The sequence below is a fragment of the Narcine bancroftii genome, chromosome 3 (assembly GCF_036971445.1).
Source record: "Narcine bancroftii isolate sNarBan1 chromosome 3, sNarBan1.hap1, whole genome shotgun sequence".
In the NCBI taxonomy this organism is placed as follows: Eukaryota; Metazoa; Chordata; class Chondrichthyes; order Torpediniformes; family Narcinidae; genus Narcine; species Narcine bancroftii.
The window spans coordinates 318135563-318207651 of NC_091471.1; the positions used below are offsets into that span (position 1 = coordinate 318135563).

The 72089-nt window shown below is 42.0% G+C and overlaps 3 protein-coding genes across 7 annotated transcripts in view; 1 reads left to right on the forward strand and 2 right to left on the reverse strand.

The window, feature by feature from the left end:
- LOC138759073 (uncharacterized) overlaps positions 1 to 4634 on the reverse strand; it is a 6152-nt gene extending 1518 nt beyond the window's left edge. For both annotated transcript variants that reach the window (XR_011354628.1, XM_069928939.1), the window contains exon 1: positions 1 to 4634. This exon is cut by the window's left edge and continues 814 nt beyond it. The gene's annotated coding sequence lies outside the window, so the exon portion shown is untranslated.
- A 7497-nt stretch (positions 4635 to 12131) lies between these two features.
- Positions 12132 to 39937, reverse strand: LOC138759074 (microtubule-actin cross-linking factor 1-like). Of its 3 annotated transcripts, none has more exons than XM_069928940.1 (8): positions 39567 to 39937; positions 28559 to 28768; positions 24144 to 24372; positions 23613 to 23929; positions 22585 to 22752; positions 19836 to 19959; positions 18235 to 18330; positions 12132 to 13373 (listed from the first exon to the last, which is right to left on the reverse strand). In XM_069928940.1, exons 1-8 carry the CDS (start codon positions 39762 to 39764, stop codon positions 13366 to 13368), a joined length of 1350 nt encoding a protein of 449 aa, XP_069785041.1. In that variant the 5' UTR covers positions 39765 to 39937; the 3' UTR covers positions 12132 to 13365. The 3 variants fall into 3 exon arrangements, with proteins under 3 accessions (XP_069785041.1, XP_069785042.1, XP_069785043.1); XM_069928941.1 differs by lacking the exon at positions 39567 to 39937 and adding an exon at positions 36040 to 36252; XM_069928942.1 differs by lacking the exon at positions 18235 to 18330.
- A 9112-nt stretch (positions 39938 to 49049) lies between these two features.
- The window catches only part of LOC138759075 (microtubule-actin cross-linking factor 1-like), a 26292-nt gene continuing 3252 nt past the window's right edge, over positions 49050 to 72089 (forward strand). Inside the window, exons 1-7 of one of the 2 annotated variants that reach the window (XM_069928943.1) lie at positions 49050 to 49420; positions 58709 to 58918; positions 63105 to 63333; positions 63548 to 63864; positions 64725 to 64892; positions 67518 to 67641; positions 69147 to 69242. In XM_069928943.1, the coding sequence (XP_069785044.1) occupies positions 49223 to 49420; positions 58709 to 58918; positions 63105 to 63333; positions 63548 to 63864; positions 64725 to 64892; positions 67518 to 67641; positions 69147 to 69242 (1342 nt within the window). In that variant the 5' untranslated portion in view covers positions 49050 to 49222. The remainder of the gene's footprint in view (positions 49421 to 58708; positions 58919 to 63104; positions 63334 to 63547; positions 63865 to 64724; positions 64893 to 67517; positions 67642 to 69146; positions 69243 to 72089) is intronic. The other variant, XM_069928945.1, reaches the window with a different exon arrangement.

Sequence of the window (72089 nt, forward strand, 5' to 3'; positions counted from 1 at the left end):
GAGCGGGGATCTCCCAGTGGCCACCTGCTTCAATTCCCCATCCCATTCTCTTGCTGACAGCCTGTTCATGGTCTTGTCGTGGCTGCTAAAGGTGGTGCTACTGAAATGAAGCACCTCCACACAGTATGAAGTGAACCAGTAACTGCCTTTATGTGAATCTCTCGTGCTGCTTTTAGGGGACGACCTCATTCCTCTCTGGGGTGCACTGGTCTAGGGGAGTGATGTCAGTGCGTTGCGTAGTCATTGCCTGCCCAGTGACGTGCAACCAGGATGTGGCAACATCTCTCAGGCAATATGTGTCGCCAAACGCATGTTTCTCGTGAGAAGGGAAGGGGGGCCTATGCCATCTTGTACCAACTGACTGGGACAGCGATTCAGCCCGCCTGACCACATGGTCGCTCGGCCTGCTATGAAAAACCTCATCCCTATCACATCCAATTAACACCTTTTGTTGGGCTGGATTTGTCCCCTAACCAGAATTCTGAGCCTTTCTGAGATTTCCTGCTTCTGGGTTATTCTGTTTATTCCTTGAAGAAGGGCTCAGGCCTGAATGCTGGAAAGAATAGCTGAGTTCCCTCAGCATGTCGGTGTGTTTGTAATTATAATCACAGCGTCTGCAGACTTCTGTGTTTCACTCATCTTTATTTGTAATACAAAGAACTGATGTTGGCAGTGGTGGTGGGGAGAGAGTGGGGGGTGGGGAACCATCTGATGGCATCCTCATTAGTACCTGGACCTACCACTTTGTGTCAGCCTATCCCAACAACTGGGAGCTACAACCCTGCGACAGTTCCCATAGAATTAGAGGACTAACAGTAGATCTGTGTGGAAAGAACAACCTTAGCTGCTTCTTGCCCTTTCGTGTAAGACTTTATTCGTAATAAATGATCGACCACAAAAAACCCTGTTCCAAGTCTCTTTCAGCCCTTAGTATCATGTCCATACATTCCCATCATTGAACATTTTACATGCGCTCTCTGTTTGCACTCGGATGGTGAGTGGGAGCAGTTCCTTTGGTGCTTCAACCTTCTCCCGACCCCTGCACAGAAGCTGTTCTTCATCCTGCTGATGCTGGTTCTGATCCTCCTTTCTCTTCCTTGATGGGAGCAGCTGAGAGATGCTGTGGGCAGGGTCAAAGGGCTTCTCCAGGATTTGGCATGGCCTCTTCAGACAAGGATCCTGCTAGATCACACTGATGGGGAAGAGGGAGACTCCAGTGATCCTCTCTGTTGCTCTGAGGGTCCTGTGGATTGACTCCAATCCATTTCTCTGCAAGGACCCTCTCATCCAGTTTAGTTTGTACTTGTGTGGTGTTTCAAGGTCCCTCGGCCTGACGGAGATTGCCGATTCTATCGCATCTGCTGATTCCAAACGACCTTAGTTCCTCCGTCCTGTCGGGTCAGTCCGATTTAATGTTTCTCATCTTTTGTTTGATTTTTTAAGATTGTGTAGTGGATGTGTGTGGGGTATAAGTGCATGGGTGCTTGTGGGTGGGTATATGTGTGAGCGTGTGTAAGAAGGGGTGTGAGGGACAGTGTGTGTGTGTGTGTGTGTGTGTGAGGGAGTGGGAGTGTCTGTTGGCATTTGGGTGTGTGTGGTAGTGTGTGTGTGCGTGCATGTATGTGGGGGTTTTATTTACAGTGAAAAAGTATATACAGAATATTTACAATATATACAGAATATATACAGAAGAGTGAACAAATATATACAAATATATCAATGATCAAATATATACAGAACATATGTACAAAGCACAACATCGACGTCAAATGAAAAGAACTCGACAAAATTATCTCACTTATCGAACACGTCCCTGATATAAAAGCACATCTACCAATTTGCCCCGAAATAGTTGGGGTTGTGTGTGGGATTTGGGATGTGTGTGTGGAGTTGTGTGGAATTGGGTGTGTGTTTGTGGACTGCATGTTCGGGTATTGGGGTGTTGGATGGAACGTGTGAGTGGATGTGTGTGGTGTGTGTGGGTGAGATTGTGCGGTGGATGTGTGTGGGTTATATGTGCATGGTTGCTTGTGGGTGGGAATGTGTGTGGGAATGTGTGTGGGCGTGTGTAAGAAGGGGTGTGGGGGAGGGTGTGTGTGTGAGGGTGTGTGTGCAGATATGTGGGGCTTTTGTTTACAGTGAAAAAGTATATACAGAATATATACAATATATACAGAATATATACAGAACAGTGAACAAATATATACAAATATATCAACGCTCAAATATATACAGAACATTTGCACAAAGCACAACATCGACGTCAAATGGAAGGAACTCGACAAAATTAACTCACTTATGGAACACGTCCCTGATAGAAAAGCACATCTTCCAATTTGCCCCAAAATCATTGGGATGTGTGTCTGGAGTTTTGTGGGATTGGGGTGTGTGTTTGGGGTCTGCATGTGGGGTTATGGAGGGAATGGGTGAGGGGTTGTGTGTGGGGTGTGTGGGTAGGATTGTGTGGTGGATATGTGTGGAGTGTATGTGCTTGGGTCCTTTTGGGTAGGTATGTGTGTGGGCGTGTGTAAGAAGGGGTGTGAGGGAGGTTGTGTGTATGTATGTGTGCGTGTGGGAGGGTGTGGGAGTGGGTATGTGTGCGTGTGTGCATTTCCTTCTTTCCATTTTCCATAAGTGAACAAATATATGCAGACATTTGTACAAAGCACAACATCGACGTCAAATGGAAGGAACTCGACAAAATTATCTCACTGATAGAACATGTCGCTGATATAAAAGAACATCTTCCAATTTGCCCCGAAATAATTGGGGGGACCTATCCTGAACGATTTTCAGAACCTTTCATTCTAAATCCCGACTTCCAGACCCATATTATATTCGTCTAGGAACAAAGTCTACTTTAAATACAAGAATCTGGTTCGGAGACGGGATTAAGGGGAGAGGGAGAAAAGAGATTCTATTGGAGTGTGGATGTGTGTGTGTGTGGGGTCACTGTGGGAGTTGTCTGAGTGTGTGGATTGAGTGTGTGGCAAGTGGATGTGAGAGGTTTGTGTGGGGTGAGTGTTTGGTAAGTGTGGGGATGTGGGGTGTGTGTGTAAGTGGGAGTGTGTGTGGGAAGTGTGTGTAAGTATGTGGGTGTGTGGGGTGTGTGTGGGAATTGTGTGTGGTCTGTTTGTAGTGTGGAGTCAGTGTGGAAGGTGTCTGAGTGTGTGGGAAGTGTGTTTGTGGGTGTGTGTGAGAGGTGTGTGTGGGGTGTGTGTAAGTGGGAGTGTGTGGGTTGTATGTGAGGATTAGTGTAGGGGGCTGTGTGGGGGTGTCTGAGTGTGTGGATGGGGGGTGAGAGTGTGTGGGATTGGTGGATGGGGGTGTGGAGGGGAGTGTGTTGTGGGGTATGTGTGTGGGAGTGTGTATGAGGGGTATGTGTGTGTGGGTTATGTGTGGTGTGTGTTTGTGAGGGATGTGTGTTTGTGGGGGGTGGATGTGTAGGGAGTGCGGTGTGTGGGGGTGGGTGTGTGTAAGGTGTGTTAATGTGGTGTGTGTGTGTGAGGGATGGGTGTGTGTGGGAAGTGTGTGTAGATGTGTGTTTGTGAGAATATGTGTAGGGGGCAGTGTGGGGGTGTCTGAGTGTGTGGATGTGTGGGTGGGGGGTGAGAGTGTGTGGGATGGGTGGAGAGATGGTGTGGAGGGGTGTGTGTTGTGGGGCATGTGTGAGGGTGTGTGTATGAGGGGTGTGGGTGTGGGTTATGTGTGGTGTGTGTTTGTGAGGGATGTGTGTTTGTGGAGGGTGGATGTGTAGGGAGTGGGGTATGTGGGGGGTGGGTGTGTGTATAGTGTGTTAGTGTGGGGTGTGTGTGTGTGAGTGATGGGTGCGAGAGGGGTGTGTGTGGGAAATGTGTGTAGATGAGTGTTTGTGAAGATAAGTGTAGGGGCTGTGTGGGGGTGTCTGAGTGTGTGGGTGGGGGGTGAGAGTGTGTGTGAGATGGGTGGGTGGGTGTTGTGGAGGGGTGTGTGTTGTGGGGTATGTGTGTGGCAGTGTGTGTGGGTTATGTGTGGTGTGTGTTTGTGAGGGATGTGTGTTTGTGGGGAGTGGGTGTGTGGGGAGTGGGGTGTGTGGGGGTGGGTGTGTGTATGGTGTGTTAATGTGGTGTGTGTGTGAGGGATGGGTGTGTGTGGGAAGTGTGTGTAGATGTGTGTTTGTGAGAATATGTGTAGGGGGCAGTGTGGGGGTGTCTGAGTGTGTGGATGTGTGGGTGGGGGGTGAGAGCGTGTGGGATGGGTGGAGAGATGGTGTGGAGGGGTGTGTGTTGTGGGGCATGTGTGAGGGTGTGTGTATGAGGGGTGTGGGTGTGGGTTATGTGTGGTGTGTGTGAGGGGTGTGTGTGTGGTTGTGAGGGGTGTGAGTTTGTGGGGGATGGGTGTATGGGGAGTGTGTGAGGGGTGTGGGTTTGGGGTGTGTGTGGGGGTGTGTATGTGTGAGTGGGTGTGTGTGGCAGGGTGAGTGTGTGTGTCAGTGTCTGTGTGGGGCACCAACGTATATAGGACATGGCAAGCATTGCATGCGCCCCCACCCTGCTTGTCAGCGCTACTTCCATCCCCATACTTGTCAATGATGACGTCATCTTGCACCCCTTGACACATCAGCGATGGCACCAACCTCCCTCCCTCCATCAGCGATGGCTCCAACCTCCCTCCCTCCATCAGCGATGGCACCACCCCCCTCCTTCCATCAGCGATGGCACCAACCTCCCTCCCTCCATCAGCGATGGCACCAACCTCCCTCCCTCCATCAGCGATGGCACCACCCCCCCTCCTTCCATCAGCGATGGCACCAACCTCCCTCCCTCCATCAGCGATGGCACCACCCCCCTCCCTCCATCAGCGATGGCACCAACCTCCCTCCCTCCATCAGCGATGGCACCAACCCCCCTCCCTCCATCAGCGATGGCACCAATCCACCTCCCTCCATCAGCGACGGCACCAACCCCCCTCCCTCCATCAGCGAAGGCACCACCCCCCTCCCTCCATCAGCGACAGCACCAACCCCCCTCCCTCCATCAGCGAAGGCACCACACCCCCTCCCTCCATCAGCGACGGCACCAACCCCCCTCCCTCCATCAGCGACGGCACCACCCCCTCCCTCCATCAGCGATGGCACCAATGCCCTCACCCACACCTCCCCATGGGTCAGCGACTGCACCAATGCCCTCACTTCCACCATGGGCGCTATTTTGGGGTTTGTGTGTGTGGGGAATTTGGGTAAGTCTCTGATGTTTGGGGATGTGAGTATGGTGTGTATGTGTGGTGGGTTAGTGTGTGTTGTGGGTTAGAGTGTGGGGTGGATTTGAGTGTGGGGGTTGTTTGTGTTTGTGTGGTGTTTTTGTGTGTGAGTTTGTGTGTGTTAGGGGTTTTGTGCTTGTGTGGTGTTTATGAGTGGGGTTTGTGTGTGTGTGGGATTTGAATATAGAGAGTGTGTGTGGGTATGGGATGTGTGGCTTGTGTGGGGTTTGCATATGGAGGGTTGGTGTGTGTGTGTGTGTGTGTGTGTGTGTGTGATATACGTGGAGGGAATGTGTGTGTGTGTCTGTGTGTGAGCGCATGAGTGTGGGGGAAATATGTGTGGGGTGGTGTGGGTGGGTGGATTTGCGGGTTTGTGTGTGAGGGGGTTGTATGAGGGAGTGTGTGTGTGGGCGTATTTATGGCTTGTGTGTGTGTGTAGGGGTATGTGGTTCGGGATGTGTGTGTAGGGCCATGTGAGTGGGAGTGCATGTGTGAGGGACTTGTGTGGGAAGGTGTTTGTGCAGGGTCGCATTAGTGCGTGTGCATGGTGGGATTTGTCTGGCAATGTTTGTGTCAAGGGTGTGAAGGGTGTGTGTGCGGAGAAATAAGTGTGGCAGTGCATGCGAGGGAGAGAGTGTGTAGGGGGAATGATTGGGAATGGGTTTGTGCGTGGGTTGTGTGTGCAGGGGTGTGAATGCGGTGGTGAATATGGAGGGGCGTCCATGTGCTGGGTGTGTATGTGGGGTATGTGTTTGGGGGATGGGTGGAGGTCTATGAATCGGTGTGTGTGTGGTTTGTGTTGGGTGTGTGTGGGACGGGTATGTTATTGTTTTTGTGGGGAAGTCTGTAGGGTTATGATTGTGTGGGGTGTGTATGTGGGGAGTGAGTGGGGGATGTCCATTGGGGCCATGTTTTTTGGGGCAGATGTGTAGGGTTGTATTGTGTGAGTGTGCGTGTATGTGTGTGTGTAGGTGGGTGTTGATTTTGTGTTGGTTGTGTGTGGGAGGTGGTCAAGTGTGAAGGTGTGTGTGTGTTTGGGGGTGTGTGTGAGAGGTATATGGGGTGTGGGTGGGTGTGTGTGGGGGGGACTGAGTGTGAGAGGATGTGTGTACGGGTATGTGTGTGGGAGGTTTATCTGTGTAGGGGTTGTATTGTGTGAGTGTGCGTGTATGTGTGGGATGTGTGGCTGGGAGTTGATTTTGTGAGTTGTGTGTGGGAGGTGGTCATGTGTGAAAGTGTGTGTGAGGGGTGTATGTGGGCGGTGTTTCTGGGTTGTGCGTCGGGGTATATGTGTAGGTGTGGTGTGTGGGAAGGGGATTGTGGGTGCATTGGGTGTTTGTGGAGTGAGGGTGTGGAAGGTGTGTATGAGTGTCGAAGGGTGTTTGTGTATATCTGTCAGAGGTTGTGTGTGGGGGAGTATGTGTATGGGGGATATGTGTGTGTGTGTGCGCAGAGTGTATGTGTGGGAGTTTGTGAGCGTGAGGGTGTGTTCCTGGGATGTGTATGTGTGTGTGGGGTGTGCATGTGGGAGGTGTGTGATTGTGGGGGGTGTGAGTCGGGGTTTGTATGTGTGGAATGTGTGTCTGGGGATGTGTGTTGGGGGTTGTGTGTAGGGTGTGTGTGTGGGAGGTGTGTGATTGTTGGGGTATGTGTCTGGGGTATGTGTCTCGAGTGTGTTGCAGTTTTTTCAGGGGGGGGTCTAGTGTTTTTTATTGTTGGTTGAGGGTTTTTGTTTAAGTTAATTGTGAAAGATTGGGTGCCATTGTGTAAGTTGTAATAAGTAATTTAAGTTTTACAATTGTTAATGTTAAGGGTTTAAATCACCCAATAAAAAGGCAATGTGTGATAGATTATATTAAGAAGCTAAAAGTAGGGATCGTGGCAAGATAGCGTAGAGTCTAGACATGTAATCTCGACCTCTCTGGCCAGATTTTTAAATACCTGTTTTTTAACCCTTTGTTTTCAAGTTTAAACTTTTTAAATTTTAGTTTAAAGTATCAAGCAATTATTATGGCCACTAATGGTAAAAAGATTAAACCTCAAGTTCATAAGAATATACATTTTCGAAGTGCTGAGGATCTGGGGACTAGACGACCTGAAACAGCCCCTGGCTCAATTTCTTCATTGCCTAGACCCCAAAGATTTCCTGTGCGGGCTGAAAAAAAATCTATTGCTACCAAATGAAGGATGGCGCTGGAATTACCCATTCCCCGGAAGAAGGTGCGTGTTCCCAAGAAGTAGAAAGCCTTTTGATTTCAATGGAGGGAGCACACAGGAAAATGTCTCCATTGTTGGAAATGCATCAGGTCGACGTCGATTCAATCCAGTTAAAGAAGTTTTGTGACATAAAGGTTATAAGTCTACTTTTCGTTACCCTGCAGTGTTGAAGGTGTTTTACGGAGTCTATCAATTTTGGTTTTTTGAAACTGATTGTGAAGCAATGATTTTTGCTGACTCATGGCCAGATATAAGAGGACAAAGACATAGTCCAGCATTATCTCCTAAAGAAAACTTTGGTAGCTCTGGAAAAGGAAGAAATGGCAAAAATGGGAAAAAAACAGGAATGGAAAGAGTCCAACTTCTGAAATGGGATTTTCAAGATTGGAGTCTTTTGGGTTAAAAGAATTTTCTTATTCTATTTTTTCTTTTGTTCTTATAATATTTTGATGTTACTGACTGTTTGGCTGGGCAAGGAGAGATTTGGACTTTCTTTACTAGCCATCAGCCACTGGTGGGTGACCCACACCCAATTTTTGTTTAGGGGATTACTACCTTTTGGTAGTTTTTTTTTGGGGGGGGGGGTTTCTTTTTTTTTTCCTTTTTCTTTATTTTTAAATTTTTTTTATTTTTAATTTTTTTTTAGTTTTTAATTTGTGATTTTTTTATTGGAGGGCCTATATACATTAATTTGAGTTTTTATATAAAGATATTATTGGTATTTAGTAATAATAGTAGATATGTCAAAGTTGAGGTTTGCTACTTTTAATGTTCGAGGATTAAATAGTTAGGTTAAACGTAAGCGGGTCTTGGCATATATTAAGAAAATGAAAATTGATATTGCTTTTTTACAAGAAACACATTTGAATGTGAAGGAAAGCGTGAAATTAAAAAGGAACTGGGTTGGGCATGTATATCTTCATTTAATTCTAAGGCTAAAGATGTAGCTATTTTGATACGTAAAAATGTATCTTTTGAATTACAATCAAAGGAGAAAAAGGCAGAAAAAATAAAAATTTAAAGAAGCTAAAAGTAGATATTGTATTTTTGCAAAGGACTCATTTGACAGAAAAAGAACATTTGAAGTTGAAGAGAGATTGGTCAGGACATGTAATTTTTTCTTCATTAAACTCTAAAACTAGAGGCGTGGTGATATTAGTTAATAAAAAAAAACTTTTTGCTGTGGATTTTTTTTTGATAATGTTGGAAGAGTACTGATTGTTAATTGGAAGATTTTTTTCTGAAAGTTGGACTTTAATGTATGTTTATGCACCAAATGAAGATGATCAGACATTTTTTTCAGGGACATTTTTAAATTCGAATCAGGCATATGGGAATGTGTTAGTCGGAGTAGATTTTAACTGTTGTTTGGATCCCTTGTTGGACAAATCTCCAAAAATTGTTGAAAGAACTAAAATGGCAAAAAGACTGTTTAAGATGATGGAGGATTTAAATTTAGTGGAAATTTGGAGGAAATTAAATCCAACTGAGAAAGATTATTCACTTTATTCAGCTCGGCATAATTCTTTCTCTAGAATAAATGTATTTTTGATTTCTGTGCATTTACAAGTAGATTTAATTTTGCAGAATATAAAAGTAGGTTATTCTCATATCCTTCATTAAATGTTTAGGGACTGAATTAACTGAGACAGCTTATCGATGGAGGTTTAATGAAAAGTTATTGAAGAGACCAGATTTCATTTAGTAGATGAGAGATCAAATTATTTTTTATTTACAAATGAAAGAAAATTCAGTTCAAAGTAAATTTATTTTGTGGGATGCTTTAAAAGCATATTTGAGGGGACAAATTATTAGCTATACAACTAAGAGAGAAAAAAACTATTTATTCGTAAGTTTAAATTTGGAAAAGGAAATCGAAGGCTTGGAGAAAAAAATTTAAAAAAATTATACAGAGGATGAAAGGATAAATTTATCTAAAGTGAAATTACGTTATAATTTACAAACGTATAAATATGAGAAAATGATGTTGGAGTCTAAACAATGTTATTATCAATTGGGAGAAAGAGTGCATATGGTTTGGCATGGCAACATAAAACTGAGCAAGTATCAAGGACAATTAATGCTATTAGGAAGAATGGAGAAATTACATAAATGAATACTGATGAATTTTTAAAATTTAATGAAAATTTATATATGTCAGAGGGTTATCAAAAAATGGATCAAATTGATTTATTTTTATCTAGTTTAAATTTGCCAGTGTTGAATGAATTTGAGGTAAAGAATTTAGATATTTTATTTACTGAATTAGAATTGAGAGAAGCTTTGCAATCGATGCCTGATGGGAAATCTCCTGGAGAGGATGGATTTAAGGTGGTGTTTTATAAAAAATTTAATGATTTATTATTTCCATTATATAAAGATGTTTTGAAACAAGCAACTAAAATGGATGTATTTCCAGAATCTTTCTCAAAAGCATTGATTACAGTTATACCTAAAAAAAGAAAGGAACTCTTTAAAAGTGTCACCTTACAGACCGATATCATTATTAAATGTTGATTATAGATTGGTGTCAAAAGTTTCAGATAATAGGTTAGTGAATTATTTGCCAAATTTTTTCACGTAACAATCTGGTAGGGTTTGTCAAAGACAATATAGTTAAATTGTCATCAGATAATATAGTTAAATTGATTTCATTAATTAATGCTAAAAACAACAAGATAATCAACCAACGGATATATCTTTGGATGCTGAGAAGGCATTTGATCGAGTTGAGTGGAAGTTTTTGTTTAAAGTATTGGAAAAATTTAATTTTGTTCCATTTTTTAGGGGTTGTGTTAGGGCTTTATATGCAGAACTTACGACAAGGGTAATAACGAATGGTGAGATTTCAAAATCTTTTAATTTATCTTGTTCTACAAGACAGGGTTTTCCTCTTTCACCTGCTTTACTTGCTTTGGTGACAGAACCTTTACCTCAGGCTGTTTGACATGATTTTGGTGTTAGAGGACTTAAAGTGAGAGAAAATGAAAATAAAATTAGCTTATTTACACATGATGTTTTTGTATATTTAACTAATCCAAAAACTTCACTAAAATTATCACAGGACTTGTTGAATAAGTATGGTAAATTATCGGGATATGAGATTAATTGGGAAAAGAGTGAGGTTTTACCAATAGCAGAAGAAGATTTTATGGATTGTAGACAAATTACTAAATTTAGATGGTCAAATAAAATTAAATATTTAGGAATAGTTGTAAATAAAAATGATCATGAATTATTTATTTTGCATTATGTACCTTTATTAAATAAGGTTAAAATTGATTTAGATAAGTGGAAAGATTTACCACTGACCTTAATAGGAAGAGTGAATTGCATAAAGATGAACATTTATGCTCGAGTACAATACTTTTTTCAATCTATTCCTTGCATAGTTGGGTTATTCTTATGGAAAGGTAAATTATCGAGGGTTTCTTTCCAAAAATGGACTTGGCATTATAAATTGGGTGGTTTGCAATTACATTGTTTTTATAATTATTATGAGGTGGCACCGATGAAGTTTATTAATTGGTTATTTGATAATCAACAATCTCCTAGGTGGGCAAAGATAAAGATGGCTCAGATTTTGGAAAATAATATTAATCATTTCATTTATAAATGGAATCCTTTATTGTTACAAGAATTTAAATTATCCGTTTTTCGACATATAATGAATATTTGGTAAAATCGCAATTTAATTCTTGATTCTATCGGAATAGTTTCGATAAGATCACCATTATATCAGAATAAATTAATTCCCTTTTCATGATAGAATCCTTACTTAAAAGATTGGGAAATTAAAGGATTAGTGAATGTAATAGATTGTTTTGAAGCAGGGAGGTTTTGTTCATTTAAAAGGTTGCAGGAAAGATATGGTATTGCATCAAATTCTTTGTTTATTACCAACTTTGAGATTATTTAAAGAAGAATTATGGGAAGGAAATAAATTTACCAGGTCAAAAGAAATTTGAATTATTAATTGCAGATAAAGGTGAAAAATGCTTTATTTCTGATATGTATAGGTTGTTGCAGGAGAAAATGGAAAAAGACAAATGGGAAAGAATTAAATATTATTTTGACATGGGAGGAATCGTCAAAACTGTGTGTTGACGGTGTTACCAAGTTAATTAATGTGAGGTATACTATGGTCAATTAGAATTTTTTGCATCAATTATATTCAACCCCTGAGAAATTGAAGAGATATGGATTCAGTTTAACAGATTTCTGTTTTAGATGTAGAGAGCAGAAAGTTACTTTTGTACATTCAGTTTGGTCGTGAAAGAAAATTAAGCATTTTTGGGAGGAAATTATAAAATTTTTGAGGGATTTGTTTCAAAGGGATATTTAATGGATCCAAAAATATGTTTGTTGGGTTATGTTAATGTTCCATTTGTTGATTCAAAATGCCTAAACCATATTTGGCTTTGTTAAGATTTGGGTTAGCAGTAGCGAGAAAATATATAGCTGTCACATGGAAGAATATAAACTTGCAAAGATGGCATAACGGATTGCACTCTTGTCTATATTTAGAAAAATTAACATATAATGTAAGTAATTATTCTTTTTTATTTATATGTGGTGTTTATATTTGAAACACATGGCTATAGAAATTAAATCAATGTTGTAATGTTGGCAGACCAATCAGGGAATATTTGATACATTTCTCTAAGGTTTTGGGGGAGGAGAGGTTGTTTTTTTTTTCTTTATTTTGGTTATTTTTTTCTTTTTTTGGTTTTTATTGTATTAGTAAGGGGGAGGGGATGTAGTTTACAGTTATTTTATGTGTATTTGATTTTCTTTATGTAATTTGAGAATATTAAATAAAATCTTTCAAAGAATCGAGTGTGTATGTGTGTGTGTGTGTGGGGCGTGTGCGTCAGGGTTTGTGTGTGTGGGGGTGTGGTAGGAACTGCCGCTGATCCCCGAGTCCTCCCCACTGCCGCCGCTGATCCCCGACCCCTCCCCACTGCTGCCTGACACATCGATTCCTCCAGACGCTCGAGATTCCAGCCGGCTTCTCTGAGCAGGGTGTCACGGTTGATGTAGTGGTTAGGGCAATGCCTTTACATGGCCAGTGGTCAGGACTGGACCTCAGTTTGAATTCTGCGCTGTCTGTCAGAAAGTTCTCCTCCTCGTTGCTATCAAGTGGCTTCTGTGTTCAATCTTGCCTTTGAAAGTTCTTCTGCATTCAGGACAGGTTGTTCCAGATGGCAGATCAGGCTTGGGTTGGTACGGCCTCTCCTCTCATCTTCTTCTATTTCTGCACATCTGCTGGCTTCAAAGGTTGCTGTTCCCTCTCAGATGATGGTTTGCCAGACCTTTCTGTCCATGGTTCATCCACCCTTTGACAGGTCTTGTTTTTCATCCTGCAGGGTGTCTAGCCACCCTCCTCACCAGGCAAGCCTGATGGGGGAGCCGGTTTAGTCGCCGACCACTCGACCATGCGACAGGTAGTACTGGGTTACATGGTACCAGTAGCACTCAGGCGAGTGACCTGACACAGATCCTTGTTTACTCTTCACTTCATGCAAAAAGGCTCCCAAGTACTCATGTTGACCATGACTGTGGCCAATATGCCTTTGTTGAAGAGCCTCAGGATCCGTACTTCCATTTCAGTTCATCTAATACTAGAAGGGGTGTCCTATAGTTGTTTCCTTGATGCAGAGTTAAAGGCTTTGGTGTGGGTGATGAATGACGTGTACAAAGGTTGGATCTGTTCACTACATTTTTTTGGAGTTGTCGAATTTTTAGGTGTTGGCAGAAATCTCCTTGAACTTTGTTGAGATTCTCCAGGACTGGATGTAGAAATACCTGAACATGTTGATTGTGTTTCCAAGTGTGGCTGCCTTATTGACAGTTGGTCCTGCTACCAGCTCGACTTCCAGCACAAGTTGTTGTCCTCCCTTCTGCGCTTCACGAATCTACAAGCAGTGGAAACAAAAGTCATTCAAGGGAAGAGATGAACAGAGTTGAGGAAGATCACGCGAAGACGACCAATGGTCTTCAGCTCAAAATCATCTTCACTTTTTCGTAAAGATTCAGAGACAATAGAAACCCATTAATCCCCTATCCCTCTATCCCTCCCCCTTCGTCGACAACTCTTCCTCCCTCTCCCTCCCTCTCCTTCCCCTCTAACTCTCACTCTCTACGAATATCCCTCCCCATCCTCAAAAACTCTCCTTTCCTCTCCCTCTCCTTTTCCCCTCACCCTCTCCCTCTATCACTCCCCTTTCCTCAACAACTCTCCCTCCCTCTACTTTCCTCTCCCTCTCCCCCTCACCCTCTCCCAAAATCCCTCCCCTCAAAAAATTTCCCTCCCTTTCCTCCTCTTTCCCCTCTCCCTCTCCTTCCCCTCTCCCTCTCCTCCTGCCCTCACTCTCTCCCTATATCCCTCCCATTCCTCAAAAACTCTCCTCTCCCTCTCCTCCTCTTCCCCTCACCCTCTCCCAAAATCCCTATCCCTTCCTCAACAACTCTCCCTCCCTCTCCCTTTCCCCCTCCTTCCCCTCCCTCTCCTTCCCCTCCTCACCCTCACCCCATTACTCCCCCTTCCTCGAAAACTCTCCCTCACTCTCCTTTCCTCTCCCTCTCCTTTCCCTCTCCTCCTCTTCCCCTCACCCTCAGCCTATATCGCTCCCCCTTCCTCACCAACTCTCCCTCTCTCCTTTCCTCTCCCTCTCCATCTCTTATCGCTCTCCTTCTCCTCTTACCCTCACACTCTTCCCTATATCCTTCCCCATTCCTCGACAAGTTTCCCTCCCTCTCCATCTCCTTCCTCTCTCCCTCTCTTTCTTCTCACCCTCCCACTATCCCTCCCCTTCCTCGACAACTCTCCCTCCCTCTCCCATTCCTTCCACTTTCCATCTTCTTCTCCTCCCCCACTCTCTCCCTATATCCCTCCCCTTCCTCGATAACTCTCCCTCCCTCCCTCTCCTTCCCTTCCCCTCACAATCTCCCTATAACCCTCTGCCTTCCTTGACAACTATCCCTCATCCTCTTTCCCTTCTCCTTCTCCTTCCCCTCACCCTCTCCCTATATTCCTTACCCTTCCTCGACAACTCTCCCTCCCTCTTCTTTCCTCTTCCTCTCTTTCCCCTATCCATCGACTTCTCCTCTTCCACTTCCCCTATCCCTTCCCTTCTTTGACAACTCTCCCTGCCTCTCCCTCTCCTCTTCCCCTCTAACCCACCCCCTTCTTCGACAAGTCTACCTCCCACTCCATTCTTCTCTCTCTCCTTCCCCTCTCTTATGCCCCTCACCCTCTCCCTATATTCCTCCCCCTTCCTTTACAACTCTTCCTCCCTATCCTTTTCTCTCCCTCTCCTTCTCCACTTCCTCTCCTTCTCCTCAAACTCTCCCTGTATCCTTCCCCCCTTCCTCGACATTTCTTCCTCTCTCCTTCCCCTTTCCCTCTCCTCCTCTTCCACTCACCCTCTCTCCCTCTATCCCACCGCCTTCCTTGACAACTCTCCCTCCCTCTCCTTCCCCACTCTCTCTCTTTTTCCTCTTCCCTTCACCCTCTCACTATATCCCTCCCCCTTCCTCGACAACACTCCCTCCCTCTCTTTTCCTCTCCCTCTCCTTCCCCTCTCCCTCCTCTTCCCCTCTCCCTCCCCTGAGTGAGGTGCTGGATTTGGGAGGGGGGGAGGTCAAATGCAAGGGAAAGTCTACAATATATCCTTTCTAGCATTGATGGAGAGAAGGATTTTGAGCTGAACGCTCTCTGCACCCTGAAAGAGACAACATGGTGGAGAGGATGGTAAAAAAACATCCAGCCTGCTGGACTTCATGATTTGGGGAACTGAGTGTAAAAGTTGGTGAGTCAAGTTACAGCTGTATAAAATTTTGGTTCGCCGCATTTGGAATATTACGTAGTGTTCTGGTCCCTGAATTCACGGGAGGATGTCGAAGATCTTGTAGACCTCTATCAAGTCTCCTCTAATCCTTCTACACTCCAGCTCTGTGAACCTTGCCTCATGAGAATTGTTTCCCAATCCAGGCAGCATCCTGGTAAATCTCCTCTGTCCCCTCTCCTTCCTATAATGAGGTGACCAGAACTGAACATAATATTCTAAGTGAGTCATACCAAAGATTTATAGATTTGCAACATGACAACTCTACTCCTGAATTCAAACCACCTATGAAGGAATCTCAGCACACCATAATCCTTCTTCACTCTCCTATCAAACTGTGCGGCAACCTTGAGAAATGTGTAGATTTGCAACCCAAGGTTCCTCTGTTCATCCACACTCTTAAGTAACTGACCATTAACTCTGGACTCAGCCTTCTGGTTTGTCCTTCCAAAATGCATCAACTCTCAGTTATCTGGATTGAAATCCATCCACCACTTTTCTGCCTAACTCTGCATCCCACCTTCATCATTTTGTAACCTTTAACAGCCTTCATCTCCATCCACAACTCCTCCAAACCAACCTCCGTGACATCCGCAAACTTACTGACCTATCCATCCGCCTCTTCATCCAGGTGACATGAAAATCACAAAGAGCACGGGTCGCAGAACAGATCCCTGCGGCACCAACCTCCAGGCAGAATACTTTCATTCCACTACGACACTCTGCTTTCTTCCGACATGACAGCTTTTATTTCATGCAGGTAATTTTTCGCTCATCCCATGACTCAGGACTTTCCGAAGGAGTCTCCTGTGACCGACCTTCTCAGACGCCTTGCTAAAATCCTCGTAGACCTCATCTATCACCGTACCCTCATTAATTTCTTTTGTAACCTCCTCCAAAGACTGAGTTAGATTTGTGAGGCCCAAGCTTGCCTTCACAAAGACATGCTGACTATCCTTGAGTAGAGTGTATTTCTCCAGATCTTCATAGATCCCATCCTTAAGAATCCCTTCCATTAGTTTACTCACCAATAATGTAAGACTAACCCTAATTCCCAAGATTCTCCCTATTACCTTTTTTAAACAAGGGGACTCTATTTACCATTCTCCAATCCACCCGAGTCGCGCTGCCGTCTATCTCCCTCCTTGCCCACGTGAGTGGTGCTGCTGTCTCACCCCCCCCCCACACATCTGGGTCACGCTGCTGCCTCTCCAACCCACCCCCCCACCCCTTCACCAAGGGTCGATATCGACCACTTTGGAGACCCCTAATATGTTATTTAAAGTAACTTAATGTCACTTTATTCGATTCAGCAAAGAGTGGGGCAGGGAGGCAAGGTTAGGGGGGCTTTACTAAAGCTCAGCCTGGAGTGGTAGTTAATCCGCCACAGTTGACATGGCGTTGCAGTCGTGCTCCAATCTTCAAATATGCCTGGATGCAGCAGGCATGGATAATTGCCGATGATTTGCCACAACCCATTTTTTATACACTTGTGGATGCATGAAACTATGCACCAGCTTTGATCTTTTTCAAACTTCGAACATGCGAGGCAGAAGCTTTAATAGTAAGAACCCATTTACTTGTTTCAGATGGTGAAGAGAAGCAACATCCACGTCATTCTGTGCATTTCTAAATGGCACATTGGGGAAGTAGTGAAATCAAATTGCATGAGTGGATGCAATTGCTTTGGATGAGACCTTAAACCACATCCTATATGGTTTTTAAAGAACATACAAGATTCTATCGTACAATAAATTCTGTTCTTTACCCGGCCTCGGGCCTAGTCGGTTCGAGCAGTGAGTCGGAGGAGGCGGAGACCAGAGTTTGGGCAGTGTTCGGAGGTGGAGCGAGTTGAGAGTGACAGGTTTAATTGGTCAAGGCCGATAAAAGGAGGGAAACGCAAAGGAGAGGCCAGCGAGGAGTGGCCCAGTGAGTAGTGGCCTGGTGAAAGAGTGGGGTTTCGAGGCTTTGGCTCGAGAGGGTTCAGCGAGTAGAGGCTGAGGTCGAGTGTATCTAGATTAAGGTAAGACTATATTTTTTTTGTTATTTTCTCTTTCTAAGGTGAGGGGGAAGAGAGAAGGGTTGAGTGTGAGAGCAGTTTGCTCTTTTCAGTGTCAGATGTGAAAGGTCCTGGAGTCTTCGACCTCCTGGACATCCACGATTGCACTAGGTGTACTGAGCTGCAGCATCTCAGGGACCGTGTTAGGGAATTGGAGCTGCAGCTCAATGACCTCGACCTGGTCAGTGAGAGTGAGGCCATCATAGATAGGAGCTATAGCCAGGTGGTCTCAACAGGGCCACAGGAGGAGGATCAGTGGGTTCCAGTTAGGAGAGGGGAAAGGGAAGAGACAGATACAGGAGGGGGCACCTGTGACTGAAGCACTCAACAAATGGTACACCTCCTTGAGGAGCATTCAGGCTGGGGAAGGAATCAGTGGCTGTATCTCTGGCACAAGGTCAACCTCTGTTGCCCAAAAGGGTAGGGAAAGGAAGAGGAGGGTAATAGTTATAGGGGATTCGATGGTCAGGATGACAAATTGTGGATTCTGTGGATACGATTAAGGAAACAGATTGGTGCCAGGGTCTGGGATGTAACTTCCTGTGTCATTTCAGAACAAGTTGGATAGCTGCCTGGATGTGAGGGGATTGGAGGGTTATGGACAGGGAGTGGGTAAGTGGGGCTAGAGTAGCCCACTTAAATCGGTGTGGACTCGAGGGGCCGAGATGTCCTGTATCTGGACTGTAATTGTCTCAGCCAAGATTTATCTTGCAATCAACATCATCTGGTCAATCCTGCATTGCTATTAGGGACCAGTTATGTGTGCAAAATAGCAATGTTTCTCAACTAGGTCAACGATCCTGCTTCATCAATCCAGAAATAAAACATTTCCAAAATCGCAGTGGTGAGAAGTGCCAGGTAAAAGTAAACCTTCAAGATCTTCCACTTGGACATTTGTCCGTTCCAACGTCCTCTTCTGCTCTGATGTTTCCTGACGCAAACGCTGGAATCTCTGTTCGATGGTAGCTAAAATGAACACAAGGTTCTGTTACACATACATTTAAAAATGTCTTCAAAGATTTACCATGTTTCTGGTGTTTTCTTCCCAACAAACACATTTTTTTGGTTTGGAGAGAGAACTGTGGGTTTAGTAATATTTAAAGCAATGCAGAACAGAAGATGACGAGAGAAAAGGTGAGCAAGGAATGAAAAAAGTTTGGAGGGAATCAACGTGAAATAGCAGACAAGTGAAATGAAGAACAGTGAAAAGGAAGGGACATTTGCAAAAGAAAATGGAGAGAGAAAGAGAGGGACAGTTGTGCAACTCTGTTGAAAACATGTTGACTTCAAGGCCTTTTACTCATCGAGAGGAGCAGGTGAAGTGGGGGGGAGCTGGGGCCGGGGAGGAGCAGGAACAACAAAGAATACCCTGCTGAATAGAGAAGACTCTGAGAGCAGCTGCAACCGTTCTCACCAGAACTGTATCCCGCCCTTCAGGTGCTCAGATGCATGGATCTTCAGTGCCCTCCCAGCACAGCATGAGAAATCCCCTCTCATTGGGGGGTCTTTGAGACATCACAGCCCTAAACACTTCCTTGGCTGCATGTTTGCCAGATGTTCACACTTGGTAAATGGCCGCTGCTTAACCTTCTACCATTTCTACATACCCTCTATTTCTATTAATAACTGATCAACAAGACAAACGGAAAATATAGAATTTCTGAGGTTTAGGAAAGGAAACAAAAATGTATAAAAATAAATGAGCTGATAGAGCATCTGGAAAAAAGAAAAGCAACATTAACATTTCGATGGAGCTCGTGACTTCACCGCCTTGCTGGCATATTTTAACATATGTTTCCTATTTCCAGTCTTGTTTCTATGATTGGAAGTTGTCTGGTTTCCAATCATTCAATCTTCTCTTTAATTGATGAGCCACGGACAAGTATGCATGACTGGAGCCTGGCTGCTTTATTAAATAATCGCAGAGCATCACTTTCAACGAATTCACTGCAAGAATTCCCATTTGCCGCCATTTTCATTTCCAACGCTCCAAATATGGTTCTCAATTCAGTACCTTTAATGCAACAATTTTATAAGACCCAACACTTCTAAGATGCACCACTCGAGCAGAAATTTCATTCAATAAACACACATTTTGCAATACTATTGCGATTCTGGCCTACGAGTCTGAATCACTGACCACAATTCAGTGGAGAAAGTTCGATTGAACTTTCTTAAATACTGCATTTTATTCAAACATTGAAGTGTGCACAGTTCTTTAGTAAATGGTCATTTTCAGAGCTGTTTATGAAATGATAGCCTATTTATGACGTGCTAGGTAAAGATGATTCAACATTTGAAATCCAATCAATTGCAAGAAATATTTTAGAATGGTTCAAAGAGGTTGGTGGGTCCCCACTGGTAATTTGCACAATTTGAAAATGTCTAATTTACCAGCTGGAAGCATCACTTGTATTTGTTGGAATTAGAGAACCACCTTATGATCTAAACATCAAATGTTGAAATGGTACCTGTGGTCTTTCGAAGCTGGACTATATTTGGAACAACGTCATTGCTCAAATTCAGCAGGCACTTTGCTGCCTCCTGTAACTTTTCGACACCATCTTCATGTTCAGAAATTTCTCCCTGAAGAACCTGTGATTTCAAAATGACACAATGACTCATTCACAATAAAATTAATATTTATTTCTGTATATCTTAGATTTGCCGATGCCTTGGTTAATTTCGATATTGTCTTTGGGTCAAGGAGATAAACAGCCTGTGAAGGCGATTCTATAAATTATCATAAATACCAACAACTCTCTGGCCTGCTTTGGGGTGAGGAGGCGAACATTTTCAAGGACCCAATAACCACAGGATATTGGAATTTTCTCAAACAACCAGATCAAACTTTCTATTGATCATTACTCATTACTCATTAATGCTTCGAGGTATTTAATACGCCTGATGTTTGAGCATTTTCTGATGCTGTTGAGCTCATCATCTTTATCTTGTCTACATCTCTTGACCGGCCCTGAAGTCCCCTTGCAAACCATCAAGGTCACAAGAAAATATTTAAAAATGTTCTGATGCTTAGATTTACATCAGCATTGATAAAATAATGCTGAAGAACTCATTTGGCTTTTCACCACTAATGGACATAGATTTGGCTGCAGAGGGTTATTCTGCATTAGCGTTTTTCTCCCTGTCTACTTTTACTCCAGATGACCCCTCTCCCCAATCCATCATCCTTCAAAGGTAAATATGTGTTCTCCCTCAGCAATCTGACCCGTTTGCAACTCCTATTCTCTCGAGCACTTAATGGCCCACAGCTTTTCTCCATGACCATCAATCCCAGGCCATTATTGCAATAAATGGTCCGATTTTTCTCTGACTGCAAGACCAGAAATGCCCTCCACCTCAATAAAGCAAAACTTTCTGATTTGTCTTTCTGATGCAAATTCCAATTCCTCAAACATCAACTCCAGTCAACATGATGCCATTAGTTTTGTTAATGATAGAAAAGGATAGGTCTGGGACTCGGGTTGAGATTTTAAATTGGAGAAAGGCCAATTTGAGGAAATTAGAAAGGAATGAGAAGGTGTTGACCTGGAAAAGTATGTGCGGGGTGAGTGGAAGACCTACAAAGGTGAAATTTGGAGAGTACAGACTTTGCATGTTCCTGTCAAGATTAGCAGGCTTAGGAATCTGGTTTGGAAGAAGAGAGGTGTGCAGCAGGTATAGACATCACAGAGCAAATGAGGTGCTTGAAGAGTATAGAAAATGCAAGAAAAAACCTCAAGAAAGAAACCAGGAAGGCTATGTGGATGATAATGGGGTAAATTGGATGAGTAAGCTTGCAGGTGTTGTGGACACTAAAGAAGGTTTTCAAAGCTTGAAGAGGGATCAGGACCAGCTGGAAACATGGGCTGACAAATGGAATTTAATGCAGATGAGTGTGAGGTGTTGCATTTTGGAAGGACAAGCCAAGAAAGGACATACATGGTAACCAGTCGGGCAGTGAGGAGTATGATAGAACAGACGGATCTGGGAATACAGACACCTCATTCTCTGAAAATGGTGTCACATGTGGATAGGGTTGCAAAGAGAACTTTTGGCACATTGACCTTGATCAATCAAAGGATAAAGTATAATTTTCATTGGTGAGACACAATTTGGATTATTGTGTGCAGTTTGGATCACCTAACTGCAGGAAGGATGGCAATTGTGCAGAGATTGACTTGGATGTGGCCTGGACGTCAGGAGCAGAGTTGTAGGAAAAGGTTAAACAGGTTATGATTTTATTCCCTGGAGTGTAGAATGAGGGAAGAATTGAGAGAGAGATTTAAAATGATGTGGAGGACAGAGTAAATATAGGTAGGCTTGTTCCACTGAGAGCAAGTGAAATACAAACCAGAGGACATGGGATAAGGGTGAAGGGGATAAATTTAGGGGGAACATGAGGGAGAACGTCTTCACACAGAGTGAAGAGGTGGGAGAGTGGAACAAGCTGTCCGTTGAAGTGGTGACTGTGGGCTCAATTTTTAATTTGAAAAGAATTTGGACTGGTACATGGATGGGAGAGGTATGGAGGGCTATGGACTAGGTGCGTCAGAGGGCCTCGGCAGAAAAAGGGTTCGGAACAGACAAGAAGGGCCAAAGGGGCCTGTTTCTGTTCTGTAATATTGTAAGGTTCTATGGTTCGAATACTTCTTTGGAATAAATCAATCTCTGCCACTTTGCAAACAAATCTTACCTCCAAATGTGCTCCAAATCACCACTTTCCTCCCACCCCCCTTCACCTGTTCCTGAAACCCCCATCTATGGAGTTATCGTCTCTGCACCTGATGATCCCATTAATGATTTGCTGAGATTTTTTGCTCTGCTGTTATAATCTTGGAGGTCGTCCAAAATTCTGCCACCATTTTCTTAGGCCCCCATTAAACATGGATAAGGTCTGAGGAAACCCATACTGAAAATAGACACACAATGAGAGCAGAACTGTTTGGCTTCTTTGTTACAGTTTCCAATCTCGCCCCCACCATCTGGAAACAAATTGGCTGTTGGATCTTCATCAGGCTCCCATTAAAACCTGATCAAGTTGGAATGAATGGAGCTCAACTTCCTATTTCAGGTGCCAAACTTACAACCTCCCATGTGGCCTTAACCACTGTTATTGGATGTGCACATTATCATTATTTCAAAGCATTCATCATTCTACTCGTAAATTAGAATAAGCAACATTACACAGTGATTTATGAAATAACAACTTTAATTTACCATGATATTTTCAAGTTCTTGCTGCAAGATTTCTGGATTAGGGATGGCCTCCAGCTGAACCATTCGTCTTTCTCTTTCTACTCTCTCTAGCCACAAACGCAGCTCATCTGCCTTCTCTTGCCATTGTTCAAATACCTTGGTGCTAAGACGGATTCCAAGTCCAATGCACTATAGAGTGAAAGAAATGAATGAGTATGTGGATTTTTAAAATGTACGATTTTGTGATGCGATCAAATATCGAGTGTCCAATCGATCCAAAATGGGTCAAGCGATACATTACTGGTCCATTACTTATGCCAACTATCATTTTTTTGTTCCCTGCATCAAGTTTTTTGAGGGTCACAGACAAAAAGGCAATGTTCACTCCTCACCAAAGGTGAAATGCCTGTTACCCTGCCGTACTGTTCCATTTTCTTGTTATGTCAATAAATCTTTTAATTAATATTTTGAGTTTGCTTTCAAAATAAACTGATGGTCAGGAATATATCAGAAGCATTGAAAACCTTCACAAATTTAGTGTGTCAGTGAAGATTAGACAGAAATTCTTTTGGGGCTGGGCTTGTTCCAGCCGAACACTCTGCATTTCTGTTATGCCATTCAAGCCTAACCCTTGGGTTTAGGACATACTGAGCCAGCGAGGTGACCTTTGTGGATTGGACACATTACACCGTGTTCAGTGACAAATGCACGTGGGAGGCCAGTCTGGAAAATCTTCACCAATTATGATCTGTTCGACATTTGATTTTATTAAAAGGAAATGAGTTCATGACTTATTTTCTGCAGTGGTCTCTGTCCAACTCGAGTGAGTTTGGCCACCAAGAGAGCTCCACAATACTGGAAAGATTTGATCATTGTTCCTGTTCTTCATGGGTATTATTAATCACAGCCGCAAACCTTTTCCAGAGCCACTCTTATAAGACTAAAACTTACACAAGTTGCTCAGTCTATCAAAATGCTCTCATGTTACTGATCTAAAGTAAAATTGGAGTTTAAATGCTATTAGTCAAAAAAAAGGAGATATGTCATACTTCTGATCGAAGTGCGTTGAAGCGAGCATCGGCGCTTTCAACCGTCTCCTCCACACGTTGGCTTATGGCATCAGGATCAATTGGGATCTTGTAGCTTTCAATTGCATTCCTGATTTCAAAGAGAAAGGCAGCATCGAAGAGACTTTTCCAAGATCGTCTGAGGTATCTTAGATCCCCTTTGAGAAACTGAAGATCATTGAAGAGGAATTTCTGCTTCTTAAGTTTGAATGTCAATGACGTGGAGTCAAATTCCTCAGCTTTTATTTTTTGTAGTTCCTTTTCTGAATGAATCATTAATGTTTCAAATTCATCATTATCTGTTTAAAGGAATATAATGGTGAAATAATCAAAATGATCAAATAATACCAGATTATATAGACTTTGACACATTGACAGGATCCTGTAATAATTACAAGTTGGGGTTATTCCAAACCACATGTAGCTTTCAGTTGTCTTACTTAGAATTCTTTTTAACTCTCAGTAAATAGTATTTTATAGTAATCTGGAAAATAAATGAATACTTTCCCTCACCTTTTCGGAACTTCTGCAGTTCTAGATGCAGATCCTCAATCACGTTTAATTGAGAATCTGCACTTGATAAAGCGGATTCGTACTCCTCCATCAAGACATTCAAGTTCTGCTGCAGTGCAACTTCCTCGTCTCGCAAAGGGTCCTGGACATTTTGTTCCAGGAAAGTCTGAGCTGCCTCTATGGCCAAAACCAACTCTTGCTCTTTCTGGGACAACTTTTGGCGATGTTCCTAGAAAAGAAACAATCCTAGGTTCATTTTTATTGCTCCAAGTTGTCTTGGGGGAGGTAAGGTTTCTATTTATTGCATTTGCAATTGAAATAAAATATTCAAGTTTCCCAATTTATTAAAAATCAGGGTACCAAAACACCCTTAAATACACACAGGAAACATACTTCAAGTCCAGAAATCTAAATGGTTTTATGCTTTCGGAGGTTTAATCAACTACCTTGATCTACAATTCTTTGCTTGTGTCAAAGGATGAATCCTGCTGAGATGGAGTAGAATATATTCCATATTTAATTTGACTGACAAGAAAATAAATCCTCTCCTTCAGTATTTGTACACAGTCCCTTCCCTGTCAAACAGACTTACTTTTATTTAAACTTAAGCACATTAAACTTTTGTCATTTGAATGATCTCATCCTTAACTTTCAATTCAGGGATTTAATATTCTTTCATGATGTAAAAGAGAACACGTGAAATCTAACGAGAGGTGACTGTGATCTAGTCAGGAGAATGTGAACTAGTTTGTAACTGTGTAAGAATGCACCCTTCTCACTGAAGTAACTGTGGGGTGGATGTCTATGTATATGAGTGTGTCAACATTTTTAAGAGATGGTGGATCTTCTTGTCTTTTTTCTTCACTGGTATCACTGTTTCCTTCACGCCAGACTTGCACATCTTCGCCCAGTGGTTTGCTATGCCGTAGGCTCCACATTCAGAACCGTATGCGGGGCAATCATTTTGGTCACGGAGGGGTGTTGTCCGCTGCCCTTCCTACAGGTCCTGGGGGTGGCACTTTTCTGATTGTATTTTTTATAGCATCAACCCTTCCTTCTCTTTGCTGTGGGTGGGTCTGCATTGATAGGGATTTCATTTGCGTCCTCGTGGCTTTGAAGACTCTGGCTGTGTCAGAGTCTTTGGCCAATTTCAAGCTATCCTTCCCTAGAAGAGACTTTTGCACTTCAGGATGGGCATATTAGTGGATCAGCTAATCTTTCCTCTATATCCTTCCATCTGCATTTTGCAGCATTAATTTTTGGTGTAGTAAGGAAGTTAGTAACAGTCTCATCAGTCTCTTACACAAAACCTTGAAATTCATTGCATTCAAGTCTAGGATTAGAGCTGAGTTCAAGGTGAGAAACAACCTTTGCAAATATCTGCTCTGGATCATTTTTCTCCACCCCGTAAGCTCTCAGCTATTAAATAAGTCACGGCCTGGCTCCCCTGTCCAGACATGTATAGAACTAACCTTCTCCTCGCTGTTGCATTTTTAAAATAGCTTTTCACTGCTAAATTGTACATCTGCTGAAACGTTTTAAACGATTCAACCATGTCTTCAGCCTCCCGTCCATCACTGGGTGAACTGCTGTTGCACCAGCCATTCATTTCCAGGTGTACTTTTTCTCTTCTTCCCCTTCAGATTTCAGTCACTTCCAATCCATTTTATAGTTTTATTCTTGTTCTCTCAGACCGACCACTGCCAACATGTTCTGTCTCCGTGTTACCTGGGAGGATTCTTAAATAACTTAAAGATGCAAGATTCAAATAACAGAAGGGAGTTTACTTACTGATGCCTTCCACCATCTCAGGAAACTGTTCACACTCATACTCATGTATAGGTGCCCCCCAGTAGTGCACGACGGTTACCACAGTGAGAAGGGTGTATTCCTAGGAAGTTACAAAAGAGTTCACATGATCCTGACGAGATAACACACCCGTCTCACTGTCGTAAATGTCGTGCACCAATGTGGGGTGCATGTCTATGTGAGTATGAACATTTCCTGGCATGGTGGAAGGCATCAATAAGTAAAATCTCTTCTGCTATTTGAATCTTGCATCTCTAAGAAGATGCAAGATTCAAATAGCAGAAGAGATTTTACTTCTGCTATTTAAGAAGCCTCCCACACAGAGACATAACGGTGACTTTATTGTATTTATCTTTACCATTTGGTTCAACTTCCTTTGGACTTGACAAGACTTTATTCAAGTCGCCTTATTCCAAAACAAACCAGGCTGTCAAGCACACACAGGGCAATAATTTGCATACATGTTAAGCAATGCTTTACGAAAAGAAGATAACATCAATTGGTAAATGTTTAAAGATCTTTGCTCTTTTTTAACGATGAAAATCTGACTTGAGCACTGCATATTAAGGAATGACAAACGTGAAAATCTATCCCCATTTGAGTGAAAACATTCTGGGTAATTATCATTTTCACATTAGTGCTTCAAGATGCAGGTGTCCCTGCCAGGGCCCAAACTGAACGAACGGCAATATCTTTCCCAGTTAGAAGGGAGAGGAGTGTGGAGGGGAATCAGCAGGTAGTAATGTTCCTACGGACCTAATGCACGTCCCTCTCCATGTCAGAAGGCTCCTCTTTGGACATATTCTTGGAGTCGAGTAGATGTCGTTCACTCCGTTGATAGAATACAGGACTACCTCAGTGGAGAGAATGAATGGAGGGCTAATCAAGCCAACTGCTTTGCTCTGCTGTTGAGGTCCTTGGGCCCTTTGGGAATTGTGCTCATCCAGTCAAGTGCGGAGCAAAGGTTCGCCACCTACTGCTTGACAGGTAGCCTCTGATCTGTTTTAGTTATCACAGTACTCAAAGTGGCTGGTCCATGTTAGGACCACAGTGAGAAGGAGACCTGGAGTCATGTGACAAAACCCAATTGAAGTACCATTATGCAGGTTATTGGTGAACAATGCCACTTTATGTCACAGTGTGTGCGACACACTTTCCATCGGGCAGCTGATTAAATAAAGTATGGCTTTGTCCTGCTTTTGGTAGATGGACCAGATACCTGAAGAATTTGTCACTTTGTCAGAAGGATGTCAGTGGATCAACTGTGACAAGAGGTGCAAAAAAATCTAGACTGAACTTCTCCAGTACTTCGAATGTGATGGAGTCTGGTCCTATTTGTCTGCTGCACTTGGTGTTCCTAAGTAAATCAAATAGGGTGAAAGTGATTTCTGTGATGGTGTCGGAAGAACCTGATGGAACATGCTAGAAAGTGTCTTAACCCCAACATTGTTATTCAGAAGCTGAGGCCTACCACCACTGAGAATGAGGAGACCGTTGGTCCCTCTTTTCCTGTTTACTGTTCATGACCCAGCCGGAAGGACGACAGAGCTCAAATTTCATCAGCGGTTAATTCTGTCTTTGGAATGTTATTTTTTTTTCTGCATTGCCTGCCCACTGTCCAGTGTTGTAAGATTATCAGTCTGGCACCTCATGTGCATCTGCATTCCCTATTAAACCATGGTGATGACTTGTCTTGGTTGTAATGGGAGAACTAACGATGGTAAGTAACACTTTCCTGCTGCAAATGTTAAAGGCCCATCGTACCTTTTGGCCACTGTGATTCCAGCTGTCAATTTATTCTGAATCTATCCCATTTAGCACAATGGTGCTACCACACATCAGAATTGAGGGAGCCCCTGGAGAAACATGGGATGAGTCTTTCTGCTCCTGCTGTCACCAACAGTTGCCTCAACAACAGGAAAATTGTGGTAGTGAGGGGGTGTAGCCTTACTCACTCTCTTTTCCAAACCAATCCCTAGATCTGCACAAGGATCTGGCCTGGTTGAGTGGACGAACAGTGACGTTGCTACGCCAGAATTCATTCCGGTGGTGTATGCTTCCTCAACCCTTTTTGGTTGTGAATAGCTTGCATGGCCCATTCAATGGGTTATAAAGAGTTAATCACATGAGTGGGTGCTGGAGTTATCAAAATAGGGGAGGAGGTTCTTCCCTTTACAACATCAAGATCCACATTATCTGAGAATACAGCATTACTGAGGTGAAGAGTTTTTGTTAAGAAGCTGCCATGGTGAGATTGTTAGTGAAGGGCCTCTGTGACCATCGTCAATCACTGCCCCTTCATTAGTGAGTTAATCATATTCCCGTCATCTCTCATCACTTGCGTGACTGGGCCAGAGCAAAGAACAGAAAGTAGGACTGAGTTAGAAAGAGGATCTGCTAGATCTTTGAATAGGATTGGGAGAAGATCGTCAAAATTCAATTCAACATTATTTGGAAATTGTGTTAGTCATTATTTAAATGAAATTTAGTCAGTCGCCTTTCATCAAATCTGTACTGATCAGAGGTTCTGATGAAAAGTCCAATCCAAAATATTTTTACAATTGTTCGAATATACACTTATCCAAAACACCTGGAAGTGTTCATACCTTCAGGCCTTGCTGGTGGTCATTCAGTCTTTCGCCCATCTCAGCAAATGACCCCATCGCATCGTCCTCTTCCTCCATCTGGAAACCATCACCTAATGCGTAGAATTCGTCTTCGGTGATATGAACTCCATAGTGACCCTCGACTGCCAACCATTTCAGAAGATCACCTACTGTCTTCTTATGTTTTTGTAGGTGACCTTCTGTTGTTTCCTACAAATTGCAAAATCCTGTTAGTTTGAAGACGTGTTGTACTTTCCTGGCAGCAATTCCATATTCCCTCATCTATTTGCAAACCCTTGGGATTGAGGAGGATGTGAAACCACTTGAGTGGAAGATGCCTGTTTATAAACAGGGGCCATTCCACACCATTTCATCGGAATATGCACATGGGCAACACGTGGTCTTGCCCAGTCTTGGATCAATACGAAAAGGATGGAAAATACTAAAGACCAGCCTCCTATACACACACACGGGCATCGACGGAATTCCGCTTCATCATTTCCCTGCTCATGTCTCCCTAACACTGCCTTCATTTCTCGGGCCCCTTCGTCTAATCCCTCCCCTTTCATTTCAAAGGCCTTCTCTGCGTCTAAAGCAACTGCTACTGTTGGCGCTTTACTCCCTTCTACTGCATGAATTAAGTTAATAAATTTACAAATATTGTCTGTTGTGCGTCTTTTTTTAATAAATCCAGTTTGGTCTAGATTTACCATTTTAGGTACATAATCTGCTAATCTGTTTGCTAATAGTTTAGCTATTATCTTATAATCTGTGTTAAGTAATGATATTGGTCGATATGATGCTGGTGCGAGTGGATCTTTCCCTTGCTTTGGTATTACTGTAATTATTGCTGTTTTACATGAATCTGGTAAGCTTTGTGTTTTGTCAATCTGGTTGATTACTTCCAGGAGGGGAGGAATTAATAAATCTTTAAATGTTTTATAGAATTCTATTGGGAATTCATCCTCTCCTGGTGTTTTATTATTTGGTAGTTTTTTTTTATTATCTCTTGTATTTCTACTATTTCAAATGGTTCTGTTAATTTATTTTATTCCTCTATTTGTGATTTTGGTAGTTCAATTTTAGTTAAAAATTCATCTATTTTGCCTTCTTTCCCTTCGTTTTTAGTTTGGTATAATTGTTCATAGAATTCTCTAAAGTTTTCATTGATCTCCGTTGGATTATATGTGATTTGTTTGTCTTTTTTCCTTGATGCCAATACAATTTTCTTAGCTTGTTCTGTCTTAAGCTGCTATGCTAGGATTTTGTGCGTTTTTTCCCTTAGTTCATAATATTTCTGTTTTGTCTTCATTATGTTCTTCTCCACCTTATATGTTTGTAGTGTTTCATATTTTATTTTTTGATCTGCCAATTCTCTTCTTTTAGTTGTATCTTCCTTCATTGCTAATTCTTTTTCTATATTTACTATTTCCCTTTCCAACTGCTCTGTTTCCTGATTATAGTCCTTCTTCATCTTGGCTACATAACTTATTATTTGCCCTCTAATGAACGCTTTCATTGCATCCCATAGTATAAACTTATCTTTCACTGATTCCGTATTTATTTCAAAGTACATTTTAATTTGTCTTTCAATGAATTCTCTAAAATCCTGCCTTTTAAGTAGCATGGAGTTTAATTTCCATCTATACATTCTTGGAGGGATGTCCTCTAACTCTGTTGTCAATATCAAGGGTGAATGGTCCGATAATATTCTAGCTTTATATTCTGTTTTTCTTACTCTATCTTGCTTACGAGCTGATAACAGAAATAGGTCTATTCTTGAGTATGTTTTATGTCTACCCGAATAATATGAATATTCCTTTTCCTTTGGGTGTTGTTTCCTCCATATATCCAAAAGTTGCATTTCTTGCATCGATTTAATTATAAATTTGGTTACTTTGTTCTTTCTGTTAATTTTTTTCCCAGTTTTATCCATATTTGAATCCAAATTAAGGTTGAAATCCCCTCCTATTAATATGTTCCCTTGCGTATCTGCTATCTTCAGAAAAATATCTTGCATAAACTTTTGATCTTCTTCGTTAGGTGAATATACATTGAGTAGATACCAAAACTCCAAATATATCTGACATTTTATCATTACATATCTCCCTGCTGGATCTATTATTTCCTCTTCTATTTTAATTGGTACATTTTTACTGATTAATATAGCTACTCCTCTTGCTTTTGAATTATACGACGCTGCTGTTACATGTCCTACCCAATCTCTCTTTAATTTCTTGTGCTCCAATTCAGTTAAATGTGTTTCTTGCACAAATGTTATATCAATTTTTTCTTTTTTCAGTAAATTTAGCAGTTTCTTCCTTTTGATTTGGTTATGTATTCCGTTAATATTTAAAGTCATATAGTTCAACGTAGCCATTTCAAACTTTGTTTATCTTCCCTTTCCGTTTCTCCATCATCACCTTTCCTTCTTATCCATTTCTGTTTTCTTGTTTTGAACACTTTATAAGACAACATTTCTAAAACATCAAACATTTTCCTTATTCTCCTACTTAAAACTTCTTTAACCCCATTCTCCCCTCCCCCTCCTGCGTTGCCCTTTATCCCTTGTTGGGCAAACACATCTCCCCTCTCCATTTGGATTTGCGAATTCACTCGCAAATGTCAACTGATTTTGCAGTGACCGTAACTCATCCCCACCCAGCCCCCCCCGGAAAAGATTTCAATTTTCATATGTAACAAAGGTCACTCTTTTAATTCCCTCCTTATTCCCTCTATTCCCTTTCATTCCCTTATTAATTCTTATCTATACTCTATATATTTTCCTCTAAATACGTATACATTCATGTATACACACACATACATACACATCTACATATATATATATATATATATATATATATAAAATATATACATACATATACCCATATACACACATACATATAGTTCGTGGTCATTTTTACTCTCATTACATGTCTTCATCTCTCTGCTTGTTTTGTAGTTGTTCTGCAAATTTTCGTGCTTCCTCTGGATCCGAGAATAGTCTGTTTTGTTGCCCTGGAATAACTATTTTAAGTACCGCTGGGTACTTTAACATAAATTTATATCCTTTTTTCCATAAGATCGTTTTTGCTGTATTGAACTCCTTCCTCTTCTTCAGGAGATCAAAACTTATGTCTGGATAGAAAAAAATTTTTTGACCTTTGTATTCCAGTGGCTTTTTGTCTTCTCTTATTTTCTTCATTGCTTTCTCCAATATATTTTCTCTTGTATATCTTAAAAATTTTACTAAAATGGATCTTGGTTTTTGCTGCGGTTGTGGTTTCGGGGCTAATGTTCTATGTGCCCTCTCTATTTCAATTTCTTCCTGTAATTCTGGTCTTCCTAGGACCCTGGGGATCCAATCTTTTATAAATTCTCTCATATTCTTGCCTTCTTCATCTTCCTTAAGGCCCACTATCTTTATATTATTTCTTCTAATGTAGTTTTCCATTATATCTGTCTTCTGAGCTTACAGCTCGTGTGCCTCTTTAACTTTTTTATTAGATTCTTCTAATTTCTCTTTTGTCCTCTACTTCCATTTCTACGATTATTTCTCGTTCTTCCACATTCTCCACTCTTTTTCCTATCTCTGATATGACCATTTCTATTTTATTCATTTTTTCTTCTGCATTCTTAATTCTTCTTTTTATCTCATTAAATTCTTGTAATTGCCATTCTTTCACTGATTCCATATATTCTTTGAAAAAAGATACATCCATTGTCTTGCCTTTCTCTTCTTCTTCCACTTCTTTCTGTTCTTCTTCTTCTTCTTCCTCTGGATTGACCATCTGTTGTTTCCTTCTTTTCTTTTTACCTTCTTCTTTCTTGTTGTCATTATTGTCTCTGTTCTGCACCAGCTGCTGTGCTGCAGGTGTCTCTCTCAGCTGTGGAGATCGACTCCGCAGCTGTTTCCCCCTCCCGTCAGTGTGTTTTTTTTCTTGCGCGGTTGCGCACTTTTACTCGGCTCTGCGAGCCATTTTTGTAGTCCCGAGCCCGGGACTTCCACTGACCAGAGGGAGCGGGCTTCTCTCTCCGCGGCGGGCCTCCTCGGACAGGTAAGGCCTTCACCTTCTTCTTCCGACGTTCTTTCTTCTTCTCTTCTTCCCGTTGTTTTCGACTTTTCTCTCTTCGCTGCCATTTTCTTCTCACCTTTATTTTTACTTTGTTTTAAATTTTAATCTTGTACCTTTGTGTTTTGTGTGTTTTTTTTAAACTTTTCCGGAGAGGGCTGGAATTCCCTGACCGGCCACTACTCCATCACGTGACTCCCCCAACTGGATCATCTTCAGCTGTCATCATTTTCTTAGTCACAGACCTAGTTACCGCACATGCAGGATATATCTCACCATCCTCTCTAACCACATCCTTACTAGGCCAATTTGTCAATCTTAAAACTGACCCAACTTTATTCTCTGACAAATCATTCCCCAGCAAAAACGAGACACCTTGCATGGGTAACTCCTACTACAACAGTTCCTTTGACTAATTCTGAATTTAGCACAACCTTGTGAAGCAATATTGACCCTACCTCATCTCGAACACCTTTAATCAAAGTTGTCTCCTCTGTGTCTGTCCTTTGATCCACAGTTAAAACGGTTTCTAACAACAATGACTGAGCAGCCTCAGTATCTCTAAGAATGTTAACTGGAACCTGAGACAAAGCCCTCTGACACAAAAGGCTTGAAAACATCCATGACCTACTGATCAGGTTATGCACCTCTGCTCTCCTTAAATTCCACTGTTTCTGTATACATGGTTCTGGTTAAACCTGTTTTTACCTTTTCTGTTTCAAGACTAGACAGTCACACGACCAGCTTTCTTACACAAATGGCATATAAATACAGAAGTTCTGTCCTTTCCTACCTTTCCTTCATCTTTTTACTGAACATTTTCTCCAGACTTTATTTCAGCCCTACTATCCTGCTCCATCCTAACCTTATGAACAGGTTTATTAATCTGGTCCACATGAGCTCTCTGAAAATGCCTATTATTCTGGAATGTCCTTTTGTGAGTCTTCCTCAACAAATTTTCCTTCACATGTAATATTTCACTATTATAATCCTCTACGTTTGTACTTTTCTCATCCAATGTTTAACTTCAACAATTTTCAATGCCTCAGAAATAGCCATCAGTTCCTATTTTCTCACCTTCTGCAGTTCTGCAGGTGATGGTTGTAACAAAAATGTATCAACATCCATTGCTGCAGTTTTTCCAGACACAAGCTTTCTGTAAGCTTGTAAAAATAGCCTGCAAAAACATCCCAATCAACTAATAAATCATGAAACTGCAATGTTCAAATCCTAAAGGATGAGCCCCCATAAAATGTTACGGAGTCCAGATGACCCCAAAAACCAGTAGCAATAGATATGCACGACAACACAGGGTTATTTAAACAAAAGTAGTTTAGAATTTTATTTGAACATGAAAACAGAATTGAACTTTAACTTATTACTTAACCTACCTAACCCACTTAATCCGCCCTCAAATACTAAGTGCAGGTGAGTGTAATGTGTATTGAAGATTAGAAAAGTTCTTTGGATTACAGTCCAATCTCACTGGTTGCAGGCAATTCTTGCAACAGTGCTCATACATTAGCATTAACAAAGTTCACCAAGCTTTGGTGTTTAACAGACATATGGTTACCACTCAGAAGGGCTCTTGCTGGTTTTCAGAGAGAGAGATTCCATTTCCAGAGCATCTGCAACTGATTTCTTCTTAATTCTGTCTTTCTGACAGAACTTGCCCCCTTCAGGGTTCTCCGGATGATCCTTTTTCTTTCAGGTCATCTTTCAGACCATCAGTCTTCTCTTTTGACCAGGCAGCCTTCCAAAGTTTGGCAGCTTGTCCCTCTGGAACAGATTTCTCTGACTCCTTCTCTCTCACTCCCTCCCTCTCTGAGAGCAAAGCTGTTCTAACTCTGCCTGCTAACGCCACATGCTCTCCTAGGCAAGCTGTATGTGGATACTTTGTTGCTCCTTTGCAAAAAGCAGGATGCAATAATCCTGCTAAAATTCTGGGTTTTCAAATGTGTGTGTGTGGAAGCTGCTCGAGTAATTCATTCCAAGCTACCTCTAAAACTCTTGTCACACTGCACATTCAGAGATCTGAGAAGAACCCTTGGCCGATCCAACTTTGCTTGAAAGTAAACAACAATCACTAGCGATCTGTGGTCGTCTCAGCCTTCCTTAAGATAGGTTGCAGACACCACCTTATCAATTAGTGCATTGGATCAGGTAGTGCCGGAAATACACAGAGAAGCCGCTGTGTGGAGATTTCACAGAAATACAGTTTAGAAGCAGGAAAGGATCAGATGTTATTGAACAACAATGAAAGGAACTATTAGCATGTGGTCTACAAAGTAACCTTTTTGTATACTTTATTTAAAATCAAATTCAAAATCCATAATAAAACACATCATATTAACATACAAAAATTTCCCCCATATATACCCCCCTCCCACCCCCTCTCTTAGCTCCCTCCCATCCTCTACAACCTCAAACTAAAGAAACAAACCATCATAGTCGGGTTTGATGTCACCAATCAACCATGACATATTTAGACCCATACATTTCACAGAGGGACCCGCACATTAACAAAAATGGTAGACGCATGGCGTAAATTGTAAGTTATCTTTTCCAATGGAATACATGATTGCAAGTCCATGTGTGATATAGAGAATTTAGGTTAAAAAGACTTAAGTTAAAATGTGATGATTAATCATAAACAGGGAAGCCAGAACGGACAGAGAGTTTACTAGCAGTCAAGGACAGAAGGAGCTGCTGAATATGTTTTTTTAAACCTATCTTTTCATGGTCATAGTGAGAGACATGCAGGAGACAAAGGATTGATAAGAAGTGTGAGAAACAGAATTCAGTGAATGTAGAGTTCACAGCGTACGTAACGAACGTGATAATTAATAATGCAGTTATACTCAGAATGTTTTTGTAATACTAACCAATTAAAACAGTATTAATAAGAAGGGGAAGGGCAAATAATAAAGGTATAAAAATCAATGCACTGTATGTATCGGGGCTTAACTGGTGAGAAACCAGTTGAGTCCAACTCTGCAGACTTGTAAATAAAGCTTGTCGTGTCATCAGTTTTAAAGAGACTCATGTGTGAGAAGTTTTATTTCTGACACATGTGCCATCTCTGAATACTTAATTCAATTTAATCTTTCCAGGTTATAGCTTTACATTTTCTCGCTACTGCCTATTCCAACTGAATAAATGCAATTTGAAATGTATCCAATTTCATTTCCAAACTCCATTTTACTTCATATGTCCCAATAAAAATGCCATAATTCCATTCAGAAAGGGTTTCACCTGATCACCTAACCATACTGAATGTAAAAAAGACCCTATCTATTCCCCACATTGAAAACACATATCCAAAGAGATAAATCTATACTTCTTCAACTTCTCAGGTGTTAAGTAAAGTTGATGAATAAAATTATAATGAACGAATCTTTATCTTACGTTTACTGGCTTAGTCACACTGTCCTCACATAATGTCATCCAATCATCCTGAGAAATTAAAACCGACAGATCCTTCTTCCTTTTACTTCTCACTTTATAAATATCCGACTTAGGCATCTTATTTTGTAATAAAGCATACATTTGTGTAATCAATCCCCTTTCCCCTCCTTCAATAATTGAACATTCAAATCTCTTCCTTCGAGGTAATCTCAAACTGTGTCCAAAATTATCTAGTAACAAAGTTACTAAGCATGGACCTGATCCATTTTTTCATTCTATCACTGACATGAAACAAAATTTCCAGCTTCATAACAATCTTCGGCCAAGATAATACCTTTCTTTTCCCAAATATTCAGGAATACGTGATTTATTTTTATACAAAGCTTATTTTAATACAAAGGGTTTTAGCCGAAATTTTGCCCTCAGCACCAATAGCAACGTTGGTCCGATACCATATTTCCATGAAATGTTTTAACACCGGTAAAGGATAATTTTGGAAAAGTTGAGCATTCCATTTATAAATAAACTGTTGCATTCTTTGTTCATGAAGCTGAGCCATTTGGATTTTAGCCCAACGTAAAGATTGTTGTGATCCAACCATTCTATTAATAAACTTGAATTGTGCCGCTTCATAATAATCCTGAAAATGTGGTAATTATAAAACTCCAAGTCAATTTTTGTATAGATACTCTTGCCAATTTACCTTTTCATAATAAAGATCTTCCCAGCACATGGAAATCCTTAAAACCTTTTAGGAATCCCACATGTAATTGATTGACAAAAATACTGAATACGGGGGAAAACATTCATTTTAAAACACTGTCGTGATGGACACAACCAAGAAAGACTCAGCCACCACATTGAAAGCCATTAATGATGTTTTTATTCAAATTCAGCCCGCGCCCGCTTAAGGGCAGCCTAAGCTCAGTCACCTCGTGCATTGTGATATCAGAATCGCTGCCCCAGGCGTGCGCTGGGCAGGTGACTTGAGGCAGGGAGAAAACCTTGACAGCGCCATCTTCCCATGGCTGCTCCGCCATGTGGCGTTATACACCATGGGAGACTGCGCCGCCACATCGCCCTATTAAAGTTATCAGTAAATCTTTCCACCTATTTAAATCTAATTTAATTTTATGCTATAATAGTCTATAATTCAACTCATATAAATGATTATAATTATCATCTACATTTATCCCAAAATACTTAATTTTATCCAACCGCTTAAATGTAACAATATCTGCAGTTTGCATAATCCATTCTTGTCAAAGGCATCATTTCACTCTTATCCCAATTAACCTTATATCCTGATAATGCACCACACTGTTCCAACCTTGCATGTAACCTTCCTAACGACTGCGTAGGATTTGTTAAATATATCAAAGCATCATCGGCAAATAAATTCATTTTATACTCTTCCTCATTTGCCTTAATATCTTTAATATCACCATCTTGTCTAATCATTCGCGCTAACGGTTCAATAACCAAAGCAAATAAAGCCGGTGACAAAGGACACCCTGTCAAGTTGATCTAGATAATATAAACGAAGAAGATACTTGTCCATTTGTCACCACTCTAGCCAATGGATTTTTATATAAGGCCTTCACCCAACCAATAAAGAGTGGCCCAAATTTAAATTTTTCCAATACCTTAAACAAAAATCCCCATTTTACTCTGTCTGCAAGGTAACCTTGATTAGAGAGAGGCATTAGATTAGATGTATTTTTTAGATTTAATTTTTCGAGTTGTTTTCTTTTTCTTTTTATTCTTTTGTTTTGTACAATTTATTTCAATAAATGGGTTCACCATATAGATTATTTCTTATTACATTACAACTCCGATTATCTGAAAGGGCTGTGACCAACCGGCTGCTGCCGAGAGGCCGCTCTCCTGGATGACGGCAGGACAAGGGATTCTTCCAACCACTTGCTGGGAGTGAGTGGTGTGCAGTTTGATGGGAGAGTTGGAGAGAAAAGTCAATAGGGGAAGGTAAAGAAGGAATAGAAAAAGAGAGGGGAGGGAGTTACCTGAAACGAGAACAATCGATGTTCTAATTTCACGTGCAATAATTTTTTTTTCAACCTGAGAGGTTAGTTTGTCTCTGAAAAATATTTCAGATAAATGCAGATTCCTGATTTGTTTTGGATATCTTCATTTATTTGAATTTTTGTAAACTTTTGGATAAATGAGGATTTCAGCGAATCTGATTTTGGATGATTGGAGTTGGAGTGTAATTGTTTTGGAGGTTAACAAGTCATCCTGAATGTAGTTTCATTAACTTTGTTTTCTTCGCGTGTCCTTACTCGTAATGGAATGAATTGTCACGTGGTTTTCAGATTTCTGTATGTATGCTTATATGTTAAACTCAATAAAAACATTTTACCAAGAATAAGCATGTGGTCTTGAAGGTAAAAGTCACAGTTAAAACTTAATGACTATTTTCAAATCCACTGCAAAGCATTATCTTCATCATGTGAACCATGGCAGTGAACAGAACAAAAGTATCTGGAAAAAGCAAGGCAAAACACCTTTCAGGATTGGCCCAATGAACATTGGTTCAAGGGTTGCTGAAGGCATTGCAACTGAACACATGGCACAGGGTCAATCCCCAGAGACATTCAGATTTTACACCTATACACTCAAGGCTGAGGTTTCTGACTTGAATTTGATGAAAGGCAAACCACAGATTCTTGGTGCATCTTTACGAAGAACACTCTTGTTTTGATTTCAGCTAGAAAACCGGGACTCCAGTCTTTCATCAGTCTTTCTTCCAGGGCAGAAACCAAAGGAAAGGGCACATTCTTCTGGGGGTCCTTGGTTAATATTTACTCTTAAATCACCATGGCAGAAACACAGAACATAGAACACTGCAGCATAGTACAGGCCCTTCAGCCCTTGATGTTGTGCCAACCCATATATTCCTTCCTAAAAAAAGCACTAAACTCTCCCTACTCCAAAACAATAAAGAGAATTTAATTCCTGCCTTTGACAGCCAATTGTTCCCAGAAGAAATATTAAAAATAATTATACTTCAAATGTAACAACAGAAAATGTTGGAAATAGTCAGCAGGTTGGTCACCTCCTGACTTGCTGGGAGTTTCCAGCCTTTTCTGTTCTTATTGAAATATCCAGTAATTCCAGTTTTATCATTTACACTTTAAACCTTGGGGATCCTTTGTGCTGTGAAAGGAAAGAGAATGTTTTTCATTTTAATTTACAAAAATAAGACTATCTGGACCCATTTATTAAGTAGGAATGTATAAATTCCAAGTAGGATTCACTTGTTGATGACCTTGTTTAAGTTTCAGAATAAATGAAGCACCCAATCTGTAGATGCTTTGGAAAAAGATAAGACAAAGCATAACTGATTTACCAACACTGAATTGGAGGTAATTAGCTGCGAAACACCAAACTCTCCTTATAGGATGAGTGTCTGATGTTTACGTGAGTAATGAACCTTGTGCACACAGTACAACTTATGTTCATTTCGACATTGCCTCATAGAAGGTTTCACACGTGACCGAGAGTACCTGCTGCGTGTTTTCTTCCCTGCGGTCGACATTGAAGTCTGACGATTCCTCCGCAGCAACTCGGGAATGAAACCACCTGCCTCTGATCTTCTTGCAGCAGTTGCACGTCATTCTTTTCCGAGGAGTGAGGGATCTCCTACTCTGCTCCTCTTCCCCAGCCACTCGTGCCACTCGTAGACAGCACAAGGCATTGCCCATTCTCCTGCAAGTCACACGCGAGGTGTTTCCAGTGACGTGTGATGTAGTAATTCAAATACGTCACCACCGTGAGCCTCACTTGGCCAAAAAGCCCTGGTATTCGGCAAAGACTGTGCCACGCGCTCGCACCACGTTCAACCCTCACAATGAACACGACTGCAGTCTCAGCAACTGGGTTTGCTGGCTGTGTGATGTCATCAATGGGTTTATTGTTACACAATAATACAGAAAGACAAGTGAAACCATGGCAATCTCCCAATATTTACTCTCTCGCTATGATGTCACAATGAGACCCCAACCCCCCCACATTCTCGGAATGAATGTACTCAAGGGGCAGTTTATATTTGAGGGTCTCCCGCCAACCATTGTTGTCGGGGCAGCCAGGTGGACTCCTCTTGTCATTGCCCCTCCCTCCCAGGTAGTCTGCACCCACCTGGATCGGGTGCCAGGGGGCTATAAGGAGATCGGGGAAGTGATTGATACCCTCCTCTATGAGGGGGTGTGATAAGACAGCCCAATCTGGCCTGTCTGTAATAAAAATGGCACGTGGTGTATGATACTGTAAATTGGACAAATTCACTCCCCACCCCCCCACCCCCACCCCCCCCCCTACTCACTCTTGCTGCGGTCATTTTCGATGTGGTTAAATTGGTGGAGGATATCACGGGCAGGGGCGACAAACCCTGGTATGCCGTGGTCAACATCGACAATGTGTTCTTCTCTAACCCATTAAGCCCCAACTCCCAGGACAATAGTGGAATCCTACACAGGTGTTCTGTGGGCACTGCCCTTCGGGCAGGTTGACCAGGACAGCAGCATTCAGGGGCTGAAATACCTCTCTTCCATTTATGGAACACCAGAGGATTGCACTGGCTTCTTGCTGGGAAGATCACATTCGGAGAGTACAGTTTTGGTTGGACGTGAAGATGAATGGAAGATAGTAAATTCTGTGACAAAGAGCCGTTACGACACATTCACATCCTTCACCGTGCTGGAGAAAAGGTCAAGATACCGTAAACCAAAAGTTAACATCGCATAGTGATTCCCAAAGTGGGTGCTGCCTCCCCTCTATGGGCATTTAAGAGACCCTTAGACTGGCACCTAGATTAGCGAATAATAGAGGGTCACAAGGCAGGAAGACTTTAGTATTTTAGTTTGGAACGAATATATGGGTCTGCACAACATTAAGGGCATAAGGGCCTCTACTGTGCTGTAGTGTTCTATGTTCTAATGACATCATTCTTTTCACCTTCAAAGAATAGGCACCTGACCTGTCTTGCCCTTCTTTATAAATGTTCTGCATTTATATAAGTGGAGAATATACTGTGGTGATATGCTATTACTCCTCTAGGTCACCAGCACCACCACCTGACAACCTCATATATAAAGCCGACCAATCCTAGGCTCCTCCATTCTGACCTGGGCTTGCACAGAGGCAAGAACTTGCTTTATATACTTGTCTATTAAAACTAGCATTTAACTTGGACTCTGTCTAATGTGGTTGATGTTAGTCACAATTTAATAGACTAATATATATATATTTTATATATATATACATATATATATACAGCTCCGCCTGTTAGTTAATTCAACGGAACCGGGATTGGCCGTGCAACCACCTGGGTTTCTGACTTACAATTAAGGATCGCGACAAGCACGGGCAGAAGGCGTACGACAAGTCGCCCTCCTGATCATGATCTACTACCAGGATCTCCTGGATGGGTTGCTAACTCTGAGACACCCCTAGCCAACCCCAATGTCCCACAGGGTGCACACGCTTGCCCAGGACCGAGTGTCCGCATGGCGAAGGGATCAGTTGGTAGGTGTCCACTCACAATCTGACCATGACATTAACCTTCCATTTGTTTTCAGGCAGCAGAGGAACTCAATCTAATGTATAATAGGGACAAGTGTGTCTTTAGCACTAGGTAACTGGCCATCCTGGGATATGTGGTACAGAACGGGGAAAATCAGCCCAGACCCTGTCCGCATGCACCTGCTCCCAGACCTCCCAGTCCCACACTAACAGAAAACCTTAAAGAGATATTTGGGACATTTTGCATATTATGCACAGTGGGTCCCCAACTATGAGGACAGGGCTTGCCCACTGATAAAAGCCTCCGGTTCCCAACCTGCCCAGCAGCTGTCAAAGCCTTCACAGATATTAAGGACCTGACTGCAAAAGCAATCCTGCCATCCATAGATGAGACGATCCCATTCCAAGAGGAGACCGATGTATCAGATGTAGCGCTAGCTCCTACACTGAACCAGGAGGGGCGACCGGTAGCCTTTTTCTCATGGACCCTACAGTGGTCAGAGGTGAGAGACTCAGCAGTGGAAAAGGAGGCTCAAGCCATTGTGGAAGCAGTAAGGCACTGGAGAGATTATCTGGCATGGAAACCTTGTCAGGACCAATGATCTATGGCTTTTACGTTCGCCAACCAGAACAGGAGAAGATAAAAAAACAATAAAATCTTGTGCTGGAGGATAGAATTGACTACATATAATTACGACATTCTTTACCATCCAGGGAGGCTCAATGAGCCCTCAGATACACTGTCCAGGGACAACTGTGAGGCCCTCAACCACATGTCCCAACTGCAGAGCTTGCACAATGAGCTGGGCCACCCGGGAGTCACTAGACTGTTTCACTTCAAAAGGACCCAAAATCTCCCATTCTCGGGAGAGGAAGTAAGGACAGTAAACAAGGGCTGTCCCATCTGTGCGGAATGCAAACTACAATTGTACTGGCCGGATAAAGCTACACTTATGAAAGCTACTAGATCTTTTGAGCACCTCAGCCTTGTCTTTAAAGGCCCGCACCCTTCCTACGACAGGAATGTCTATTTCCTTAATGCCATAGACGAATACTCCCACTGATCTTTTGGAATCCCATGTCCCCACGTATCGGCAGCCACAGTAGTAAAGTGCCTGCAATCCATTTTCAGCATGTGTGAGTACTCCAGCTATGTACACAAAGAGGGGTTCCGCTTTATGAATGCCGAAGTCGACCCAGTACCTACAGGACAGAGGTTTTGCCACCAACTGCACCGCAAGCTACAGTTCCAGGGGAAATGGGCAAGTAGAAAGGGAAAATGCCTCTCTCTGGAAAACCATCCTGTTGATCTGAAAGGCAAAAGACCTACTCGTGACAAGATGGCAAGATGTGTTACCAGAGGCTTTACATTCTATACGCTCGTTATTGTGTACCACCACTAACACAACACCACATGACCATATGTTTTCCTTTACGAGGAAAGCCGCGACAGGCACAGTGCTGCCTAGATGGTTGATGACACTGGGACCAGCACTCCTCTGGAAGCACTGCCCAGCCCCACAAAATGGACCCACGGGTGGACCCAGTGGAGTTGAGCCAGGCGAATCCCCACTATGCATTTGTCACATTCAGGGACGGACGGGAAGACTCGGTGGCCACCAGGGACTTTTCACCGGTTGCAATCGTGGACAATGTGGGAGACTCACAGTCCCCTATGGATCAGCATGAAGGCAACAGACACTAGGACAGCCAACCATCACATCACCCCAAAGGGCCCCGCCAAACAATACACTCCCAACAACCAGTACTCGTACAGAAAACCATACACCCCCTCCCACCCTGCAACCGACAGGAATCCCTACACCCCCTCAGCATACTCCCACCTTGCAACCGACAGGAAGCCCTACATCCCCTCAGCATACTCCCACCTTGCAACCGACAGGAAGCCCTACATCCCCTCAGCATACTCCCACCCTGCAACCGATGGGAAGCCCTACACCCCCTCAGCATACATCCACCCTGCAACTGACGGGAAGCCCTACACCCCCTCGGCATACTCCCACCCTGCAACTGACATGAAGCCCTACACCCCCTCAGTATACTCCCACCCTGCAACCGACGGGAAGCCCTACACCCCCTCAGCATACTTCCGCCCTGCAACCGACGGAAAGCCCTACACCGTCTTGGGTAAACTTATACCTCTCATTTTGTTCGTTTTAGATTGGTCACAGTGTTTGAGCTACCGAAAGAAAATAGACACACACACACCGAGAGCAGTTCAGTTTATACAAGGCTTTATTACTAAATTTAAATCTGAATTCACACTACAAATTGCAAGCCCTTCCCAATTATACATCAACACCTGGACTGGTCCCAACTGCTGAAGCAAGGCAACGACTGCACATTTGTAGAAGGTTGTCGGGGCGCTGGTAGCAGCTTCTCCACCTCCCTTGACCGGGACGTTAGCTGGATTCTTGAAGTTCTTCTTCTTGCTGAGAGATGTTGCCACCTCTTGGAGAGTCTCAAACTTCAGCAGTGGGACCATGGCTTATATTACCCCAAAAGTTGTTTACTTCAGATCTTATCTCTTTGAATAAATTATTTAATTATCTTCAAGGTCTCCTGACAGTCTGCGACCAACAAAAGACAACTGCATCTCTGGGCCTCATGAGGGAAGTTGGATAATGTCTACTGATTCATATGCATCCCTGGGCCCCATAGTGTAAATTTAGATAATGTCTACTAATTCATATGCAACAAGCAGGTTCTCAGCCTTGCAGGAGCAAAGGCTGCAAAAGTAAGAAACATGGTTTAAATCTTCCATTACACACCCCCTCATCATGCTCCCACCCTGCAACCGATGGGAACACCCCCTCAGCATACTCCCACCCTGCAACTGACGGGAAGCCCTACACTCCTTCAGCATACTCCCACCCTGCAACCGATGGGAAGCCCTACACCCCCTCAGCATACTCCCACCCTGCAACTGACGGGAAGCCCTACACCCCCTCAGCATACTCCCACCCTGCAACCAATGGGAAGCCCTACACCCTCTGAGCATACTCCCACCCTGCAACTGACGGGAAGCCCTACACCCAATCATCATATTCCCACCCTGCAACCGATGGGAAGCCCTACACCCCCTCAGCATACTCTGGGGAGCAGGGCACCAGAAATGAAGAGAACATCCCTGTTAAGAAGGTGAAGCTTGGGATATGATTCCACCGGCCAGTGACCATAACAGTGGATCAGAAATGGGTTCAGCGGCTAAAGGAGCCACACAGGCTGCACATGAGTTATGTTCATGGGAACCGCTCAGGCTGCGGGCTGCTGGAGACTGGCTCATGGGAATCCCCGTAGGAAATGGGATACGAGAGGGTGCTGAGGGCAAAAAGGGCTTCTGAAGGGTCTCGGATGCTGAAGGCTTCCTGATCATGTCGGAGGTTTGGATCTGGAGCTTGTGTTACACAACACCAATCGTTGTGGACCCTGACATCATCAACAACACACTGCCGCAACTACCTGTCCTAGCGGAGCTAGATGCTGAATTTACCATCACCGATGTCATAAAAGCAGTCCATTGCATGAAAAATAACAAATCACCTGGAATCAATGGTATCTCTTCTGAGATCTTGAAGATTGGTGGCGAAGCACTTACCTCCGAGCTCACAATACTATTCAAAACATGTTGGCTCCACCGTTACATCCCCAAAGATCTGCGGGACGCAAATATTGTGACCCTTTCCAAGAACAAAGGTGACCACCAAGACTGCAGTAACTACCATGGCATCTCACTGCTCAGCCTTGTAGACAACATACTCTGTTGTGCAATCCCATTCAACCCCCCCCCACCCCCACGTCGATTTGGCCTTCGACTTCCAACAACTGCAAGAGAGATACATTAAACAACGCAAACCTCTCTATATGTGCTTCATCGACCTGACCAAGGCCTTTGACTCACATCTATTCCATGTCTTAAAACATCTTGGCTGCCCTGACACACTACTGTCCATCATCGTCCAGTTTCACAACATCATAGAGGCCACTGCCCAATTCGATGGCTTGAGATCAGAAGAGTTCCCAATCCAATGCAGCATAAAACAGGGTTGCGTACTCGCTCCAGTTCTGTTTGGCATTTTCATCTCTGCTCTTCTGCGCCATGCCTTTCCAGAAGCTTCAGGCACAGCGCTGCACACAAGGAGCTCCAGAAAACTTTTTAATCTGTCACGGCTCCGGGCAAGGACATAAATCAGAAGAGTTATGATTTGAGAACTGCTCTATGCAGATGATGCTGCCTTCATGGTTCACTCCCAGCCAGAGCTGCAAGTATTGTGTGATGCATTTGCATCTGCCTGCACTGAATTTGGTCGGAAAATGAGCCTGGGCAAGACGGGCATCTTTAGCCAACAAACCCACGACACTCCATCAGTTACGATCAATGGGTCAGTGCTCGCCAACATAGACAAATTCTGCTACTGAGGCTTCACTGTGACAACAACGAACTCACTTGATGCAGAACTGGACACAAGCCTGGGAAAAGCATCCACTGTCTCCATGCCCATGTGTGGGAAAACTGCCACCTCTCCACCAAGTTGAAAATCCGAGTCTACGAGGCCTGCGTGCTGAGTATGCTTCTCTACAGCCTTGAACCCTGGGTCACATACATAAAGCATGAACACTGCCTAACGCATTCCATTTCTGCTGCCTCAGATCCATCCTAGGCTACTCATGGCACGACAGAGTCACAAACGTCCAAGTCCTGGAGAAGACTGGAGGTACGGACCTCTACTCAATCATTCGCGCTCACTGCCTGCGGTGGGCTAGCCACATTGTCTGTATGCAGGATGGCCGATTGCCCAAAGATGTCCTCTACGGTGGGCTACCAGATGCTCCCCGCAATGTTGGCCGCCCACGTTTTCACTACAAAGACGTAATCAAGTGCAATCTCCAGTCATTCCATGTCAACCATACTGACTGGGGGGACCTCACCAAAAAAATCGCACTGCATGGCGTCTGCGATTCGCAGTGGAACATCACAATGTGCCAACGACTACAAAAAGTTCCGTGAGGGCAGAAGAGCGACAAGACACTGTGTTCATGTTCACTTGCGAAGGGATGGGCCACGATGTTGTCAATGAATTAAACAGGAGACTGTGCAGCCGCAGAGGCTGAGGGAGCATAGGAGGAGAATTCACAGACCGTGGCTCTGAACAGAGGTTGTTTTGATTCCCTTTCTACTCCAATAGCTCAGTGCTTAGAGCACTGGCCTTGTCAACCATTCCTTGCTGGGGCCTCATTTCTGCAAGGGGAGCTGGACAAAGTGGTGACTCTCCGTCTGCCTAAAATAAAAGGAGTCTTGAACCTTGAACCTCAGTCAGAAGTGAGGAGCTGTTTGGAAAGGCTGGGTGCTGAAGCCTATCAGCTCCTCTCTGAGCGGTGAAATGGATCGGTTCCAATTTGCAATCGTAGCAGTAGGTCTATGGTGGATGCCATCTCACTGGCACTACACAAAGCCCTGGAACTCCTGGACAGCAAAGATGCATACTTCAGGATGCTTTTTATCGACAACAGTTTGCCATTTAACACCATCATTCCCTCAAAATTGATCATCAAACTCCAAGACCTTGGGACTCAACACCCCACTGTGTAATTGGATGCTGAATTTCCCTCTCCTCCTGTCCACAATCAGTGAGGATCAGTAAGAACATCTCCTCTACAATCTCCACCAGTACCAGAGGGCTGTGTTCTTAGTCCCTGCTTTCTCTCTATAAACTTATGACTGCGTGGCTCAGTACAACAAAGCCAATGCAACTGATGCTACCATGGTAGTGGATTGTATATAATGGGGCGATGAGACAGCATACAGAAGGGAGAATGAAAACTTGGCTGAATGGTGCATGAACAACCAACTCCCACTCAATGCCACCAAAACCAAGGAGCTGATTGTGGATGTCAGGAAGGGAAATCCAGAGTTGTATGGTTCAGTGATCATCAGGGGATTAGTGGTGAAGAGGGTGAGCAAATTTCAGATCTTGAAAGTCATTATCTTGGACCCAACACACAAATGGCATTGTGAAAAAAAGACGTCGACACCTGTACTTCCTCAGGGATTTGCGGAGCTTTGGTACGACATCGGAAACCCTGGCAAGTTTCTACGGAGGTGTGGTAGAAAGTGTGCTGATCGGCTCCATCCCAGTTGGGTATAGGCACATCAATACCCTTGACTGAAAAGCCCTCTGAAAGGAAGTGGACACAGCCCAAGACATCACAGGCAAAACCCTCCTCACCAACGAAAACATCTGGAACTCTGCCATCGGAAGGCAGCATCAATGTTCAAGAATCCACACCACGCAGCACACACTCAGGAAAGAGATATCGGTGCCACAAGACCCGCACCATAAGGTTCAGGAACAGCTGCTACCATCAGACTCCTCAACAACAAACTCAGTTCAGGGACTTATGTAAGGAGGGTACTTTTACACTTTATTGATGTTTTTCTCTCTGTATCGTACAGTCGGTTTGTTTAAATTTCTTTATTTGTTTACATCTCAGTGTTGAGTCAGCTTTATATGGCATTGCCAAGAAGGGTTAATTCTGCATGGCCCACAGCAAAAATAATTTCAGGGATGGATGTGACGTCATGTATGAACTCTGACAAAAAATCTGAAATCCGAAATTGGAAATGTCAGATGTTTTACACGTCTGGACATGGCAAAAGAAACCTTTTCAATGCACTGTTGCCAAAAGTGACTTTAGTTAGGGAATATTCTGGGATTTGGAGCTTTCATAATGTGACAAAGACAAGGCCATTTCCTAACCCCTGTTGATCTAACTAATGTGAATTAAACATCTGCGATCCTAGCTCCATGAAACAAGCCTTTGATAAGTTGGGTCACTCTTATGGTGCCATGTTTTCCCAGAGTAAATCATCTCTGATACCAAACTTTTTTTCCCCTCCCAGAGCAGTTTAATGATTTTGGGAGATGTAATGGTGTCAAATAAACATTCCATCATCTGGAATCCAATGAAGTGGTTCAACCACATCGGAAACGACCACAGCAAGAGTGAGTTGAGGAGGGGAGTGAATTTGTCCAATTTGCAATAACATTCACCACGTGTCATTTTTCTTACAGACAGGCCAGAATGGGGTGTTTTTGGGGGGCACGGCGGGTCTTATCACAGTCCCTCATAGAGGAGGGTATCAATCACTTCCCCGATCTCCTTATAGCCCCCTGGCACCCGATCCAGGTGGGTGCAGACTACCTGGGAGGGAGGGGCAATGACAAGAGGAGTCCACCTGGCTGCCCCGACAACAATGGTTGGCGGGAGACCCTCAAATATAAACTGCCCCTTGAGTACATTCATTCCGAGAATGTGGGGGGGTTGGGGTCTCATTGTGACATCATAGCGAGAGAGTAAATATTGGGAGATTGCCATGGTTTCACTTGTCTTTCTGTATTATTGTGTAACAATAAACCCATTGATGACATCACACAGCCAGCAAACCCAGTTGCTGAGACTGCAGTCGTGTTCATTGTGAGGGTTGAACGTGGTGCGAGCGCGTGGCACAGTCTTTGCCGAATACCAGGGCTTTTTGGCCAAGTGAGGCTCACGGTGGTGACGTATTTGAATTACTACATCACACGTCACTGGAAACACCTCGCGTGTGACTTGCAGGAGAATGGGCAATGCCTTGTGCTGTCTACGAGTGGCACGAGTGGCTGGGGAAGAGGAGCAGAGTAGGAGATCCCTCACTCCTCGGAAAAGAATGACGTGCAACTGCTGCAAGAAGATCAGAGGCAGGTGGTTTCATTCCCGAGTTGCTGCGGAGGAATCGTCAGACTTCAATGTCGACCGCAGGGAAGAAAACACGCAGCAGGTACTCTCGGTCACGTGTGAACCCTTCTATGAGGCAATGTCGAAATGAACATAAGTTGTACTGTGTGCACAAGGTTCATTACTCACGTAAACATCAGACACTCATCCTATAAGGAGAGTTTGGTGTTTCGCAGCTAATTATCTCCAATTCAGTGTTAGTAAATCATTTATGCTTTGTCTTATCTTTTTCCAAAGCATCTACAGATTGGGTGCTTCATTTATTCTGAAACTTAAACAAGGTCTTCAACAAGTGAATCCTACTTGGAATTTATACATTCCTACTTAATAAATGGGTCCAGATAGTCTTATTTTTGTAAATTAAAATGAAAAACATTCTCTTTCCTTTCACAGCACAAAGGATCCCCAAGGTTTAAAGTGTAAATGATAAAACTGGAATTACTGGATATTTCAATAAGAACAGAAAAGGCTGGAAACTCCCAGCAAGTCAGGAGGTGACCAACCTGCTGACTATTTCCAACATTTTCTGTTGTTACATTTGAAGTATAATTATTTTTAATATTTCTTCTGGGAACAATTGGCTGTCAAAGGCAGGAATTAAATACTCTTTATTGTTTTGGGGTAGGGAGAGTTTAGTGCTTTTTTTAGGAAGGAATATATGGGTTGGCACAACATCAAGGGCTGAAGGGCCTGTACTATGCTGCAGTGTTCTATGTTCTGTGTTTCTGCCGTGGTGATTTAAGAGTAAATATTAACCAAGGACCCCCAGAAGAATGTGCCCTTTCCTTTGGTTTCTGCCCTGGAATGAGATGAGATGAGAGACTGGAGTCCTGGTTTTGTGGCTGAAATCAAAACAAGAGTGTTCTTCGTAAAGATGCACCAAGAATCTGTGGTTTGCCTTTCATCAAATTCAAGTCAGAAACCTCAGCCTTGAGTGTATAGGTGTGAAATCTGAATGTCTCTGGGGATTGACCCTGTGCCATGTGTTCATTTGCAATGCCTTGGGCCAATCCTGAAAGGTGTTTTGCCTTGCTTTTTCCAGATACTTTTGTTCTGTTCACTGCCATGGTTCACATGACGCAGTGGATTTGAAAATAGTCATTAAGTTTTAACTGTGATTTTTACCTTCAAGACCACATGCTTGTTCTTGGTAAAATGTTTTTATTGAGTTGGAAGGTTGGAACAGTGTGGTGCATTATCAGGATATAAGGTTAATTGGGATAAGAGTGAAATGATGCTTTTGACAAGAATGGATTATGCAAACTGCAGAGATATTGTTACATTTAAGTGGTTGGATAAAATTAAGTATTTCGGGATAAATGTAGATGATAATTATAATCATTTATATGAGTTGAATTATAGACCATTATTACATTAAATTAAATAAGATTTAAATAGGTGGAAAGATTTACCGATAACTTTAATAGGGCGCTGTGTTGGCACAGTCTCTCATGGTGTATAACGCCACATGGCGGAGCAGCCATGGGAAGATGGCGCTGTCAAGGTTTTCTCCCTGCCTCAATTCACCTGCCCAGCGCACGCCTGGGGCAGCGATTCTGATATCACAATGCACGAGGTGACTGAGCTTAGGCTGCCCTTAAGAGGGCGCGGGCTGAATTTGAATAAAAACATCATTAATGGCTTTCAATGTGGTGGCTGAGTCTTTCTTGGTTGTGTCCAGCACGACAGTGTTTTAAAATGAATTTTTTCCCCCGTATTCAGTATTTTTGTCAATCAATTACATGTGGGATTCCTAAAAGGTTTTAAGGATTTCCATGTGCTGGGAAGATCTTTATTATGAAAAGGTAAATAGGCAAGAGTATCTATACAAAAATTGACTTGGAGTTTTATAATTACCACATTTTCAGGATTATTATGAAGCGGCACAATTCAAGTTTATTAATAGAATGGTTGGATCACAACAATCTTTACGTTGGGCTAAAATCCAAATGGCTCAGCTTCATGAACAAAGAATGCAACAGTTTATTTATAAATGGAATGCTCAACTTTTCCAAAATTATCCTTTACCGGTGTTAAAACATTTCATGGAAATATGGTATCGGACCAACGTTGCTATTGGTGCTGAGGGCAAAATTTCGGCTAAAACCCTTTGTATTAAAATAAGCTTTGTATTAAAATAAATCACGTATTCCTGAATATTTGGGAAAAGAAAGGTATTATCTTGGCCGAAGATTGTTATGAAGCTGGAAATTTTGTTTCATATCAGTGATAGAATGAAAAAATGGATCAGGTCCATGCTTAATAACTTTGTTACTAGATAATTCTGGACACAGTTTGAGATTACCTAGAAGGATGAGATTTGAATGTTTAATTATTGAAGGAGGGGAAATGGGATTGATTACACAAATGTATGCTTTATTACAAAATAAGATGCCTAAGTCGGATATTTATAAAGTGAGAAGTAAAAGGAAGGAGGATCTGTCGGTTTTAATTTCTCAGGATGATTGGATGACATTATGTGAGGACAGTGTGACTAAGCCAGTAAACGTTATATAAAGATTCGTTCATTATAATTTTATTCATCAACTTTACTTAACACCTGAGAAGTTGAAGAGGTATAGATTTATCTCTTTGGATATGTGTTTTCAATGTGGAGAATAGATAGGGTCTTTTTTACATTCAGTATGGTTATGTGATCAGGTGAAACCCTTTCTGAATGGAATTATGGAACTTTTGCAGGGGTTGTTTAAATTTAAGCTTTCATTAGAGCCGTTAGTATTTTTATTGGGACATATGAAGTAAAATGGAGTTTGGAAATGAAATTGGATACATTTCAAATTGCATTTATTCAGTTGGAATAGGCAGTAGCGAGAAAATGTAAAGCTATAACCTGGAAAGATGAAATTGAATTAAGTATTCAGAGATGGCAAATGGACTTGCAATCATGTATTCCATTGGAAAAGATAACTTACAATTTACGCCATCCGTCTACCATTTTTGTTAATGTGCGGGTCCCTCTGTGAAGTGTATGGGTCTAAATATGTCATGGTTGATTGGTGACATCAAACCCGACTATGATGGTTTGTTTCTTTAGTTTGAGGTTGTAGAGGATGGGAGGGAGCTAAGAGAGGGGGTGGGAGGGGGGTATATATGGGGGAAATTTTTGTATGTTAATATGATGTATTTTATTGTGGATTTTGAATTTGATTTTAAATAAAGTATACAAAAAGAAGGTTACTTTGTAGACCACATGCTAATAGTTCCTTTCATTGTTGTTCAATAACATCTGATCCTTTCCTGCTTCTAAACTGTATTTCTGTGAAATCTCCACACAGCGGCTTCTCTGTGCATTTCCGGCACTACCTGATCCAATGCACTAATTGATAAGGTGGTGTCTGCAACCTATCTTAAGCAAGGCTGAGACGACCACAGATCGCTAGTGATTGTTGTTTACTTTCAAGCAAAGTTGGCTCGGCCAAGGGTTCTTCTCAGATCTCTGAATGTGCAGTGTGACAAGAGTTTTAGAGGTAGCTTGGAATGAATTACTCGAGCAGCTTCCACACACACACATTTGAAAAGCCAGAATTTTAGCAGGATTATTGCATCCTGCTTTTTGCAAAGGAGCAACAAAGTATCCACATACAGCTTGCCTAGGAGAGCATGTGGCGTTAGCAGGCAGAGTTAGAACAGCTTTGCTCTCAGAGAGGGAGGGAGTGAGAGAGAAGGAGTCAGTGAAATCTGTTCCAGAGGGACAAGCTGCCAAACTTTGGAAGGCTGCCTGGTCAAAGGAGAAGACTGGTGGTCTGAAAGATGACCTGAAAGAAAAAGGATCATCCGGAGAACCCTGAAGGGGGAAAGTTCTGTCAGAAAGACTAATTAAGAAGAAATCAGTTGCAGATGCTCTGGAAATGGAATCTCTCTCTCTGAAAACCAGCAAGAGCCCTTCTGAGTGGTAACCATTTGTCTGTTAAACACCAAAGCTTGGTGAACTTTGTTAATGCTAATGTATGAGCACTGTTGCAAGAATTGCCTGCAACCAGGACTGTGATCCAAAGAACTTTTCTAATCTTCAATACACATTACACTCACCTGCACTTAGTATTTGAGGGCGGATTAAGTGGGTTAGGTAGGTTAAGTAATAAGTTAAAGTTCAATTCTGTTTTCATGTTCAAATAAAATTCTAAACTACTTTTGTTTAAATAACCCTGTGTTGTCGTGCATATCTATTGCTACTGGTTTTTGGGGTCATTTTTGTTAATGTGCGGGTCCCTTTAGGATTTGAACATTGCAGTTTCATGATTTATTAGTTGATTGGGATGTTTTTGCAGGCTATTTTTACAAGCTAACAGAAAGCTTGTGTCTGGAAAAACTGCAGCAATGGATGTTGATACATTTTTGTTACAACCATCACCTGCAGAACTGCAGAAGGTGAGAAAATAGGAACTGATGGCTATTTCTGAGGCATTGAAAATTGTTGAAGTTAAACATTGGATGAGAAAAGTACAAATGTAGAGGATTATAATAGTGAAATATTACATGTGAAGGAAAATTTGTTGAGGAAGACTCACAAAAGGACATTCCAGAATAATAGGCATTTTCAGAGAGCTCATGTGGACCAGATTAATAAACCTGTTCATAAGGTTAGGATGGAGCAGGATAGTAGGGCTGAAATAAAGTCTGGAGAAAATGTTCAGTAAAAAGATGAAGGAAAGGTAGGAAAGGACAGAACTTCTGTATTTATATGCCATTTGTGTAAGAAAGCTGGTCGTGTGACTGTCTAGTCTTGAAACAGAAAAGGTAAAAACAGGTTTAACCAGAACCATGTATACAGAAACAGTGGAATTTAAGGAGAGCAGAGGTGCATAACCTGATCAGTAGGTCATGGATGTTTTCAAGCCTTTTGTGTCAGAGGGCTTTGTCTCAGGTTCCAGTTAACATTCTTAGAGATACTGAGGCTGCTCAGTCATTGTTGTTAGAAACCGTTTTAACTGTGGATCAAAGGACAGACACAGAGGAGACAACTTTGATTAAAGGTGTTCGAGATGAGGTAGGGTCAATATTGCTTCACAAGGTTGTGCTAAATTCAGAATTAGTCAAAGGAACTGTTGTAGTAGGAGTTACCCATGCAAGGTGTCTCGTTTTTGCTGGGGAATGATTTGTCAGAGAATAAAGTTGGGTCAGTTTTAAGATTGACAAATTGGCCTAGTAAGGATGTGGTTAGAGAGGATGGTGAGATATATCCTGCATGTGCGGTAACTAGGTCTGTGACTAAGAAAATGATGACAGCTGAAGATGATCCAGTTGGGGGAGTCACGTGATGGAGTAGTGGCCGGTCAGGGAATTCCAGCCCTCTCCGGAAAAGTTTAAAAAAAACACACAAAACACAAAGGTACAAGATTAAAATTTAAAACAAAGTAAAAATAAAGGTGAGAAGAAAATGGCAGCGAAGAGAGAAAAGTCGAAAACAACGGGAAGAAGAGAAGAAGAAAGAACGTCGGAAGAAGAAGGTGAAGGCCTTACCTGTCCGAGGAGGCCCGCCGCGGAGAGAGAAGCCCGCTCCCTCTGGTCAGTGGAAGTCCCGGGCTCGGGACTACAAAAATGGCTCGCAGAGCCGAGTAAAAGTGCGCAACCGCGCAAGAAAAAAAACACACTGACGGGAGGGGGAAACAGCTGCGGAGTCGATCTCCACAGCTGAGAGAGACACCTGCAGCACAGCAGCTGGTGCAGAACAGAGACAATAATGACAACAAGAAAGAAGAAGGTAAAAAGAAAAGAAGGAAACAACAGATGGTCAATCCAGAGGAAGAAGAAGAAGAAGAACAGAAAGAAGTGGAAGAAGAAGAGAAAGGCAAGACAATGGATGTATCTTTTTTCAAAGAATATATGGAATCAGTGAAAGAATGGCAATTACAAGAATTTAATGAGATAAAAAGAAGAATTAAGAATGCAGAAGAAAAAATGAATAAAATAGAAATGGTCATATCAGAGATAGGAAAAAGAGTGGAGAATGTGGAAGAACGAGAAATAATCGTAGAAATGGAAGTAGAGGACAAAAGAGAAATTAGAAGAATCTAATAAAAAAGTTAAAGAGGCACACGAGCTGTAAGCTCAGAAGACAGATATAATGGAAAACTACATTAGAAGAAATAATATAAAGATAGTGGGCCTTAAGGAAGATGAAGAAGGCAAGAATATGAGAGAATTTATAAAAGATTGGATCCCCAGGGTCCTAGGAAGACCAGAATTACAGGAAGAAATTGAAATAGAGAGGGCACATAGAACATTAGCCCCGAAACCACAACCGCAGCAAAAACCAAGATCCATTTTAGTAAAATTTTTAAGATATACAAGAGAAAATATATTGGAGAAAGCAATGAAGAAAATAAGAGAAGACAAAAAGCCACTGGAATACAAAGGTCAAAAAATTTTTTTCTATCCAGACATAAGTTTTGATCTCCTGAAGAAGAGGAAGGAGTTCAATACAGCAAAAACGATCTTATGGAAAAAAGGATATAAATTTATGTTAAAGTACCCAGCGGTACTTAAAATAGTTATTCCAGGGCAACAAAACAGACTATTCTCGGATCCAGAGGAAGCACGAAAATTTGCAGAACAACTACAAAACAAGCAGAGAGATGAAGACATGTAATGAGAGTAAAAATGACCACGAACTATATGTATGTGTGTATATGGGTATATGTATGTATATATTTTATATATATATATATATATATATATATATATGTAGATGTGTATGTATGTGTGTGTATACATGAATGTATACGTATTTAGAGGAAAATATATAGAGTATAGATAAGAATTAATAAGGGAATGAAAGGGAATAGAGGGAATAAGGAGGGAATTAAAAGAGTGACCTTTGTTACATATGAAAATTGAAATCTTTTCCGGGGGGGGCTGGGTGGGGATGAGTTACGGTCACTGCAAAATCAGTTGACATTTGCGAGTGAATTCGCAAATCCAAATGGAGAGGGGAGATGTGTTTGCCCAACAAGGGATAAAGGGCAACGCAGGAGGGGGAGGGGAGAATGGGGTTAAAGAAGTTTTAAGTAGGAGAATAAGGAAAATGTTTGATGTTTTAGAAATGTTGTCTTATAAAGTGTTCAAAACAAGAAAACAGAAATGGATAAGAAGGAAAGGTGATGATGGAGAAACGGAAAGGGAAGATAAACAAAGTTTGAAATGGCTACGTTGAACTATATGACTTTAAATATTAACGGAATACATAACCAAATCAAAAGGAAGAAACTGCTAAATTTACTGAAAAAAGAAAAAATTGATATAACATTTGTGCAAGAAACACATTTAACTGAATTGGAGCACAAGAAATTAAAGAGAGATTGGGTAGGACATGTAACAGCAGCGTCGTATAATTCAAAAGCAAGAGGAGTAGCTATATTAATCAGTAAAAATGTACCAATTAAAATAGAAGAGGAAATAATAGATCCAGCAGGGAGATATGTAATGATAAAATGTCAGATATATTTGGAGTTTTGGTATCTACTCAATGTATATTCACCTAACGAAGAAGATCAAAAGTTTATGCAAGATATTTTTCTGAAGATAGCAGATACGCAAGGGAACATATTAATAGGAGGGGATTTCAACCTTAATTTGGATTCAAATATGGATAAAACTGGGAAAAAAATTAACAGAAAGAACAAAGTAACCAAATTTATAATTAAATCGATGCAAGAAATGCAACTTTTGGATATATGGAGGAAACAACACCCAAAGGAAAAGGAATATTCATATTATTCGGGTAGACATAAAACATACTCAAGAATAGACCTATTTCTGTTATCAGCTCGTAAGCAAGATAGAGTAAGAAAAACAGAATATAAAGCTAGAATATTATCGGACCATTCACCCTTGATATTGACAACAGAGTTAGAGGACATCCCTCCAAGAATGTATAGATGGAAATTAAACTCCATGCTACTTAAAAGGCAGGATTTTAGAGAATTCATTGAAAGACAAATTAAAATGTACTTTGAAATAAATACGGAATCAGTGAAAGATAAGTTTATACTATGGGATGCAATGAAAGCGTTCATTAGAGGGCAAATAATAAGTTATGTAGCCAAGATGAAGAAGGACTATAATCAGGAAACAGAGCAGTTGGAAAGGGAAATAGTAAATATAGAAAAAGAATTAGCAATGAAGGAAGATACAACTAAAAGAAGAGAATTGGCAGATCAAAAAATAAAATATGAAACACTACAAACATATAAGGTGGAGAAGAACATAATGAAGACAAAACAGAAATATTATGAACTAAGGGAAAAAACGCACAAAATCCTAGCATAGCAGCTTAAGACAGAACAAGCTAAGAAAATTGTATTGGCATCAAGGAAAAAAGACAAACAAATCACATATAATCCAACGGAGATCAATGAAAACTTTAGAGAATTCTATGAACAATTATACCAAACTAAAAACGAAGGGAAAGAAGGCAAAATAGATGAATTTTTAACTAAAATTGAACTACCAAAATCACAAATAGAGGAATAAAATAAATTAACAGAACCATTTGAAATAGTAGAAATACAAGAGATAATAAAAAAAAACTACCAAATAATAAAACACCAGGAGAGGATGAATTCCCAATAGAATTCTATAAAACATTTAAAGATTTATTAATTCCTCCCCTCCTGGAAGTAATCAACCAGATTGACAAAACACAAAACTTACCAGATTCATGTAAAACAGCAATAATTACAGTAATACCAAAGCAAGGGAAAGATCCACTCGCACCAGCATCATATCGACCAATATCATTACTTAACACAGATTATAAGATAATAGCTAAACTATTAGCAAACAGATTAGCAGATTATGTACCTAAAATGGTAAATCTAGACCAAACTGGATTTATTAAAAAAAGACGCACAACAGACAATATTTGTAAATTTATTAACTTAATTCATGCAGTAGAAGGGAGTAAAGCGCCAACAGTAGCAGTTGCTTTAGACGCAGAGAAGGCCTTTGAAATGAAAGGGGAGGGATTAGACGAAGGGGCCCGAGAAATGAAGGCAGTGTTAGGGAGACATGAGCAGGGAAATGATGAAGCGGAATTCCGTCGATGCCCGTGTGTGTGTATAGGAGGCTGGTCTTTAGTATTTTCCATCCTTTTCGTATTGATCCAAGACTGGGCAAGACCACGTGTTGCCCATGTGCATATTCCGATGAAATGGTGTGGAATGGCCCCTGTTTATAAACAGGCATCTTCCACTCAAGTGGTTTCACATCCTCCTCAATCCCAAGGGTTTGCAAATAGATGAGGGAATATGGAATTGCTGCCAGGAAAGTACAACACGTCTTCAAACTAACAGGATTTTGCAATTTGTAGGAAACAACAGAAGGTCACCTACAAAAACATAAGAAGACAGTAGGTGATCTTCTGAAATGGTTGGCAGTCGAGGGTCACTATGGAGTTCATATCACCGAAGACGAATTCTACGCATTAGGTGATGGTTTCCAGATGGAGGAAGAGGACGATGCGATGGGGTCATTTGCTGAGATGGGCGAAAGACTGAATGACCACCAGCAAGGCCTGAAGGTATGAACACTTCCAGGTGTTTTGGATAAGTGTATATTCGAACAATTGTAAAAATATTTTGGATTGGACTTTTCATCAGAACCTCTGATCAGTACAGATTTGATGAAAGGCGACTGACTAAATTTCATTTAAATAATGACTAACACAATTTCCAAATAATGTTGAATTGAATTTTGACGATCTTCTCCCAATCCTATTCAAAGATCTAGCAGATCCTCTTTCTAACTCAGTCCTACTTTCTGTTCTTTGCTCTGGCCCAGTCACGCAAGTGATGAGAGATGACGGGAATATGATTAACTCACTAATGAAGGGGCAGTGATTGACGATGGTCACAGAGGCCCTTCACTAACAATCTCACCATGGCAGCTTCTTAACAAAAACTCTTCACCTCAGTAATGCTGTATTCTCAGATAATGTGGATCTTGATGTTGTAAAGGGAAGAACCTCCTCCCCTATTTTGATAACTCCAGCACCCACTCATGTGATTAACTCTTTATAACCCATTGAATGGGCCATGCAAGCTATTCACAACCAAAAAGGGTTGAGGAAGCATACACCACCGGAATGAATTCTGGCGTAGCAACGTCACTGTTCGTCCACTCAACCAGGCCAGATCCTTGTGCAGATCTAGGGATTGGTTTGGAAAAGAGAGTGAGTAAGGCTACACCCCCTCACTACCACAATTTTCCTGTTGTTGAGGCAACTGTTGGTGACAGCAGGAGCAGAAAGACTCATCCCATGTTTCTCCAGGGGCTCCCTCAATTCTGATGTGTGGTAGCACCATTGTGCTAAATGGGATAGATTCAGAATAAATTGACAGCTGGAATCACAGTGGCCAAAAGGTACGATGGGCCTTTAACATTTTCAGCAGGAAAGTGTTACTTACCATCGTTAGTTCTCCCATTACAACCAAGACAAGTCATCACCATGGTTTAATAGGGAATGCAGATGCACATGAGGTGCCAGACTGATAATCTTACAACACTGGACAGTGGGCAGGCAATGCAGAAAAAAAAATAACATTCCAAAGACAGAATTAACCGCTGATGAAATTTGAGCTCTGTCGTCCTTCCGGCTGGGTCATGAACAGTAAACAGGAAAAGAGGGACCAACGGTCTCCTCATTCTCAGTGGTGGTAGGCCTCAGCTTCTGAATAACAATGTTGGGGTTAAGACACTTTCTAGCATGTTCCATCAGGTTCTTCCGACACCATCACAGAAATCACTTTCACCCTATTTGATTTACTTAGGAACACCAAGTGCAGCAGACAAATAGGACCAGACTCCATCACATTCGAAGTACTGGAGAAGTTCAGTCTAGATTTTTTTGCACCTCTTGTCACAGTTGATCCACTGACATCCTTCTGACAAAGTGACAAATTCTTCAGGTATCTGGTCCATCTACCAAAAGCAGGACAAAGCCATACTTTATTTAATCAGCTGCCCGATGGAAAGTGTGTCGCACACACTGTGACATAAAGTGGCATTGTTCACCAATAACCTGCATAATGGTACTTCAATTGGGTTTTGTCACATGACTCCAGGTCTCCTTCTCACTGTGGTCCTAACATGGACCAGCCACTTTGAGTACTGTGATAACTAAAACAGATCAGAGGCTACCTGTCAAGCAGTAGGTGGCGAACCTTTGCTCCGCACTTGACTGGATGAGCACAATTCCCAAAGGGCCCAAGGACCTCAACAGCAGAGCAAAGCAGTTGGCTTGATTAGCCCTCCATTCATTCTCTCCACTGAGGTAGTCCTGTATTCTATCAACGGAGTGAACGACATCTACTCGACTCCAAGAATATGTCCAAAGAGGAGCCTTCTGACATGGAGAGGGACGTGCATTAGGTCCGTAGGAACATTACTACCTGCTGATTCCCCTCCACACTCCTCTCCCTTCTAACTGGGAAAGATATTGCCGTTCGTTCAGTTTGGGCCCTGGCAGGGACACCTGCATCTTGAAGCACTAATGTGAAAATGATAATTACCCAGAATGTTTTCACTCAAATGGGGATAGATTTTCACGTTTGTCATTCCTTAATATGCAGTGCTCAAGTCAGATTTTCATCGTTAAAAAAGAGCAAAGATCTTTAAACATTTACCAATTGATGTTATCTTCTTTTCGTAAAGCATTGCTTAACATGTATGCAAATTATTGCCCTGTGTGTGCTTGACAGCCTGGTTTGTTTTGGAATAAGGCGACTTGAATAAAGTCTTGTCAAGTCCAAAGGAAGTTGAACCAAATGGTAAAGATAAATACAATAAAGTCACCGTTATGTCTCTGTGTGGGAGGCTTCTTAAATAGCAGAAGTAAAATCTCTTCTGCTATTTGAATCTTGCATCTTCTTAGAGATGCAAGATTCAAATAGCAGAAGAGATTTTACTTATTGATGCCTTCCACCATGCCAGGAAATGTTCATACTCACATAGACATGCACCCCACATTGGTGCACGACATTTACGACAGTGAGACGGGTGTGTTATCTCGTCAGGATCATGTGAACTCTTTTGTAACTTCCTAGGAATACACCCTTCTCACTGTGGTAACCGTCGTGCACTACTGGGGGGCACCTATACATGAGTATGAGTGTGAACAGTTTCCTGAGATGGTGGAAGGCATCAGTAAGTAAACTCCCTTCTGTTATTTGAATCTTGCATCTTTAAGTTATTTAAGAATCCTCCCAGGTAACACGGAGACAGAACATGTTGGCAGTGGTCGGTCTGAGAGAACAAGAATAAAACTATAAAATGGATTGGAAGTGACTGAAATCTGAAGGGGAAGAAGAGAAAAAGTACACCTGGAAATGAATGGCTGGTGCAACAGCAGTTCACCCAGTGATGGACGGGAGGCTGAAGACATGGTTGAATCGTTTAAAACGTTTCAGCAGATGTACAATTTAGCAGTGAAAAGCTATTTTAAAAATGCAACAGCGAGGAGAAGGTTAGTTCTATACATGTCTGGACAGGGGAGCCAGGCCGTGACTTATTTAATAGCTGAGAGCTTACGGGGTGGAGAAAAATGATCCAGAGCAGATATTTGCAAAGGTTGTTTCTCACCTTGAACTCAGCTCTAATCCTAGACTTGAATGCAATGAATTTCAAGGTTTTGTGTAAGAGACTGATGAGACTGTTACTAACTTCCTTACTACACCAAAAATTAATGCTGCAAAATGCAGATGGAAGGATATAGAGGAAAGATTAGCTGATCCACTAATATGCCCATCCTGAAGTGCAAAAGTCTCTTCTAGGGAAGGATAGCTTGAAATTGGCCAAAGACTCTGACACAGCCAGAGTCTTCAAAGCCACGAGGACGCAAATGAAATCCCTATCAATGCAGACCCACCCACAGCAAAGAGAAGGAAGGGTTGATGCTATAAAAAATACAATCAGAAAAGTGCCACCCCCAGGACCTGTAGGAAGGGCAGCGGACAACACCCCTCCGTGACCAAAATGATTGCCCCGCATACGGTTCTGAATGTGGAGCCTACGGCATAGCAAACCACTGGGCGAAGATGTGCAAGTCTGGCGTGAAGGAAACAGTGATACCAGTGAAGAAAAAAGACAAGAAGATCCACCATCTCTTAAAAATGTTGACACACTCATATACATAGACATCCACCCCACAGTTACTTCAGTGAGAAGGGTGCATTCTTACACAGTTACAAACTAGTTCACATTCTCCTGACTAGATCACAGTCACCTCTCGTTAGATTTCACGTGTTCTCTTTTACATCATGAAAGAATATTAAATCCCTGAATTGAAAGTTAAGGATGAGATCATTCAAATGACAAAAGTTTAATGTGCTTAAGTTTAAATAAAAGTAAGTCTGTTTGACAGGGAAGGGACTGTGTACAAATACTGAAGGAGAGGATTTATTTTCTTGTCAGTCAAATTAAATATGGAATATATTCTACTCCATCTCAGCAGGATTCATCCTTTGACACAAGCAAAGAATTGTAGATCAAGGTAGTTGATTAAACCTCCGAAAGCATAAAACCATTTAGATTTCTGGACTTGAAGTATGTTTCCTGTGTGTATTTAAGGGTGTTTTGGTACCCTGATTTTTAATAAATTGGGAAACTTGAATATTTTATTTCAATTGCAAATGCAATAAATAGAAACCTTACCTCCCCCAAGACAACTTGGAGCAATAAAAATGAACCTAGGATTGTTTCTTTTCTAGGAACATCGCCAAAAGTTGTCCCAGAAAGAGCAAGAGTTGGTTTTGGCCATAGAGGCAGCTCAGACTTTCCTGGAACAAAATGTCCAGGACCCTTTGCGAGACGAGGAAGTTGCACTGCAGCAGAACTTGAATGTCTTGATGGAGGAGTACGAATCCGCTTTATCAAGTGCAGATTCTCAATTAAACGTGATTGAGGATCTGCATCTAGAACTGCAGAAGTTCCGAAAAGGTGAGGGAAAGTATTCATTTATTTTCCAGATTACTATAAAATACTATTTACTGAGAGTTAAAAAGAATTCTAAGTAAGACAACTGAAAGCTACATGTGGTTTGGAATAACCCCAACTTGTAATTATTACAGGATCCTGTCAATGTGTCAAAGTCTATATAATCTGGTATTATTTGATCATTTTGATTATTTCACCATTATATTCCTTTAAACAGATAATGATGAATTTGAAACATTAATGATTCATTCAGAAAAGGAACTACAAAAAATAAAAGCTGAGGAATTTGACTCCACGTCATTGACATTCAAACTTAAGAAGCAGAAATTCCTCTTCAATGATCTTCAGTTTCTCAAAGGGGATCTAAGATACCTCAGACGATCTTGGAAAAGTCTCTTCGATGCTGCCTTTCTCTTTGAAATCAGGAATGCAATTGAAAGCTACAAGATCCCAATTGATCCTGATGCCATAAGCCAACGTGTGGAGGAGACGGTTGAAAGCGCCGATGCTCGCTTCAACGCACTTCGATCAGAAGTATGACATATCTCCTTTTTTTTGACTAATAGCATTTAAACTCCAATTTTACTTTAGATCAGTAACATGAGAGCATTTTGATAGACTGAGCAACTTGTGTAAGTTTTAGTCTTATAAGAGTGGCTCTGGAAAAGGTTTGCGGCTGTGATTAATAATACCCATGAAGAACAGGAACAATGATCAAATCTTTCCAGTATTGTGGAGCTCTCTTGGTGGCCAAACTCACTCGAGTTGGACAGAGACCACTGCAGAAAATAAGTCATGAACTCATTTCCTTTTAATAAAATCAAATGTCGAACAGATCATAATTGGTGAAGATTTTCCAGACTGGCCTCCCACGTGCATTTGTCACTGAACACGGTGTAATGTGTCCAATCCACAAAGGTCACCTCGCTGGCTCAGTATGTCCTAAACCCAAGGGTTAGGCTTGAATGGCATAACAGAAATGCAGAGTGTTCGGCTGGAACAAGCCCAGCCCCAAAAGAATTTCTGTCTAATCTTCACTGACACACTAAATTTGTGAAGGTTTTCAATGCTTCTGATATATTCCTGACCATCAGTTTATTTTGAAAGCAAACTCAAAATATTAATTAAAAGATTTATTGACATAACAAGAAAATGGAACAGTACGGCAGGGTAACAGGCATTTCACCTTTGGTGAGGAGTGAACATTGCCTTTTTGTCTGTGACCCTCAAAAAACTTGATGCAGGGAACAAAAAAATGATAGTTGGCATAAGTAATGGACCAGTAATGTATCGCTTGACCCATTTTGGATCGATTGGACACTCGATATTTGATCGCATCACAAAATCGTACATTTTAAAAATCCACATACTCATTCATTTCTTTCACTCTATAGTGCATTGGACTTGGAATCCGTCTTAGCACCAAGGTATTTGAACAATGGCAAGAGAAGGCAGATGAGCTGCGTTTGTGGCTAGAGAGAGTAGAAAGAGAAAGACGAATGGTTCAGCTGGAGGCCATCCCTAATCCAGAAATCTTGCAGCAAGAACTTGAAAATATCATGGTAAATTAAAGTTGTTATTTCATAAATCACTGTGTAATGTTGCTTATTCTAATTTACGAGTAGAATGATGAATGCTTTGAAATAATGATAATGTGCACATCCAATAACAGTGGTTAAGGCCACATGGGAGGTTGTAAGTTTGGCACCTGAAATAGGAAGTTGAGCTCCATTCATTCCAACTTGATCAGGTTTTAATGGGAGCCTGATGAAGATCCAACAGCCAATTTGTTTCCAGATGGTGGGGGCGAGATTGGAAACTGTAACAAAGAAGCCAAACAGTTCTGCTCTCATTGTGTGTCTATTTTCAGTATGGGTTTCCTCAGACCTTATCCATGTTTAATGGGGGCCTAAGAAAATGGTGGCAGAATTTTGGACGACCTCCAAGATTATAACAGCAGAGCAAAAAATCTCAGCAAATCATTAATGGGATCATCAGGTGCAGAGACGATAACTCCATAGATGGGGGTTTCAGGAACAGGTGAAGGGGGGTGGGAGGAAAGTGGTGATTTGGAGCACATTTGGAGGTAAGATTTGTTTGCAAAGTGGCAGAGATTGATTTATTCCAAAGAAGTATTCGAACCATAGAACCTTACAATATTACAGAACAGAAACAGGCCCCTTTGGCCCTTCTTGTCTGTTCCGAACCCTTTTTCTGCCGAGGCCCTCTGACGCACCTAGTCCATAGCCCTCCATACCTCTCCCATCCATGTACCAGTCCAAATTCTTTTCAAATTAAAAATTGAGCCCACAGTCACCACTTCAACGGACAGCTTGTTCCACTCTCCCACCTCTTCACTCTGTGTGAAGACGTTCTCCCTCATGTTCCCCCTAAATTTATCCCCTTCACCCTTATCCCATGTCCTCTGGTTTGTATTTCACTTGCTCTCAGTGGAACAAGCCTACCTATATTTACTCTGTCCTCCACATCATTTTAAATCTCTCTCTCAATTCTTCCCTCATTCTACACTCCAGGGAATAAAATCATAACCTGTTTAACCTTTTCCTACAACTCTGCTCCTGACGTCCAGGCCACATCCAAGTCAATCTCTGCACAATTGCCATCCTTCCTGCAGTTAGGTGATCCAAACTGCACACAATAATCCAAATTGTGTCTCACCAATGAAAATTATACTTTATCCTTTGATTGATCAAGGTCAATGTGCCAAAAGTTCTCTTTGCAACCCTATCCACATGTGACACCATTTTCAGAGAATGAGGTGTCTGTATTCCCAGATCCGTCTGTTCTATCATACTCCTCACTGCCCGACTGGTTACCATGTATGTCCTTTCTTGGCTTGTCCTTCCAAAATGCAACACCTCACACTCATCTGCATTAAATTCCATTTGTCAGCCCATGTTTCCAGCTGGTCCTGATCCCTCTTCAAGCTTTGAAAACCTTCTTTAGTGTCCACAACACCTGCAAGCTTACTCATCCAATTTACCCCATTATCATCCACATAGCCTTCCTGGTTTCTTTCTTGAGGTTTTTTCTTGCATTTTCTATACTCTTCAAGCACCTCATTTGCTCTGTGATGTCTATACCTGCTGCACACCTCTCTTCTTCCAAACCAGATTCCTAAGCCTGCTAATCTTGACAGGAACATGCAAAGTCTGTACTCTCCAAATTTCACCTTTGTAGGTCTTCCACTCACCCCGCACATACTTTTCCAGGTCAACACCTTCTCATTCCTTTCTAATTTCCTCAAATTGGCCTTTCTCCAATTTAAAATCTCAACCCGAGTCCCAGACCTATCCTTTTCTATCATTAACAAAACTAATGGCATCATGTTGACTGGAGTTGATGTTTGAGGAATTGGAATTTGCATCAGAAAGACAAATCAGAAAGTTTTGCTTTATTGAGGTGGAGGGCATTTCTGGTCTTGCAGTCAGAGAAAAATCGGACCATTTATTGCAATAATGGCCTGGGATTGATGGTCATGGAGAAAAGCTGTGGGCCATTAAGTGCTCGAGAGAATAGGAGTTGCAAACGGGTCAGATTGCTGAGGGAGAACACATATTTACCTTTGAAGGATGATGGATTGGGGAGAGGGGTCATCTGGAGTAAAAGTAGACAGGGAGAAAAACGCTAATGCAGAATAACCCTCTGCAGCCAAATCTATGTCCATTAGTGGTGAAAAGCCAAATGAGTTCTTCAGCATTATTTTATCAATGCTGATGTAAATCTAAGCATCAGAACATTTTTAAATATTTTCTTGTGACCTTGATGGTTTGCAAGGGGACTTCAGGGCCGGTCAAGAGATGTAGACAAGATAAAGATGATGAGCTCAACAGCATCAGAAAATGCTCAAACATCAGGCGTATTAAATACCTCGAAGCATTAATGAGTAATGAGTAATGATCAATAGAAAGTTTGATCTGGTTGTTTGAGAAAATTCCAATATCCTGTGGTTATTGGGTCCTTGAAAATGTTCGCCTCCTCACCCCAAAGCAGGCCAGAGAGTTGTTGGTATTTATGATAATTTATAGAATCGCCTTCACAGGCTGTTTATCTCCTTGACCCAAAGACAATATCGAAATTAACCAAGGCATCGGCAAATCTAAGATATACAGAAATAAATATTAATTTTATTGTGAATGAGTCATTGTGTCATTTTGAAATCACAGGTTCTTCAGGGAGAAATTTCTGAACATGAAGATGGTGTCGAAAAGTTACAGGAGGCAGCAAAGTGCCTGCTGAATTTGAGCAATGACGTTGTTCCAAATATAGTCCAGCTTCGAAAGACCACAGGTACCATTTCAACATTTGATGTTTAGATCATAAGGTGGTTCTCTAATTCCAACAAATACAAGTGATGCTTCCAGCTGGTAAATTAGACATTTTCAAATTGTGCAAATTACCAGTGGGGACCCACCAACCTCTTTGAACCATTCTAAAATATTTCTTGCAATTGATTGGATTTCAAATGTTGAATCATCTTTACCTAGCACGTCATAAATAGGCTATCATTTCATAAACAGCTCTGAAAATGACCATTTACTAAAGAACTGTGCACACTTCAATGTTTGAATAAAATGCAGTATTTAAGAAAGTTCAATCGAACTTTCTCCACTGAATTGTGGTCAGTGATTCAGACTCGTAGGCCAGAATCGCAATAGTATTGCAAAATGTGTGTTTATTGAATGAAATTTCTGCTCGAGTGGTGCATCTTAGAAGTGTTGGGTCTTATAAAATTGTTGCATTAAAGGTACTGAATTGAGAACCATATTTGGAGCGTTGGAAATGAAAATGGCGGCAAATGGGAATTCTTGCAGTGAATTCGTTGAAAGTGATGCTCTGCGATTATTTAATAAAGCAGCCAGGCTCCAGTCATGCATACTTGTCCGTGGCTCATCAATTAAAGAGAAGATTGAATGATTGGAAACCAGACAACTTCCAATCATAGAAACAAGACTGGAAATAGGAAACATATGTTAAAATATGCCAGCAAGGCGGTGAAGTCACGAGCTCCATCGAAATGTTAATGTTGCTTTTCTTTTTTCCAGATGCTCTATCAGCTCATTTATTTTTATACATTTTTGTTTCCTTTCCTAAACCTCAGAAATTCTATATTTTCCGTTTGTCTTGTTGATCAGTTATTAATAGAAATAGAGGGTATGTAGAAATGGTAGAAGGTTAAGCAGCGGCCATTTACCAAGTGTGAACATCTGGCAAACATGCAGCCAAGGAAGTGTTTAGGGCTGTGATGTCTCAAAGACCCCCCAATGAGAGGGGATTTCTCATGCTGTGCTGGGAGGGCACTGAAGATCCATGCATCTGAGCACCTGAAGGGCGGGATACAGTTCTGGTGAGAACGGTTGCAGCTGCTCTCAGAGTCTTCTCTATTCAGCAGGGTATTCTTTGTTGTTCCTGCTCCTCCCCGGCCCCAGCTCCCCCCCACTTCACCTGCTCCTCTCGATGAGTAAAAGGCCTTGAAGTCAACATGTTTTCAACAGAGTTGCACAACTGTCCCTCTCTTTCTCTCTCCATTTTCTTTTGCAAATGTCCCTTCCTTTTCACTGTTCTTCATTTCACTTGTCTGCTATTTCACGTTGATTCCCTCCAAACTTTTTTCATTCCTTGCTCACCTTTTCTCTCGTCATCTTCTGTTCTGCATTGCTTTAAATATTACTAAACCCACAGTTCTCTCTCCAAACCAAAAAAATGTGTTTGTTGGGAAGAAAACACCAGAAACATGGTAAATCTTTGAAGACATTTTTAAATGTATGTGTAACAGAACCTTGTGTTCATTTTAGCTACCATCGAACAGAGATTCCAGCGTTTGCGTCAGGAAACATCAGAGCAGAAGAGGACGTTGGAACGGACAAATGTCCAAGTGGAAGATCTTGAAGGTTTACTTTTACCTGGCACTTCTCACCACTGCGATTTTGGAAATGTTTTATTTCTGGATTGATGAAGCAGGATCGTTGACCTAGTTGAGAAACATTGCTATTTTGCACACATAACTGGTCCCTAATAGCAATGCAGGATTGACCAGATGATGTTGATTGCAAGATAAATCTTGGCTGAGACAATTACAGTCCAGATACAGGACATCTCGGCCCCTCGAGTCCACACCGATTTAAGTGGGCTACTCTAGCCCCACTTACCCACTCCCTGTCCATAACCCTCCAATCCCCTCACATCCAGGCAGCTATCCAACTTGTTCTGAAATGACACAGGAAGTTACATCCCAGACCCTGGCACCAATCTGTTTCCTTAATCGTATCCACAGAATCCACAATTTGTCATCCTGACCATCGAATCCCCTATAACTATTACCCTCCTCTTCCTTTCCCTACCCTTTTGGGCAACAGAGGTTGACCTTGTGCCAGAGATACAGCCACTGATTCCTTCCCCAGCCTGAATGCTCCTCAAGGAGGTGTACCATTTGTTGAGTGCTTCAGTCACAGGTGCCCCCTCCTGTATCTGTCTCTTCCCTTTCCCCTCTCCTAACTGGAACCCACTGATCCTCCTCCTGTGGCCCTGTTGAGACCACCTGGCTATAGCTCCTATCTATGATGGCCTCACTCTCACTGACCAGGTCGAGGTCATTGAGCTGCAGCTCCAATTCCCTAACACGGTCCCTGAGATGCTGCAGCTCAGTACACCTAGTGCAATCGTGGATGTCCAGGAGGTCGAAGACTCCAGGACCTTTCACATCTGACACTGAAAAGAGCAAACTGCTCTCACACTCAACCCTTCTCTCTTCCCCCTCACCTTAGAAAGAGAAAATAACAAAAAAAATATAGTCTTACCTTAATCTAGATACACTCGACCTCAGCCTCTACTCGCTGAACCCTCTCGAGCCAAAGCCTCGAAACCCCACTCTTTCACCAGGCCACTACTCACTGGGCCACTCCTCGCTGGCCTCTCCTTTGCGTTTCCCTCCTTTTATCGGCCTTGACCAATTAAACCTGTCACTCTCAACTCGCTCCACCTCCGAACACTGCCCAAACTCTGGTCTCCGCCTCCTCCGACTCACTGCTCGAACCGACTAGGCCCGAGGCCGGGTAAAGAACAGAATTTATTGTACGATAGAATCTTGTATGTTCTTTAAAAACCATATAGGATGTGGTTTAAGGTCTCATCCAAAGCAATTGCATCCACTCATGCAATTTGATTTCACTACTTCCCCAATGTGCCATTTAGAAATGCACAGAATGACGTGGATGTTGCTTCTCTTCACCATCTGAAACAAGTAAATGGGTTCTTACTATTAAAGCTTCTGCCTCGCATGTTCGAAGTTTGAAAAAGATCAAAGCTGGTGCATAGTTTCATGCATCCACAAGTGTATAAAAAATGGGTTGTGGCAAATCATCGGCAATTATCCATGCCTGCTGCATCCAGGCATATTTGAAGATTGGAGCACGACTGCAACGCCATGTCAACTGTGGCGGATTAACTACCACTCCAGGCTGAGCTTTAGTAAAGCCCCCCTAACCTTGCCTCCCTGCCCCACTCTTTGCTGAATCGAATAAAGTGACATTAAGTTACTTTAAATAACATATTAGGGGTCTCCAAAGTGGTCGATATCGACCCTTGGTGAAGGGGTGGGGGGGTGGGTTGGAGAGGCAGCAGCGTGACCCAGATGTGTGGGGGGGGGGGTGAGACAGCAGCACCACTCACGTGGGCAAGGAGGGAGATAGACGGCAGCGCGACTCGGGTGGATTGGAGAATGGTAAATAGAGTCCCCTTGTTTAAAAAAGGTAATAGGGAGAATCTTGGGAATTAGGGTTAGTCTTACATTATTGGTGAGTAAACTAATGGAAGGGATTCTTAAGGATGGGATCTATGAAGATCTGGAGAAATACACTCTACTCAAGGATAGTCAGCATGTCTTTGTGAAGGCAAGCTTGGGCCTCACAAATCTAACTCAGTCTTTGGAGGAGGTTACAAAAGAAATTAATGAGGGTACGGTGATAGATGAGGTCTACGAGGATTTTAGCAAGGCGTCTGAGAAGGTCGGTCACAGGAGACTCCTTCGGAAAGTCCTGAGTCATGGGATGAGCGAAAAATTACCTGCATGAAATAAAAGCTGTCATGTCGGAAGAAAGCAGAGTGTCGTAGTGGAATGAAAGTATTCTGCCTGGAGGTTGGTGCCGCAGGGATCTGTTCTGCGACCCGTGCTCTTTGTGATTTTCATGTCACCTGGATGAAGAGGCGGATGGATAGGTCAGTAAGTTTGCGGATGTCACGGAGGTTGGTTTGGAGGAGTTGTGGATGGAGATGAAGGCTGTTAAAGGTTACAAAATGATGAAGGTGGGATGCAGAGTTAGGCAGAAAAGTGGTGGATGGATTTCAATCCAGATAACTGAGAGTTGATGCATTTTGGAAGGACAAACCAGAAGGCTGAGTCCAGAGTTAATGGTCAGTTACTTAAGAGTGTGGATGAACAGAGGAACCTTGGGTTGCAAATCTACACATTTCTCAAGGTTGCCGCACAGTTTGATAGGAGAGTGAAGAAGGATTATGGTGTGCTGAGATTCCTTCATAGGTGGTTTGAATTCAGGAGTAGAGTTGTCATGTTGCAAATCTATAAATCTTTGGTATGACTCACTTAGAATATTATGTTCAGTTCTGGTCACCTCATTATAGGAAGGAGAGGGGACAGAGGAGATTTACCAGGATGCTGCCTGGATTGGGAAACAATTCTCATGAGGCAAGGTTCACAGAGCTGGAGTGTAGAAGGATTAGAG

Excerpts from the sequence above, each read along its gene's own strand:
- LOC138759074 (XM_069928940.1), bottom strand. The coding sequence starts at position 39,764 with ATGGGCAATGCCTTGTGCTGTCTACGAGTGGCACGAGTGGCTGGGGAA. Across the intron at positions 28,769-39,566 it reads GGGAAGAAAACACGCAGCAG|GAAACAACAGAAGGTCACCT; the intron begins GTACTCTCGGTC and ends TGCAATTTGTAG. Across the intron at positions 22,753-23,612 it reads TCAACGCACTTCGATCAGAA|TGCATTGGACTTGGAATCCG; the intron begins GTATGACATATC and ends TTCACTCTATAG.